Raw genomic sequence first — 72,089 nt, 5'->3', positions numbered from 1 at the left:
CTTGTTGTTTTAATGATGATATGTCGTGGGGTAGTTCTATTTTGATCTGGTCTGTTTGGTGTCCTGGAAGCCTCTTGCATCTGTATGGGAATATCTTTCTCTAGATTTGGGAAATTTTCCATTATTATTTTGTTGAATATATTACGCATTCCCTTCGCTTGCACGTCTTCTCTTTCTTCAATGCCCATGACTCTCAAGTTTGGTCTTTTGATGGAGTCGGTGAGTTCTTGCATTTTCTTTTCACAGGTCTTGAGTTGTTTATTTAATAGTTCTTCAGTTTTTCCTTTAATTACCATTTCATTTTCAAGTTCTGAGATTCTGTCTTCTGTTTGTTCTATTCTGCTGGATTGCCCGTCCATTTTGTTTTGCAGGTCTGTTTCATTCTTTTTTCTGAGGTTTTCCATATCCTGGGTGGTTTCCTCTTTAATGTTGTCTATTTTTGTCCTGAGTTCATTTATCTGTTTATTCATCGTGTTCTCTGTTTCACTTTGGTGTTTATACAGTGCTTCTATGGTTTCCTTTATTTCTTCTTTTGCTTTTTCAAATTCTCTATTTTTGTTGTCTTGGAATTCCTTGAGTGTCTCCTGTACATTTTGGTTGACCCTATCCAGTATCATCTCTATAAAATTCTCATTGAGTACCTGTAGTATGTCTTCTTTTAAATTATTCTTGTGGGCTTCATTGGGTCCTTTGGCATAGTTTATCTTCATTTTGTTGGAGTCTGGATCTGAGTATCTGTTTCCTTCATTCCCCTCTGGTTCCTGTACTAATTTTTTGCTGTGGGTAAACTGGTTTCCCTGTTTTTTCTGTCTTCCCATCCTTGTCTTTGGTGCTATACTGTGTGCAATTAAGTATTTTCTAGCTTGTAATAATAACAATGGTAATATTTAGAATGGAAGGGTGAGCTGAGATGGAAAGCATGAAGTTAAAGAAAAGGGGAAAACAAATACACAGACAAGAAGGAGAAAACAGAACAAGGTATCAGACAAGAAAGTTTCAAAGGTATAAACAGGGAGCGTTAGTGTACTAATCGACAGTAAGCTGAACATACATTAGAGAGACAGAGAGAGGATTGAAAATCAAAAAAAAAAAGAATAAAAATAAAAAATAAGTAAATGAAGGAAATATCTATATATAAAAATGAATTAAAATAAAATGAAAAATAGAAAATTAAAAAAAAAAGCAAAAAAACAAAAAATCTCCAAGTTCAAATGCAATGAAGTTTCAATCTTAATAATTTGTGTGTCCATCTCAGTCTCCAGTCCTGGAGATGGTGCCTCAGATGTTGTTCTGTAGTTGTCTCATCAAAGGGGACGCATAAAGTAGAACATAACTACACAAACACACACAAAAAAACCCCCACCAAGTGTCCCAAGTTCAAATTCAATACAGTTTCAGCACGTTTTTCAGCATGCAGGTGTAATTCAGTTGTTCTCTTATCAAAGATAGGGAGAAAAAGAAAAGAAAGAGTCTGAAAACAGTTCTGAGAATGGTATCTCCGGCCTGGCTTGCCTGCCCGCTGCTGTCAACCTGCTGTTGGTGGCGGCATTATTTATGCAGATCTCTGGGGTGAGCTTAGCACTCACCTGGCCCCGAAGGATTTTTTTGCTCAGAGTTCACCTGTGTGGGAGCCTCTGCTACAAGCTTTCCCATTTCCAAGCACTGGGAAAGGTGATACTGCACCCACGTTCTCAGGCCTGCGTGTTTATTTACAGTTCATGTGGGAGGTGGGTCTTCCCTCCTCTCCTGTGGAGTTTTCCTCCCACTGCCACTTTCACAAGCTTTCCTGCTTCTGATTACTGGGCGGTGCTGCTGCTCCTGACAACCGCCATGTTTGTTTACAGTTCACGTGAGAAGTGGGTCTTCCCTTCTCTCCTGTGGAGTTTTCCTCCCTCCGCCACTCTCACAAGCTTTCCTGCTCCTGGTTGCTGGGCACATGCCCCCGCTCCCACCAGAGGCTCTCCAGCCGGGCCAGCTTGTTTATTTACAGTCCTGGGAAGGATTCCCTTCCCCCAATCTTTGGGGCACAGTGCTCCCCACCCTCTTTCCCGTGTGTCTTTATTGTTCTTATTGCTTATTCGTCAGTTTCTCTTTTTTTCCCGGGTAGAGATCAGTCTGTCTAGGGGGCCATCCTGCTGTGGCCCAGGCTTGTCTGTGGGAGTATTGTGGTATCGCGAAGCTCACCTGGTTCGTATCTTCCCAAGCCGTCTGGGCGCGGGTGACTGGCGGCCCAGGGGCCTTCCTGGTTTCTCCATTTAACGTGAAGTGGAGATTCTCTGCACCGGCTGGAGGTGTGGAGGGGTCAAAGTTATGCCTCTTCTCAGTGATTATGCCTGCAAAGTGTGTCTCCAGCATCTCTCCAAGATTTCACTATAGGAGGCTCGCTTTCTGCTTCCTCCCTCTATCCACTATCTTGGAATCTCCACAACCTGCTCTTGTGAAAAGTAACCCAATGACCCTTTGACAAAGCTATCCAAGCATTTATAAAGAAGACTAGCTCACGGCATTGAAGACAGACTGCCACCGGCACCATAGCACATGCCACAATGCAATTTTTAACATGTACCTTGGAACATGTTCAAAGAACTGAGAGCTGTTATCATGACAGAGCTACTTTAAGTCACATCTATTTATTCACAGGAGCAATTTTTCTTAGTACACCAATTTTTAAAGCAAATGAACAAAAAAATAGCAATATTATATTAATGATTCTACTAATATTTTACTAAAAGTTATATTGTTTTTATGATGTATGTACTCACTGAAAAATGAAAAACCTACTCATTTCATCCAGAAATTATTTCTAACTAAGTTTACTTTCAATCTTTAGTAAATATCAAAATATCATTTGATGTATTGAGTAGTATTAATAGTTGTTAAAGTAAAACAGTCTAATAGAAATGAAAATTTCAATTTATAGTCATATTTTTATGACAGGGAAGACAAGCATAATGCTATATTATAGACAACTTTGCATGGTAACCAAAATGGGAATACAAATTCAAGGAATGAAAAAACTAATACAAAGTTTCTGATTCACAGGAAAGCTTGTTTGCCACTAAATTGCCATGGTCCTTAGATTCTTTTGAATACTTTCCATGACATGATCCAGCTGTTTCATTTAATAAATGCTAATTCTTACAATATACCAGAAATTGTGTCCTATGCAACCAATTAAACATGATGAAAAGCCCTTTAGCCTGTATGTAAGCAAAAAATTTTAAGATCTGCCCATATTATGCTCTCTCTTCTCTGAATGAGGACTGCATGTGTTCTGTTTATATTCACGTATCTGAGCGTATTAATGCATCTCATCTTGTATTAATGAATTGCTTCCTCTTCATCAGATTTATCTCCATCTGGATCACCTATAATGTCCAGTCCTGTGCTGGATTTAGAACATAACACTATGGCCTCAATATACTTTAACATATGAATCACCTAAAAACCAAATGACAAACTCGTACACAGAAATATCTTCAGATTTTCTTTATTCTTCTTACCTTCAGAGGTAGCTCTATTTTTGGCCAGTTTCCTTTTCTTTTTTTCTGCTGACTTGAATAAACTCAGGTTCCATTTTACAATCTCTTAATCTCTTCTTTTTCAAGCATGTGCAGTTAGGTTTAATATTGAGTGACTACCAAGTAACTCACTTGGATTGCGAAACATAACTTGAGGTCAATTTCTCTTATTTCTTCACTACACTGTTCCAAGCCCAGTTTACTTCTCCCTTTATGAGGGTATCACTCTGGCACATATCCCAACTGATGAAGGATCTCCAGAAAGGAGTGTTAAATTAAAAATATCAAGTTACTGGCTTACCTCTTAATGAAGCAGCTGGCTTTAGAAACTTTGGATAACTGAGGCCAATAGGAAAAGGGGAACAGGTACTAGAGAAAAGGTCAGATCAAAAAGAATTAACCTAGAAGGTAACACCCACGCACAGGAAATTAATGTGAGTCAATGCCCTGTATAGCTATCCTTATCTCAACCAGCAAAAACTCTTGTTCCTTCCTATTATTGCTTATACTCTCTCTACAACAAAATTAGAAATAAGGGCAAAATAGTTTCTGCTGGGTATTGGGGGGGGGAGAGGGAGGGGGTGGAGTGGGTGGTAAGGGAGGGGTTGGGAGCAGTGGGGAGAAATGAACCAATCCTTGTATGCACATATGAATAATAAAAGAAAAATGAAAAGAAAAAAAAAAGAAACTTTGGATTTAAATTATCTGCCCCAGCACTATTACTCAGTCTTAAGTGAGGCAGTCCACCAACTTTCCTACAAGTAATTAGGCTGAAACTAAAAGTCAGAGGTGCGTACCTTAACAGGTTGAAAAAACATCATTGTTACTGGAAGAGACAGTTCTTTTATGCAAAGTCAGATTTGGTCCTCTGAATAGTAGTCAAATGGAAATTTAGAAAAATGAGTGTTAAATTAGTTTACAATTGAGCTCATCTTAAGAGAATCAGTGGCCAAACTGATTGGATGGATGGTCCCATTAGGATCTACTGCACATCAAAAATATTTGTATTGTGTGACAAAATTTCCAGGGTACTTATTTATTCTCCCCCATGCCATATATTAATGATACATCAATTTTTATTCTTTTAAATAGAGCATTCTTATTTTATACACAGACTTTTTATTTTTTTGGCAGTACTGGGGCTTGAACTCAGGATCTTCACCTTAAGACACTCCACCAGCCCTATTTTTAAGAAGGGTTTTTCGAGATAGGGTCTCAAGAACTATTTGCCAGGCTGGCTTTGACCTGTGATCCTCCCGATCTCTGCCTCCTGAGTAGCTAGGATTACAGGTGTGATCCACCAGCACCTGCTTATACACAGACATTTTTTCAGGTCAATACAATATCATTTAATTTTTCTCATGAATTAGAGAATTGCTGTGGCTTGAATGCACGTTCTCTTCTAAATTGGTATTGAAAGTTGATTTCTACTGTAGCAGTATTAAGAAATGAGACTTTAAAGAGGTGATTAGGACATGAAGGCTCCACCCTCATGAATAGATTATGCTGTTATCATAGGCATAATCTTAGGAGTGGGTTCCTTATAAAAGGATGAGTTTTCCCCCAAACCTTTTGGTTCTGTCTCTTTCTCTTATTCATCCCCTCCTTCTTCCTCTTCTACCTTTCACCATGGGATAGCACAGCACAAAAGTCCTTTCCAGCCTCTCAATCTTAGACTAGTTAGTTTCTAAAACTATAAGAAATAAATTTCTGTTCTTTATGAATCTCCCAGTCTCAAGTATTATATTATAGTAGCATGAAATAGACTCAGAATTTTCATGTAGTTGCTCCTTGAGACTCTGTGCTTTTCAAAATGGATGATTTACTTGTCATTAATCTGTCATTAATCCAGACTCTCTGAATCAAGCATGTTCACCAAATGTCATGGGGTTTCAATAGACCTAAATCAGGCCAGACGTGAATGAAACTGTGAAGAATATCGTAAAAGATGTAATCTAGTCAAGTGACAGCTTAGTCTGGAGGACCTGTAGAGATAACTATTATGAAAATGTAAACACTGGGATGCGTTCTGCTCTGCTGCCAACACTATTTATTGAATTGATCATAAGTAGCAAACAACTTGGGACTCCCCATACTGTTCCACAACTCATTGTTTCATAGATCCAGACTCCTGGTCATTGCTAGAAGAATCAAGTACGTTTTCAGTAAATGTATTGTCATGCATCTTTTAGTTTGACTCTTGAGACCTTGAATTTATCTCTCAATAATCCACCTCACATTATAAAATGTGATGATATTATGGTCCTTTTCACCTTAGTAGTCTGGTAGTGTCAAGTTCTCATTTAGTGACTAATATGTACCTAAACCCAAATACATCTTGGCCATCATGGAGTTTGCATTCCTGGAAGGAAGCGAGCAATGAAAATAAAGATAGAGAGGGAATGGGGAAGAATCAAAGGAAAGATAAAGGGAGACAAGAAGAAAGCACTATTTAAGTACTGACCACCCCTACTGACCAGTCTGCCGCTCCCTTAATAATGGCTTACAATTTATTAGCCACTTATCATCTGCTAGGCTGTTATATGTGCTTTACTTCTATTGCTATATTAAATCATCATAACCATTATATTGGCCCAAAGAAGTAGATAATTTTATTAATCCAATTTTGAAGATGAGGTAAAAGCTATAGGGAGGTAAGTAATTTGCCCAATGTCAGAGAGCCTTAAATGCCAGACCTGGGATTCAAAACTAGGCAACCTGAATCCACAGTCCATGATTTTTAACTTGTCTTGAAGTGTTGAAGTACTAGTTTTCAAGTTTATTATTTGTTATGAAACTTCAGGACCACTGTATTTATATAATCTCTTTGTCTTTGGACAAACTAAATTCTAAATGGAAAGTGAGAGTGGTTTGACTAGGTGATGCCTCAGGTCCTTGAGAATTCTAACATTCTGTGGCCATGAAGAGTGATATGGATGCTGATTTAACTCTAATGAGTTAAATTTAACAGAACTGCTGCCTGATAGTATTATTTAAGGAAGTAAAATTATCACACACTTAAGCTTTCTCTGCTCCATATTATGGAATCAATCTGTCATGAGGTCTAAAATTTCTCTGTTTGACTCACTCCTTCTATTCAAGGTATATTTTACCAGAAGGAATCAAATTAATTTGCAGCAGTTTTCACATTATTATCCACTGGCCGTAGACAGATAGTGGTGAAGACGTTCAAAAGAACAAACACTGCTTCAGACTTGACATGCCACAGTCCAGTCAGCCATACACTGCTGGTGGCTTAGGGCCAGAGAATGGTGAATTTTTAGGAAGTGTGTTGATTCTCACCATGACTTTGTCTAGAGACAGGCTTTCTATACGTACTTCCTGCTCATACAGTCTTCCCTACCTAATTCCAATGTATAGGAGAAGACAGGCAAGTATTTGATTAATAAATGTTAATTAGCAACATTTCTGAGAAGAAAATAATATGAAAAATAAAAACAAAGAAACAAAAAAATACACTAATGAAACAGCCTTGTGTGGTGATGAGTGATCAGGACCAACTAGAAATTAAGAAACTTGCTAATATAAGAATTGGTCAATAATGTCATAAAAACAGAGATATATTTGTTATCTTCAATAAAATGGACATGTAAGATACAGCAGCATTGGAAAAAAACAAAGTCACAGGGGCTAAAGGACAAATGGTGCTGAAATTGCAGCATCCTTTCCCCCTCCTGCTAGGCATCCTATCAGGTCATTAAGTGAACAGGGTTTTCCCTAAGGTATAGTCATCATCAATACCTTTGCTTACCTCAGTCAGCATGGTGCCCCTGCTGCTATAGATATTAATGATCTTCTGAACTTATTTAGTGTAAGTGTGGCTTAATGTACATTATTACATTATCCATCAGTTGTATGTTGCCCTTAGCAACTGGTGTAAAGTTATCTCTAGTCCACTGCTAATTCTATGTCTATCTTTGTTGGTTCAGTGTTACTGGTTTCTCTGCTTCATATTGCTTCTGGGTTATCACTCATAGCAGGGTTAAAGAAATAGCCACCTTATAACTGTGACCATAAGCACTCATTGCAAGAGAGCAATGATCCCTGGGTGCACGGCATCATAACAAAGGTTTTTGGTACCATTTTTTCTTTTGTTGTTCAAGTATTCTCTTGGCAATATGATCTAGCATAGATAAAGAACAGAGATTTATTCTGTATGAAATTCTCCCATTTACAGAAATTTGTGTATGGATGCTATTTTTTTTTAGATGAGCACTGATTTTGGGGGTGTGTCTGAAACACATATGCCTTTTCCATGTCATATGCCTTTTCCAGTATGAGGAACTAAAAAAAAAAAATACACTACAAAATAGTTTGCAGACCAAACTGACATGCAAACATTTTTGCAGTCAGATCAAGTTGAAAAAAATGCTATTCTTCTTACCTAAGGGTTGAAATCTGCACTTGATTGGTAAAGCTTACAGCAAGGAATATATTTTAGAGTCAATCTTATTGTGCAGAAATCAACTTCAAAAAATTATTATTTATTTGTTTGTTTGACTAGATTTGGAGCTGAATGGGTAGCTGGAGATGAAGTCATTAAATCTGTGTGAGAGCAAATCATCTCGATTTCACATTTCATTTTTTAACCTCTTTAGGTCGCTTCCCTCATCTATAAAATGAGGTTAGATGGCCGGTCTTCAGGTCTATTTGATGGATATACAAATAACTGTACTTTGTTCCCTTTTCCTTTCTCATAGGTTTGCACTGGGTGGAATGTTTAATACTTTATTTCTTCACAAAAATTGGATTTTGGTGAAAAAATGTGAGACACTAATAATATTATTGTTATTATTAGAAGATTGAAATAATACATACTTAGAAAGTTTTTACAACTAACTCAGGCTTGGTGGTATGTCCAATGCATAACTGTAAGTACTTCTAAGTACTACACTTATTTTTTTCTTAGTGACATTAAACAAAGATTGAATTATATCCTTCTATTGGGCAGGCTAATTTCTGGTTTAATGTTAGGATGCTCTGCCAAAACCTCCTGGTGTATATGTGCAGAGTAGTTTATCCATACTGGCAATTAGATATCTTTGTGTTTTATCTATTATTCCATTAATATACTTTGGAATCACATAGGTAGGAATTTGTATAATTATATTGAGTATTGTCTTACTGTATTTTAGGCTTATCTAGCAGGTTACTAGCTTACATTCAATATATATCTTGGTATAGTAGGTCATACGAAAATCCCCCTTAATGAATTTATGTTCCCTACTTCCCATCTTCCTGCTTTGACCCCTATAGTAAAAGCCTGAAGGTATGTTTCAGTTGCTTTATGAATCCTGCTTTGCATGTTTCTGCATAGATTTGCATGTTCAATTAAAGGAGTTTTAATTCCAAGGTTTGTAATATGGAATTCAATTAACAAATTCAGGGAATTTATGCCAATTATATTAAAACCAGTATTCAAAGCTGACATTTGAGGCTCAAGTTGAATATCTTACTTTACTTTTGTTTCTTACCATTTCAGCCCTAAGTAAAAATCCAAAAATAATGGGAAGAAAAAATTCTATGCCCTGATATAACACAGAATCATAAATCTCCCTTGTGGAAAGAATTCCAGAGATAATCAGCCTAAGTATTTCCCAATGACCCTATCTGATCTTCTCCCAAGCTTTACTTCATGATCTCTGCTATGGATTGAATTGTGTCTGCCCACAATTTATATGTTAAAACTTTAACCTCCAATGTGACTGTATTTGGAAAAATGACTTTTCAGAGCTAATTAAGTGAGGTACTAAAAGTAAGTTGTTAATAGCATTGGTAGAAGAGGGAGAAAAGCCTGATAGAGAGCTTGTCTGTCTGTGTGCACTCACGAAGGAAAATCAGTGCAAACACACAGAGGGAAGGCTGCCATCCACAAGCTAGGAAAGAACCCTACCCAAACCCTAATCTGAAACTGCTAGCCTCCAGAGATGGAAGAAAATGCACCTCTGTTGTTTAGGACATCGAGTCTATGATGTAGTGAAACCCAAATAGACTGAGTTAGTCTTATCTTCCACCACCTGCCACTGGTTTGTGTCATTCTAGAAATATTGGCCTCTCTCCTGTTTCTTGAGCGTACTATTTGTGTACAGATGAAGGACTTTGCACAAAGTGTCTCTTCCCCCTCTACTGCTTTTCTACCATGTATTGAGCATGGCCAATTTGATCACTACCTTCAAATATTTGATCATTTGTCATTTCTCAATGAATTCTTCTCAGATCATGTGCTACCTCCCCAGCCTGCATCCTCTGCAACTCTTTTATACCACTTCACATTTTACTCTTTTATTTTGATTGCCAGCATCACTTTTACAGCAATAAATATCAATTTACTTACTTCGCTTGTTTTTTATTATCTGTTCTTGTTTCTTTTGTTCACTGGTATATTCCAACTGTGTAGGATAGTATCCCAACACAATGAGTACTCAGGGTACATATGGTAAATAAACGAGCAGGTTTTTATGGGAAACCTGGGACTAGACAAGACAGGCATAGCTTCTACTCTTGAAGAATTTAGAGTTGTATGGTATCATGATGATGATACTGGCCAACAGCTTGCAAACAAATTTCAGGGGACGGCTCTTCAATCAAGCACTTTTACTTAAAATGTCAGATAAAATAAAAATCAACTCCTTAATTTGAAAATAAAGAAGGAAATAGGAGCCTCACTATCTGGGCCTACAAATCACTGATAACTTTTCATTTTATAGCTTAAATTCGTGTAAGACATGAAGGAGTTGAGTGATTTTTGATTTCTGTCAAGGAAAGCACAAACGTATCTGCATTCAAGGTTTTAGGTTATGACCTCTGTACTGTGATGTGTGAAAGGCACACATTCTTCCAGACACTGACTTTTTGAACCATTTGAAATAATTGAGAGACTAAAGGATTGTGGTTTTTCAGTGCAATTTGTTGCAGTGGTCATTAAGTACTTCACATGGAAAATATCATCTGTAGGGGCCCATAGACCAATGCATGCTAATCTGGTGCTTTCTGTTACAACCACAAATGAATTGTTTTGAGAGAGAATATTTTCTTCTTGTAATCTCTTAGAATATTGAATCAAAGGGTTTTCACATCCTCATATGACATTCTTCCATTGTGAAAAGCTACTGCTATGTCTAAGAAAGAAGGACAGGAATGATCCCAACCATGTTTCTGGGTCTGGTGACAATGACTAAAATTTCTCTATGACCTTTTATAGCAATTTATTTCTGAAACTTATTAAGACTTTCTCAAAAATTTCTACTGTCTTACCATATTTTACCATTTAAAGTATAGATTCCATGTGTTAAGAGATAATTCGTACTCACATTTAATCAGTATATCTATAAAATTGTATGGATAATAATATAATCATTTAATAATTATATTATTAAAAATTCTCTGTTATGTAATGCTCTGCTGTTAACTGGTGCCATAAAAATATAGGGAAACCACAAAAAAACAAGATAAAATGATCTCTGATTTGGAAGAAATTGGAATAGTCATTGAATATGATGTTACCTCTCCATCATCTCTGCTCATTCAGGCTGCCTAACTCTTGTTGACACTGTCATTGTGATAGAGACCTCATCACTGCAGGAAAACTCATCTGATGTTAGGCTATTGTGATGGTCAGAAAGTTCTTCCTTAGATTACTCCAAAATTCACCTCACTGTAGTGATCTAAGACTGATGCATTGAAGAGCCTGCTTCCTCTTCCACATACCTATGCTTTACATATTTAAAGGCCACTTTTCTCACCCTTGAATTTTTGTCTAGGGTAAATATTTCTCAGTTCATTTGACTCTAACTTTTGTAAAACTCTAACTCTCCCTCAAGTCTTCTTTCTTCATGAACCTATTTCTGATTCAAATTGGCTTTCTCTGAACCTTCAACTCCTGTTTTTCTTTCATATAATTTCCTGTGTTTTATTAAGTAAATTCTTTTCTTCTCTGATGAGATAGTACTAGAATGGAATTTTTGAAGTCCTTTCATCTTTTTATGACTTTTAACCAGTTTTAATTTGAAACATAAGTTTCCTGCCTAATCATCTTTGCAGTTACCAGAACTTCTCTTTCTATTACATCAAGTTAAAAAATGAATTATAGAACTTTATATTCCCCTTGGTAGCTCCTTGTTTAGTGTTGGGTCAACTGCAATATGCTATGCTTGATGAGGGACCTGGCTTCTGACCTCTCTCAGTCTGTGCACCTTCCTCCTCCACTCCCCAGATATAATCATTTTTGTTTTGTTTTTAATTTCCAAGGGGCTTAGGCCCTTTGGCAAATGACAGAAGACCACTAGATCAGTTCTTTCTAAAGCCTGAGCAGTGTAGAACACCTTCCTTTTAGCATACTTTTGGCTCTTTCTGGAATGCATTTCCTTGGTACTATTTTCTTGACTAACACCTGCTCTTGCATGTTTTGTTGTTTAATTTTCTGTCACATACATAAGAAGTCTTCTCTGAACCCATCAAACCTCAGACCCTAGTCTGTTTAACTATCCTTTCTCTGTGCTGGTCATGTAGTCCCCAGATGGTGGTGCTATTTCAGGTGGTTCTGGAAACTTTAGAATACGAGGCCTAACTAGAGGAAATATTTCAGTAGGGGCTAATTCTTGAGGATATATTATGTCTGACCCCTTCCTGTCCTGTCCTCTGCTTCTTGGCAGTCAAAAGGTATGGAAGAGCCTCTTTCCCAACTTCAACAATGATGAGGTAAAACTCCACCACATGCTCCCACCACCATAATGTTCTACCCAAGCAAGCATGTACCATCTGAAGCCATGAACTGAAACAAATTTTTTCTTTCTTAAGTTGTTTCTGTCAGATATTTGGTCACAGCAACAAGAAAAGTAACTAATACTAATGTGAGAATATAGTATTATTGTTTCTGGTATGCTTATCTATAACCTTTACTAGATACTAAGATTTGGAAATATTTACTCTTGTCTATTCAATTTAACATCTATTTAATGGGAATTCAATGACTATCAGTTAAATTAATATAGAACTAAAGTAATGAATGAATGACATTCTTTATTATGAAATATACATATGACAATATACAAATCATGTGCAGTGTAGTATAAATAATAGTAGAAACATGAATTTCCATTTAACCATCTCATAAGCTAAGGAAATAGAATAATAGCTAGAAATATAGAGTTCCTCAATCAAACTTTTCTGACTAGTAAGTTTATTTTCCTGAATACTATTAAAATCATCCTTTTACTTTTCTTTTACATTTTATTATATTTGTATTAAATAATATAGAATTTACTTTTGTCTGGATTGAAATGCATATAAAAGTAATTACACTGAATCCTGTCACATTGCAGTTTCAAAATTCTCTCTTTAGCTTTTATGTACATTGATATATGCAGCTGAAATTGAATTTTATACTACTATATAAATACATAAATTTCTACACTAAAGATATATATAAATACATTACTTTTTGTTTTTTTTATTATTTAGATTTTTATTGTTCTAAACAACCCTACCATTAATTAGGAAAAAAAAACCCAAGCAAGTTTTCTATAGGGCACATAACAGTGTATTTGCTGATAAGGAGAATATGCAATTGTCTGATTTTAGTAGAAGATAGCATAATATTTCCAAATGGTTACACCAATCATTTAAATCCCAAGGATAAATGAAAATTCTTGTTAACATACATTCCAACCAATATCAGCATTGTCCAACCTTGAATTTGCTCCCAAATCTCACACATGTGAGAAAATATAAATAGGGTTTGAATTTGAATTTCCCTGAACACTAACTAGGTGGAAATCTTTTCTATATGATTAAAACCCTGCTATGTTTCTTCTTCTTTGAAATGTCTGTTCTCTCTTTTGCCCAAATTCCCACTGGGTTGTCTTTTTCTTAATGATGTGTAGATATTAATGTTGTATACAAAGTATGTATAATAAATATGTTTTCAAGTTTCCCTTTTAATGTTTCTATAGTTTCCTATTCACATCTAAGTCTTTAATCCACCTAGAATTGATTTTTGTGCATATATGAGTTATGTATACAATTTCCTTTTTTATGAGTAACCAATTGTCTCAGAATAATTTATTAAAAAATAAATTAAAAACATGTTCTTACCATTTTAATCTATAATTTCTGCATTGCCATAAATTAGGTTTCCATATACACACAACACTGTTCTGAGGTCTCCCCTTTGTTTCATCTGAATACTTACTTAAGAAATTGTCAGTGCACTATCTTAGCATCTTTGCTGTATAATAAACCTTAATACATGTATCTTTTCTATCTTCATCCTTTTTATATTGTTATTTTCCAGAAATATTTAAAATATTCATGCTAGCTTGATTTTTCATGCAAATTTAAGAGTTAGGTCAAATTCCATGAATTTTTATGCAAGATTTTAGGTTGGAACTGCATTGAACTTAGAAAAAGTTTATCTTTTTTATGATACTGAGTCTTCTAATCCATAAACACTTAATATGTTTAGATTTAAGTAATGTTTTAGTGGCACTGTCATTTAAACTTCGTGCTTGGCTCTTGCTAGACAGGTTCTTTATCACTTGAGCTAAGCCTCAACCCTAGATTTAAGTAAATATTAAAAATGTATTTTAATAAAATTTTTATTTATGTTCACCAAAAATTTGTACTTTCAATTCTTAGGCACTTTCACCATTTAAATTATTTAAATGTAATATTTTAAAATCAAGTATATTATCTAACACACTGTTGCTAATGAATGCAATTTATTTATTGATTTTGTATTTATCACCTTGTTATACTCTTATTACTTCTGATAATTGATATATAGGTATTTCTAGAATTTCCTTAATTTTCAAATCACCTCTGAGCATTTTCTTTCTTTTTAACACAAACATATTGCTTATTTTTTAATACCTTATTGCACTTTCTAGGACTTCCAAACAAGATGGGAACTAAAGACTTAAGCTTACTATTGACTTCTTTATTTCTAATTGTCTTAGCTCATTTTCAAATGTACATGCTTATTCTTTACAATTCCTTGTTCTTGCTCATATTTTCAAGTTTGACTATCTTCTTTGTTGTTCACTTACACACTAAGTCTACATTTCCTCACAGCTCCCACCTCTATAGTGAAATTGCCTATTAGACTTTCCACCCTACATTGTATTTCCTGTTCACCACTGCATCCATGCAAGAATCAACACAGAAGGACAAATTTTCCAGAACTTGGCAAAACCTAGAAATAAAGAAGTACTTTCACAAATGCCATATTCTTAATTACTCTTTTTTTGTGAATTTTTGTGTACCAGAAAAGCAATGAAATGTATGTATCTCTATCTATCTATCTATCTATCTATCTATCTATCTATCTATCATCTATGTAGGTTCCTGTTATATACCTTGATACATACATGGAAACTAAATAGATGTGTGTAATATATGTGCTCTATATGTCTATGGATATGAACATCATGCCTACTAATATATATCATATGTGTAATTCATATGGACTCTATAATACAGATGATTTTACAGCACATGTGCATATGTATGCATACATATACATAATGGTAATTACTAATTATGATCATTTTAATCACAAGCATTCTGAATATCTGTCACACCATCAAATACATAAATCTAATTTACATTTATGAGATTCACGTGCTCATAAATGATAATCAAAAGGTCAATAGTTACCAGTGAGGCAGCATTGACTAGATGACCATGAAATAAGAAAAAAGTTCACTATATTGCCACTCACACCATCCATCATTTTGAACTGGCTGGATAAGCTATTTCTAAAGTTTGACATTGCTAAGTATTTCTTTTCACAATACTTGACAAGAGCAATGATTTGTAGTTGCATAGCAATCTCATGTGTGTCTGCTTCCATGATATTCTGCATATTCTTTGTCACAATTAGGTTAGCTTTATCACAGCTTTGCAAATCAGACATAGTCACTAAGTTCCTTGCAAGCAGACCAGAAAGCCTAAAGTCTTGGAGAGGACTTCTTTATAGTCATATGCAGATGTAATGGTTTTCTAACTTACCTGCTTATACCTATATGTTTCTTTGTATAAACAAGTTATTGCTAAATATAATAGCCCACCTATTATATTATAAGAATTATAAGAAAATATAACTAAACCATAAGTTTTAATTGTGAAGTAAGCTTATAAAGTGTGCAATGTTTTTAGCCCAGAACTTATTTCAAGTGCTTATTTCCTATCAACTTTTAACCACTTATACAATATCTCTCACCAGAGATCCCTACCCTGTGTAGCTTCAAAGAGGGCAGTTTGATCACTAGTCAATTAGATACATATGCACATCAAAAATAGACAAGAATTTCAAAAAAGAAAAAAATTCTTTTGGTCCAAGGGCAAAGGTCATTCACTCAAAGACAATATACTGTACATATGTTATTTATATGCCACCATTTTAACTGCTTTTCAATGAGAAACATCTTGTTACCATAGCAACTGCCACATTGCATGCTATCATTGAGACTACTAGCTCATTGTACTAGACACACAGAAAGGCACTCACATCCTTAAGTTATTTCAAAGTCTGTCATTTTAACAAAGTTTAAAGAAAAATAATAAGTGTTACTTATCCCCGTTTTATTGTTTTGCTTTAGAAGCACTTGGTTCTGCATGAAATGCATTTTTCCTTCATTTTTAACCAATAAAGGGAATGTTGGCAGTTTATACTTCACTGTGTTAGAGGAAGAACAGACAACAAAGCAGTTTAATAGGAAAAGAATTATGGCTGTATCACATCTATTTGTTTTTATACTGAGAAGTTCATATCCTGTCACACTGATGACACCTTACTGAGTCACAATGTGCTGCTGAACAAATGTGTGTCCACTCTTCAGTGCAGAATTTAGATAAGTACTTAATGTTTTTGCTTAATCCTCATTTTGAGATAATTTTTGTTAAGTCTTAAGAATAACATGTACCTTAATACAAAGAAGCATAATAGAAATGTGCTATTCTATATATAATTCCAGTTTTATCAACTGAATCATATTTATAGAAATTAGTGGAAAATTCTATTAATAATAAAAGCTAATACTTACTGAGTATTTTCTATATGTCAACCTCCATGGTAGAACTGTATTCATTATCTATTTTAATCTTTAGCTGATTTAATGACCCAGTTGCTATTATTATCCCATGATGTAGATGGCAGAACTGAGGCTCACCAGATTAAAAAATTTACCCAAGATCTGATATGTAATAAATGGCAGATCTGAATCTCAAACTGGTCTCGTAGCACTGGTACCAAAGCACAAGCTTTTCATCTTAGTGCCACATTGAGTTCGTTAGATTGACGGGTGAGACCCTCTGTAAACAGACAAGAAGCTTTTTATTTGTCTGATGCTCTTAATATTTTTAAGTTCTTAATTTGTTTTAAAAGCTCTGGTATTTTTAGGGAAATATCCTGTGAAATCACAGTAACAAAATGACAAAATTAAGTGCTTTTAATATATACTGAGCACCAAACAGTTAAAATATCCCTGATTTTATTCCACACATTCCCATTCAATTCTGGTAGTATTTCCTGTAATTCTTTACATGATTAACTTAAAACTGTACTTGTCATGATAATGAGCTCATGTTAAATCTTAGTAAAATTATTAGGAGGTCTTTGACTTTTGAAAAATGTTTGTTACTGTCATTAAAATAGCAAAACTTCTAACAGATAGAAATGACTTTAATTAACAAATAAACATAACAGAGCCCAAGGATTCCCTTTATTACCTAACCAGAACTCATTGAACCTCAAATCTGCATGACTACCATGGTAAAACTAGAACTCTTGATCTTTAACCACGAAACACCTGTTTGATATTATGTCTTCAATAAATTGTAATTTTAAAGTCTATTAATATTGCTTTTCTTTCCTATTTTACTTTTTTTTTAAATTTGAGGTTTTGAAACAAAAGCAGTAACATTTTTACAATATAAATATCTACCTAAGCAACCTTGAGATACTTACAACAACTAGCTAAACAATTTTAAAGTATTAAAATAACTGAACTAATATATTTTCAAAATTTGATCTCGCAGGAACGATGAAGACACCCAGTTATATAGGAATTTTGTTTTGGTCACATCTAAAAGTAAATTTTCCTTTGCCTTCATACTGAGAAAACAAAATAGAGCAATTATTATTCTAATAACTTAATTAAAATGAGATAAATTTATTTTAAGATCCATTTATTCCAGAAAAATGTATTCTTCTAGTTTGAGTTACGTAAAAGAATGGGTTTACATTGCTTTGAAAGTACAGAAAACGAAATTTCATTTTGAAAAGTAGCTATCAAGTATCTTAATAAAGAGCAGGTAACTAACATGTAAACCACAATGTCTCTATGAAACCCATATTCACAGAATATACATGCAAATGAATATTCAAAGCTAGTCTGATTTCTTGAGCACGTGTGCAAGATAGAGTTACATCTTTGTACAGACAAGTAAGTCTACCTTTAGAAGGTGTAGATGAGACAGGAAGAAAACACATACATAGAAAGTACTCTTGTATTTGTTTTTGTCTGGGGGAACAATTAAACTCAAAGGTGAATTGATAAACTGACTTAGGTGCCATGCATAATTATGTCTTTAACTTTTAGCAAATACGTTAAGAATTTGCAATGCAATGTGCTCAACACCACAAAAGCATATATACTTTACTTTACCTGAAATAACTTTCTGTATAATTATTCTTTATTTTGAAAGTGTACTAAAATATTTGGGTAAATATTCAGGATTCAATAAAGGATAATGATGGATGGATGTACACTGTGTAAGAGTTTACCAATAGGAATGTGTACTATTTGGGAGGTTAATATGTGTTAACCTCTCCAAAGGCTATAATTAAGCAAAAGTTTCCCTCCATCTCTTATGAAAACCTGTTAATTTTTTCAAGAAGTCATTGATTGCCTGCTATTGAGTCAAAACATATAAGGCTAGACAGATGGCTTAATGTCAGAAAGTTATTGGCTCATATAACTAGATTTTTATTACTAAGCTTCAGATGAAAACAAAAAGTTCTGTGAATATAAATATAAAGCAAAGTCATAGCCATTAGATCAAGCAATTCTCCCATATTAAAAAAAGTCACTAAAAGTTTTAAGTGAGCGTTTTGTAAGGGGAGGGGAATCTCAGATCAGAATATGTATGAATGAATCTAAACTCAGTGAGTAAAAGGGTGTGCAACACAGGGCTTTTTATGCATAACCTTGACAGATCTGCTACCCTTAGTAACACACTGCCTATATTAAATGATATACATGATTATTCTGAGGAATGAATTTTTATGGAAATTACTGTCCAAACTTACTAATAGGAAAATAATCACAGTGATGTGAACCTGTTTTCAGGCTTAAAATGTCTTTATTTTGTATACATATATAAACATTTTAGTGGAATAAATAATTATTGAAATTATATCAAAATTTAAATGTATGTATATTCATTTTTGTACATTTATTTCCAAAATATTAATAAAGCATGCTATAAAACATGAGTATATCACTGATTATTTTCCAATCAACAAACTTTGCAAACTGTGTATAATAATACAGTCGAAATGTTTATATCATTTAATTTTGGAACTAAGGTATGATCAGGAGACTCTTTAAGGTCACACACCACAAAACAGAAAAAGAACACTTTCACCTTTAAATGCCCTTCTTTGTTCCTCTGTTCTCTTCCTGTCCCATCTCCTTTACCAGATATATATTGGATTATTTACAGTGGAAGGATTAGCAATTTGGCTTACCTATGTTCCATGGAATTTTTCTTTTCTTTAAATGAATTCACACTTTCCCAGCCATTATAAGGAAATTATTCTCACACATGCATAAAGAAGAATAAAATACAAGGTAACAACAATAAAAAGAATGACTTTGTTATGCAAATATGTTCATCTGCTTTTAAAAATAATAGTTTTTCCACCTCCTCTCCAATCCCGTTTTCTACAAGGAAACTGATATAGTAAATACAGTACATATATATATTTTTTTTTCTTCTTTTGCCTTTGCATTACTTTGTAGTTTAAGACTTTTTGACTAGTCTGCTAAAAAATTTCCATTGTTAAGTTTCTTATTCTTAGTCCAATGTGTCCTAGCATAATTTTCACAGGATCTGAGATGAACCTCCCTGTTTCTCTCGCTATCTTTAAAGACTATCCTGCTTGTTTTTCAAGTGAAAATGCTTGACATCACTTTGTTTCTTTTTTGGTAAGCATGGGAGTTATATAATTGCTAATCCTTGATCTTGTCCCCTTGACTTCCTCCCAAGTTATCTTCTAGCTAAACATGTGAGTCAGACACATAAGTAAGGGAAGCAGAATGAACGCTTGGAGGAAAGCAGTTTTCCTGGTAAGGGGCAAGCATGTGAAAGAAGCCTTCAGAACTTCCTTCCCCACCCTTATGGTTTTTTGATGATTGGGATAGCATGGGTAGTGGAAACAGATGCTATCAGCTCTGCATTTTTTGGCTCAGGATAAAGGGAGCAAAGGCTAACAGAGTCATGCTGCTTTGCAAACTGACATGCACACTTCATCTTTCCAAAATGGATCTGGGTAAAAGAGCAAATTGCCAGGCTGAATGGTGCTGTGTATGGCACTCTTCCTTCAGGTAGGAAACAGAGAGTGAAGAGTCAGAAACCAGATAGATTATTAGTATATAGTTAGCAGAGTCAAGTTTCTCTACTATGTCCTGCAGCTGCTTTTTAAATGCTATTCCTGTGGATTTAAAATCTGTATGCAAAATCCTTTCATTTCCAAAGGGCCCCTTAGATGCTATTATTGCTGCTTATGGTAATGGAAGAGTTTTTTGAAAAGTCAGCCCAAGAAGAAGGAAACTCTAAGTTCCTTTCTGAATTTTGTCTTTAGTTATGGCTGTGTCCTTGAATGAATCACTTACGACATCTTAGTCTAAGTTTCTCCATTCACAGTACCAGGACACTAATGTGGTATGTGACTCACGCTGCTTGTCTTGTGTAAGTGTGATCTGAATGTTTGCATATTACTTTATAGTGGAGAATGCCTAATTAATTACAGTACCGTTGAGGCTGATAAGCCTTCCCATTAAACGTATGATAGACATGATTGGCTGATAGCTGTCATATGTTGTATCAGTAACCTGGTAATGACAGCAATTAAAAGTTATTTGGTTTTGAAGATGTTTCCAAGCAAGAGCGACAGAGACCCTGAGATTACTGTTTGAAAAATATGAAGAGAATGAGAGTCGGTGTCCCTCAGGATACTAGTTCTAACATCACTCCTTTCCCTGCCCTTGGTTCACCAGGCCACACATATCAAAATCAGAGAGCTGAAGTCATCTTTTTATTTAGAAGTTCTTGCTTCAGCTCTAGGGCTCCATCTACTGCAGTGCCTCAAGAGTTAATGAGCTCTGGACTTCTGTTGGTCTGACAGCAGGGAGACACCTCCCTGCTGGCTCTGCTTCCTACTCTGAACAGGCCCCCAAATGAAGCACTATGATCTGATAACTTGTGTTAAAATGACTTTGACCTTCCAGAGTATGTGTACAAAAAGAAATGGTAAGAACAATAAATGCTCCATTGTGAAGACAGGAGGTCATGGGTATTCAGAGAAGTCTCCACAAAAGTAACTAGAATTAGACTAGGCTCTGAAGAAATGTTTAGATTCAGGCCCAGAGTAACTGGCTGGTTCCTTTTGGAATAAAATTAGCTAAAAGACTTATTTATGGGCTGTTTGTGAGAAAGTTGGTTGCTGTTGATTCCATTGCTGTTGTTGTCATTTTTCTTGGTTATGTTTTGAGTTGTGAGCATAAAGGCTCAAAAAAATCTGACTTCATTTCCCCAGTGTCCTTACACCTTATTGGTTTACAAAGTGCAATTTCACACTTTTGGACTTGCAACTCCTGGCTTAGATAAATGGAAAGCAAGTAGTGGGGAGAGACACATTTGGAACAAAGTCAAGGTGGCAAGAACATCAGTGTTTTATTGAGGAAAAAAAAGTGGAGAAGAGCAGTAACACTGGAGAGGATTTTTTAGTAAGTGGAGTTTAGCAAGCATATTTGAGAAGATCTTCTTAGAATGTTTAGTCAACAGACATTTTGTCTACTGCAACAAAAATGTAATTGGATTTAATTCTCTGCTACAATTTGGGCAAAACTGGTGGTAAGCAGCAAAAGAGTTGAACAGGAAAATACAATCCCTTTATGTTTGCTTTGCTACCTGTGACATTGTCCCAGAGAGCACTATTCATGGGCTACTCCTCACAGATGACCCAAATGGCTCTATAATGGCTCTGATTGTCCAGAATGCAATAGTTAGGGTGTCTGGGTAGCCATACTGCAAGACAGACTCATTTGCTATCTTTTTAGTCTGATTTTTAAAAATGGCCTTAAAAATGTTGTCTTCCTGTGACTTAGCAAGAAGTAGTCTGAATGTTGCTAAATTACACAGATCATCAAGACCTTGGATAAAAGGACCTTTGCAATTAGATAAAACCATCATAATAAAAAAAATTTTAGTAATATACAGATTTCATGTCATTTCATTATGTACTTCCCTAAAATACTATTGTGTGAAATATAGTGTCACATTGAGCCAATTTACATTGTAGGTTTCCATTCTGAGACTTTGTAGACAAAGCTCATCCTGGGTTAAAATTAGTTTCTATGAAAAGTGTTTGAGTTTACTTTCCTTATAATGTGTATTTAAAAATTTATCATATTTTGTGATTATTATTCATGAGCAAGCTTAAGCAACTCACTAATAAAAGTAATGGCATGCCACAAGATGCAATTAAAATTGCTTAGGTAAAATAGGATGACCATTAGAAGCTCCTTTGGAGGAATAACAAATGCCCAGTTGTGCGAGTGGTTGTTGAGTATGTGAAAAATTGAATTTGGCTAATTAGTGACCTGGATTTGATAGGCAATTACTTTGGTTATGAGAGTTCTGTGGTTTCTATATTACCCTTTTTGAAAGGAAAATGATGTGATATAAGGACTATTAAGAGAAGATTCACTCAGAAAGTAAAGAAGGGAAAATATAAGGATATCATTTTCCTTTCAAACTGTGCTCCAGCTGAGACTTCTTATTCCATTGAATGCTGCAGGCTATCAGCCTTGTGGCCCACCTTTCACCTCTCACATTTTCTATTCAAAGGCAGGGAAGATGGCCATAAATGCTATCTTTATTGAATCACGAACCTTAGTACTTTATCTGAAATATGCAAGTATTAATCAAAGTTTCAAGATTTGAAAAAAAAATAAAAGGTCAAACTGTAAGAGTTGGAGGAACTTACTGCTACAATCTCCCCCTGTGTTTAAGGATGAAGGTTGTTTAGAGGATGGAAGGGAAGTTTTATGAAAGGACCTACTAGGTAATGGAAAACAGTAAGAACAGAAGTAGCTATCCAGTGGCAAAAACAAGGATACAGATCTCACAGAACTTTCCATCAAGTTTCTGTAAATCTATTACAGCCTCTCGGCACCCTCTTTCATCCTTAGAGGTTGAAGTCCAGCACTAAGGATGCTCTTTGCCAGGCTTACCTTCTTTTTCAGTGTCTTTGAACCATGGTGTCCCTCTATCTGCTGAAATTCCCACTCTTTAGAACGATGCCTGTGGTATTATTAAGTGGAGAATTCTGAAACAAAGTTGTGTAGGATTATATCTGTTCACTATAATTGTCCAGATGGGTTTGTCAGTTGTTATGAGTGTGTAAAAACGTGACAATTCTTTGGGTGGGCTTGCAAAAATTTTTTGGATTCAGGATGAAAAATACTTGTGAGCAGTGGTTTCCATTTTTTATAGAAAACTAATTTATTTTAATGGAACACATATACTGCAATTAAAATCTACAGAGCATTACAGTTACTTTATCTATCATTAAGTGAGCAACTTTCTCAATAGCCACAAAATAATGAAGAAAGATATATTTTTGACCATTTGTACTCACAACTCTCTGCTTGCACATAAAAACTGGCTTCTCCCACACAGCCATAAAGCTGGTAAGGACTTGCCTTTGCACATAGCCAGCACAGAAAAGAGGAAATCAAAGCCTTTGCATTCTTCTTGGTTTCCCCCATAGGGTTTCACATATTTGGCCACACATTTGACGTGTGAGGCACAAGAATTGTACCAAAGAGGAAAAGCTTTTTTTAATCCTTTTGTGCAGAATTTGTTCCAACTTGTCGCTACACATCTGCATGTATTGTAGATGAACGCAGCTTCTTTCATGAAATCCCATAAGGTGTTTCTGCAACAAGCAACACTCATTTAACAAGTGCACTCTGCCATGCAGGCGGGACCTGCCAGGAGCAACAGCGTGCCTGGAACGGAAATGTTGTTTAATGAATATTTATTGATTATGAATATTCATTAAATTAACAACTTTATGGCCAACCCCAGGCTTTGTAACTTATGTGGCAGTAAAGTGGTTAAGTAAAGTTTTCAAGCCAGTCTTGTAGTCCTTTGAGGTTCAGATAACTATAAAGATTATCAAGACCAAGTTTTCTCCAGGAGCAGAAATGACTCTGAGATAGATACTCTGATGTGGTTACATTTGGCATCAAGACCTTTGGATTTTGGATCACGGTGGGAAGTGACCAGCTCTTTTTTAAGATTTTTTGGGTATAATTCCAAAGCAGAATGATTTTGTCACTAGCCTTCCATGTTTTTCATTTTCTCCATCCTCACGCTTACTCTATTAGTCCTGGGTATCATCACTTCCACATGAGTAATTGCTTCTCCAGGTCTCTTTGATGGTACATAGGCTTGCAATTCTTCAATCCATTTAGGAGAACATGATCTTCCTAAATCACATTTTTTGGTCATGTAATTCTTCTACTTAAAATTCACCAAAGATTTTCCATTGCCTTTAGCATCAAATCCAAGGTCCTCACGCTAGATCTGGATCTTGCTATCTTTATAGCTTTATTTCTCACCAGTTCTCACTTTGAGTTTTAGGTGCCAGCCATAGTGAAAAATTACTCTGGATGACTCTTGTCTATAAGCCTTGGAACATGTTTTCCTTTTGGCCCAGGAAGCTGCTCCCTTCACCCTAACTTGAATCTGGCTTATCCCCTACTCATCTTTCCGATATTACCTTATGCCTCATTTCCCTTGGAAACCTTCTTTGGATCTCGAATGACTGGCATAGATGCTTCTTTGTGCTTTCACATCATGCAGACTTACTGCTATTTTAGGACGTACCACACTGGCCTCAAATTCCCTCCTTTCTCTTCTCCATAGTCCCCCCAGTCTCCTTAAAACTTGGGAAACTTACACCTTGTCCATCAATGAAATGCCAGCACCTAGATCGGTACCCAAACACATAACAGGTGCTTCATGTATAGGTACATTTGCTAAAGCAAATTAATCAACATGCCTGATTTTGCAAGAGGCTGTCTCTGAGGGGTTTCTGATACTATGTCACACAGTTTTGACTGACTACAGGGAGCATTGATAAAAAAATGATAGTGGATTTTAAGCCTCAGTATTTGGGAAAATAATGGAGGAAATTGGAAATTTTCATTATATGCATTGCAAGGTAAACGCAACCCAAAATTCAATTTTCATTTGCCTTTCATCACTTGTCCTTTAAAATATTAGCCTGTGTCAGGAACTCAGCTCTGTTCTACAGTATGTAGGACTCTGGCTATTAGTAACAACAACAACAAGAACACCTAAACAAAGTTAAAACAAAAGAGAGGTGTTATTAAGAGATGGCTCACAGAATGTTCTAGAAGGGAGATGGCAGGCCTCAGCTGGTAGGAAATTTGGAACTATCAATTAGAGCATAAGCTAAGAAGGCTTTCCTATGTCTCCTGTTCATCTCTTCTGCATGTCTGTTGCAGAATCTCCCTCTGCAGCTGGTCTCTGCATCTCAGACCACATGGCAGATGCCTCAGTTTATATCATCCCATTCAAAACAGTAGCCCATATGGAACAAGATTTCCTTCTGTTCAGTTTCCAGGGAAAATACGATTATCCTAACTTGGAGACAAGTAAAAATTTATTAGGGGTTTACTTCAGAAGGTAAAAGAAGTTATTGTACTTTGGTAGTTGACTGTACGCTGAGAAATCAACCCAAAAGTTGTGATTTCTAAGAGTAATGTTGCCTAGTTTAGTAACATATGAATCACCAATACCTTTTCCATTAAGACCTGTATTAAGAATTTTCCTTTCTTATTTGGCTTCACTTGCAATATTCTCTATTTCAATTGTAATAATATTTCATTGGTCATCACACAACATGGAACATCTCATTAGCTTTTCCTTTTATCAGTGCCATAACACCACTAGTAAACTGTCTTAGGTTTTTCCAAGAAACCAGAGCTAATAGGACATCTGTCTTTTACCTCTCTGTCTGCCTGTCTGTCTGTCCATCCATTCATCCATCTTTCTTCTATAAAAAGACTTACTACAAAGTATTGGCTCATACCTTGATCATGGGCTGAGAAGTCCCATAATCTTTGCCTATGAGACGAAGATGGAAGAAATCCAGTGCTGTAGTTCAAAGACCTAAGAGCCAGAAATCCATTGAGGGAGATTCCAGTCTGGGTCAGAATGCCTGAAACTAGACATGTCACAGGTAGGAGAAGATTGATCTCCCAGTTCACCCAGTTAGTCAGATAATTTAACCTTTCGTTCTATTTGTCTGTCAATGAATTGGGTGATGCTCATACCTCAGGGAGGACCTTCTGCTTTTACTCAGTCCACCAATTCAAATTCTAATCTCTTCCAGAAACACCTTCCCAGATACAACCAGAAATAAAGTCTAACCAGATATCTGGGCATCACATAAAATTAACCACTGATCTCAGATTGGATTTTTAGTCTCAAATAATGTCTACCGCTTCCTTTCACTAGAGTTATGGGCACGTCCTTCAGGATCTGCGAGGTTTTTCCCTTAGATAGAATTTCCCTTTCGATGTAATCATGATCTGTGTGTGTTTAGTCTTATTTGGGTGGTTTCTGGTTTTATTTGCCTTTTTTTCCTGTGCTGATTTCTTAGGCACATTGTTCTCTTCCTTTTATCCAGTGGATTTGAATGTGAACAATATTTCTAATCACAAAGGAAAATATGAAGTAGAACAAAGAAATCTCTTGCAAATGCTTTAAGTGTGTGTGTGTGGGAGGGGGAGGAGGCCAAGGGGGAGAGACAGGGTGATCTAACCAATGTACAATATAAGCCTATTTGGAATTGTCGTAATGAATTCCCCCTGTACAACAAACACATCCTAATAAAAAAATTTAAAACAACAGCAACAACACAAAAAACATGACTCTGATGCCACATTTCAAATCTTTGCTCTATGTGCCCCATTTCCTGTGTCATAACTTCAACAGTAGCTGCAACAAATCTGTAATTGAGTTTTTTTAAAGAAAGAAAGATTCCTTTTCAATGTGGCACACGCTATCCTCAGTCTAGGTTTCCTTCCTGTGATTGAACCTGTAGTTACGCCGAGATTGCTGTTTGCTGTTGCTGCAGAGATCCTCTCTCATTTTGAGGCCTGCCCATGAGCTGCAGTGGAACTCCCAGTTAGTCTGCTGGGAGCTGGATGCTCCATTGTGTTCGCCATCTCCCAGCCTCCTTCATTAATTCTTTAGTCCCCCATCTCCCTGCACAGGGCAAAATAATGCTTTCGTGTACAGACTTTCTGCATTAGCTGCAGTAGAATCAAACCATCGCACTGTTACTGAACCAAAGACTGCAAATGTTAAGAACTGACTTGCTAACTACATCAGAGGCATCAATCCTTTATGCTCATGTCAGAATACTTCTGCCTCAGGCTCCCTTGGGCAAGTCTGACCCCATTTGCAGTTTTTTCTGGTTTCCCTGTGGAGTTGGGCCTCACTGTTTAATATTTAACAAATGCTCTACAACACAGGGGTCCAGCTGCAGCATTTCCCTAATCAAAATGATGTCACAATCCTGTTCCCAGTGCTGCAGTCCCTTAAGGGGATGGTCTGCTTCTACGAAGACCAGGCATCTTCGTGGATCCTGAGTGCCCTCAGCTGCAGGGCTTCCTGAGAAGCTGCAGGACTTTGATGAGAAAAAGGAAGTAGACATGGCTTAGTAGTTCTAAGGGCAGAAGTAGCAACAAGAGCAAAAGGTACAAGAAAGCAGATTTAAACCCAACATAAAGAAACCAATTGTGACTAACAATAGCTTGATTGGACCTTTTGGGTTCTGTTTCACTGAGAATCACCCAAAAGAACATGGATAAATCAGTCAGAGACAGGAATAGGGGACTGATTCAGAATTCCAGAAATGGAGATTAATCTCCAGTGAATGGGCTAGACTGCTTTTAAGGTTCCTTGCAGTTTTAGAATTTTAATGATTTTATCATTTCTCTTTTTTTTTTTGGTGATACTGGGATTTAAACACAAGGCTCTACACTTGCTAGGCAGGTGGTCTACAACTTGAGCCTCACCTCCAGTCCTTTTTTTCTACTTTGTTCTTTTTCTGGTAGGGTCTCATGTTTTTGCCTGGGGCTGGTATCAAATAATGATCTTCGTACTCTGCCTTCCATGTAGCTGGGATTATAGCTTGTGCTAGAACACCTGGCTTATTGATTGAGATGGGGTCTCACTAACTTTTTTTTTTTTTTTTTGCCAGAGCTGTCCTTGAATTGTCATTCCTCTGATCTCCAGTTTTTGAGTAGCTGGGGTTATAGGCATGAGCCACTATGGCCTGCTAATGATTTTATCTTAAGCCTTTTCTCTTTCCTCCCTTCCTTCCTTCCTTGTCTCTCCTTCCCTCTCTTCCTTCTTTTCTTCTCTCCTTCCTTTCTTATTTTTAAATACATTTAATTAAAATTAAATTATATGGAAAGGCATTATACTTGCTTTCAAGATCAATAGAAAAACTAGTGATTGGATCTCATTCTACTTTCTTTTTTTCCTCCTTTTCTTTCTAAAGAAGTTAAAATACATAAGCTTATAAAGTGAATGATCCCATTCTCAGAGTATTCCACATTCAGGATCTTTACTTACTTTTAATGCATATAGCCAGTGGAAGAAAGCACATCTGTCTTTGAACTCCAGGCTGTCAAACATCTTCCCTAACACCAGCGCTGAGGTTTAGATGTCAGTTTTCACCACCTCATATCAGTTGAAAGTGTGAGCGGTTACCTTTAAGATCTTTCATGGTTGGGAAACACTTGCCCACAAGTGGTGCCGTGCTTTTCCTCATAGAAATTCAGATTAGCAGATGATCTTTTAAGCTTTCCATTACAGAGCTAGCACAAAACCTGCTTACTGAAGAGCTCCTATTTTAGAAGTTGGCTTGCCACCAAATTGGTGGAAATTCAAAAAAAACCTACTCTGATTCCTTCTTTTCTGCTGCTGTGTTTTGCTTTGCTTTGCGCTTCTCAGACTCCACAACTCAATTCAGTCCACTTAACTCAGAGCAGAACGCTTATTGCTGACTTCCTTGGGACAACACACCAGATCCCCTGCATTCGAACGTGGATCTTCAGTGCCAGCATGTCTGCATAATTTCTCTGAAGGAAATCTGTGACTTTGTGTGGGGAGGTGATACCTTATTTGTAGGTCAGTAGAGCAGGAGTGATCAAGCAGTGTCAAATAAAGCTCCTTTGGTATTTATCTTTGTGTTTTTTCCATGAAAAAGGGTAAATACATTTTGTTTGCCAAACCTACTCTGTTGATCTGTGGCACCAAAACAATTTTGAAGAAGCAATCCTCTGAAGTGCATTTTGCCACACGGGATTGTGTAAGATGAGCGTATGGCCACCTCTTGTTTATATTCAACACCTTCTTTGCCAATATCTAAAGATGCTCTTATTAGATTAAACTGCTTTCCAGCTACCATGATATATCAATCTTCTCTTTGGGGAAAAAACAACACAGCTTGTGATCTCCATCTGCAAATTTCTATGTCGCATCTCTGTTGGAGACCTCACAGGCATCTTATCCTGAACATGTCTGAAGCTGAACTCACGACCTTCCCTAATCAGCCACTTTTCCATACTTCTCCATCACAGTAAATGGCACTTTTTATCCCTTTACGCTCTCTTAAAGTTCCCCGAGCTTTCATTCATAAAAATCTGTGTGTGTGTGTGTATGTGTGTGTGTGTGTGATTATTTTTTAATGCTAGTCCCTCTAGTAAGTTATAAACTCTATGAGGAAAATGCCTGGAACATAGTAGTCTGTTGTTAAAAAGTTTGTGAATTAGTAACATAAATAGGAAGTTACTTTACACTTTTATTGTTTCAAAAATTATTAGTATTATATTTATGGGGTACAATGTGATATCTCTATACATGTTTATATTGTGTCCTCTTCAAATCAAGCTAATTAGCAGATCCATCAGTTCAGTCTTTTATCATTTCTTATGGTGAGAGAATTCACAAACCTCTCTTCTTGCTGCTTAGAGATATACAATGCATTACTGTTAAGGGTAGTCATTGTACAGTGCAATAGAACACCAGAACTTATTCTTACTATCTACATACAAGTTGGTATCTATATTAACTATTTATTAAGACATTATTTAAAACAGTTTTTGAACTTATTGAACTGTGTAATTCAACAAAACACACTGATTACTAGCAAATCCTTAATAAATATACTGATCCATTCCTAGTTGCTACAACGCCTCTTTAAGAAAAATTAGTAGGGTGGAGGCATTCCTACTTGTTCTACCCTATAAGAAGAGTCAATAATCCCTAGGGAAATGTAGTAATTCCTTGACTTACCGAATTTATATTCCAATTATATCCTCAATAAATGGAAAAGTAGGAAATTTGGGGTTTTCTCTCTTCCACTGTAAAATGAACTCAAAGTGAAATTCAATTATCATTTGGCTCTCACACTTGGTACGTGAAAACTGGTTATTGAGACCTCCAGAAATGGTTGGTAAATAAGATCCTATATGTGATCAGTTCTCAACTGTGGAAAACTTTCTTTCCACTCATGCAGTCTGTCATACAAGTGAGGGGAATTCTAAGAGTTGAGACAAGCAATGGTGTTGTTCAAACTGTCTGCTGATGGATCAGGTCAATTTCATGCCAGAGAATCCATCTCACTGTGCACATAGGGTGTCATGTAGATGAGACTGGGTGAAACAGGCTGTGAGGTCCCAGACCACATAAATTAAGCAGAAACTTACTTGGCTGTCCATTGTAAGAGCATAATTGTACAACAAAGCCACACCATGAATCCACATTCCCATTTCTCACGAGATTAGAAGATAATGTACACAAAGATTTTTGTTTTGTTCCCTGTATTTTAACCAGTTTTTGAGCAGAGTTTGATAAGCAGGGGGTATTCAACGTACATTTACTGGACAGATTAATATGAATACTAGAGTAACAATTCCTTAAGTTAGGCTGCCCCCTGCTTCTCCCAGTCCCAGGGTTGTTCATTACTTTGCTTTGGTCACAGCCTTAAACCTAAATCACATTTGTATGCTATTCATGACCATCGAGCTGGAGCTGGACATGGGGAAGGTAGTGATTCAAAAAGGTCAATGTGGGAAGCACCCCTAAATCTTTCAGGATCTCCAGTCTTGCCGTATGTCTCCAATTCAACAAGTAGAATCTCAGATTTTGACAATCGAGAACTATAAAATCCTCGGCCACAGCAGCTGTTTCTCAGTGTTCTCGGGGTGCGCACGATTGCTGTGAGAGAGTCATCTGGTAACCATGGTTGTTTTATTTTGTTTCTGTCCGTAGTCGAGCAACAAGGGAAGTAAATTTGTCTTATTTACTTACATAGTCTTAAGAAGCATCCTGGAAACTCCCCATTTCCTAATTGCCTGTATGTCTCTTTGTGTCCCATTAAAGTGTCATCTCCTTTGAACCTCAGTTACAATTTAAAACTCTCCATGTATAACAAACAAGAGCTCAGCTACCATCTGTGCCACTGAGAACCTCAGGGGGAAAGTTTTCAACAAGGGAGCAAGAGTAACCTGTTGGTCTCTTCTCCTTTGCCTCCTGATCTCTAAAGAGCTATGTATTTGTTTTAGAAACTACCTTTCAGTTCTGTTTTCAATTCTGGTCTTCAATTCTGGTCAGCAATTTTTTGTTCGGAGAGAATGACGAGGATCAATAGAAACTTGGGTAGAGGGGAATGCTAGAGCCATCTTAGATGAATCCATTCCCTTCCCATGCACTCTCACCAGTTCTGGTTTAGATCACTTTATAGAGTGGTTTTCAGGGTCTGCATGGTCTGATATATATATATATATATATATATATATATATATATATATATATTTTTTTTTTTTTTTTGTCTTGTTAGTCCATTACGAGCCATCTATTTGCCTTGCCACCCACTAACTCCACTGGCTTTTATTCCTCTGTTCATGCAAAATCCTTTCCTCATGGTACCTTTGCACCTGCTATCTCCTCTCTGCAATCAGACTTTCTTCATCTTCAAGCCAGCTTCCACTCAAACCTCCAACGGTTGTTCTTTAGGGAAGCCTTCTGTGATTGCACAGTAGTGACTCACTGCAAGCTCCCACAGCTGTCCATCACCAGGCCTTCCCAGAGCTTACACTGGGCAAGATAGTCATATTTGAAGGTCCTAGAAGCTCTATCCTATACCCAGGGGCCCAGCCAAGTACTGGATTCTGGCTTCAAATTGGAGCAAAAACATAAGAATGGCACTATTATCTCCTGTCTGGTCTAGCATCTGGTTACAGAAACTCAGTCAGATCAGCCAAATCGTGATCATAGCAGAATTAATATCAGCAAATAATATTTGTTGGCTGTTTACTGTGTGGAGCATTTATATGTACTAAGTTATGTGGATTGCATCTTTGTACCAATACGAACTCTCTATGGTAATAGTGATGTGTCACATTAGTCCATTTCTCACAGGAGAAAACTGAGACTCTAGAGTTCAGTAACTGTAAAAAGTCCCAAGGAAAATAAGGCCTTGATTGAAACCTAGAGAATCTTCCTGCTGACTTATATTATACTGGTATGCATTTTCTCAGATTGTGGACAATTAGCTAACCACAACTGCTTGCACAGTGGCAACTAAACTGGTGGATTTCTTAAAGAAAATCTGCAATCCTATTAGTCAAGTCCTATTAGTGACCACTCTGGGTGAGCCCTTTGCCTCTCATTGTGGTTTGGCATGCCTCAAGATTAGACCTCATAGGATGTGACCTATATAAGGTGTGTTCTTCCAGCTGGAAAAGAAGTGTTTGCTATTAAAAGGAGAGGGATACCCTTCTTATCCGAATAGGAAAGGTAGAGAGAGGGGAAAGAAAGAGAAAAAGAAAGCCATAGAAAGGAAGAGTGATTTCTTTTTGTCTGAGAAATATTGGTATAAAAGTAAATTGAAAAGTTAGTAACTTTATAAGTTGCTTTGAATATTTTCAGAAGAAAAGAGGTGAAGAGCTGCATTGATCAATGTCTGGAGAATGTCTTGGTAGGTCTTGGTAGAGGGACAAAGAATGAATTGAGGACAATAGCAGGACTTTGAAGTAGTGACACTGGGGACACGTTTGGATAAAGAGAGGGACAGACAGGGGCTGGTGAAGAATGGACTTGGTGTGAAATTCAGATACTAAAGAGTATATATGCACCCAACATTTGCTCTGGTGACCCTCTGCACTAAGCAAGAGAATGTTTCTTTTCTTTAGGTTATCAGTATTTCAGTACAGAAATTATTGTCTTCCATGCATTCTAATTAAAAAATCATAAATCTCACAACATTGTCTCCTGCTCAATTGCTGTTTTTAAAAATGTGTGTATGAAAGTTCTTTGTAGAAAATGAGAAAGCACACACAGATTCAATAAAGATACCGATATGAAACACAACAGAATTGAATACTTTGGCTATAAACGTTCTTTTCACATGTATGAATTGATTGGAATGTGTAGCTTGTGTCTATCTGAATTTACCTGAACAATGTATCTTAGTACTTTTCAATGTCAAATACTCTTCATAAACAAAAAATTTAATGGCTGCACAGTACGTGTGCCATAATTCCTTGAAATGGTCTCCTAATGTTGAACATTTAAATTATTTACACTTTTCACCATTCTACACAATGCTGTGTTCAAGTACATAAATGTCTGTCTCCACTGCCTATTTTTCCATCACAGCATATTTCTAGAAGTGGAAAGGTAGAACAATTCAAGACCGTGTGCATTGCTAAATTGCATTGAAAATGCTGTGTCAATTTTTGCCTTCCCTTGTCATTCACAAGAGTTCCCACATCACTGAAATCCTACCAATTAATTCTTACATAATAAATTTTATAATAAATGAAAAAAGTACTTGCTTTTTGTTTTAATATATATTCATTTTATTATTAGAGGTTAAACTGAAAAAAAGATCATGCATAAATGTGCCTTGGTCATGTAATTTGCCTGTGTTTTGACAGGAATATTTGAACTTATTAATTTACAAATAATTATTTACACATTATGGATGTACAGTATTTATCGTATTTGTCCCTAACACACTTTCCCAGTTGTCATTTGCTTCTAATTTTATATATTTTTAAGTCTTCTAGAAAAATGCAAAAATTTTAGAGGATTATAATTACTGAACTCATCATCATGGTTTCTCCTTTCCATTTGTGCCTACAAACTATTAAGAATTTTTCTGTATTCATTTTAACTTTACATTTGAATTTGTTTTTCTATTTTAAAAGTTAGAATACCACATTAGTATAGTTTTCATGTGACTAAAAACCAAATACCAACAGAAAAATAATGCTAATGCAATAACAAAAATAATATCTTCTCCTCCATTCCCACCCTATCTCTCAGGCCTACTCCTAAGACCAATAATTTTAGCTCTGTGATTCCGGAATTGTTAACTCAATTATTACTTCATGTATATTTTTTATGGGTATACTAACTTTGAGATAGTATCTATTAATGATTTAATGGCAAACAATGGTCTATTATTTGAATATATTCTACCTCTCACTACCTCATCATTCCAAAATAATTATATGGCTATTTTTAGTAAATTAGTAAGGTGTATTTTTATTATGATGACATGTATGTTGCTCTATGAAAAGAGAAATTGTGTATTATGATTCAATTTCCTTTCTTTTTCAGAAGTTTCCTCTCACTCTGCTCACATTTTTGTCTCATTGGTAATATCAAGATATGTCTTCCTTCTTGACCACCCAAGTCATCTTCCAATACAAAATGGCTGTTTATACAGTTTTTTGTGGGGTTATCACCCTGAGCTGCTTTTGTGCCTTCCTAAGATGAGTCATATTCTTTATTGAATCCCATACCCTACATTCTTTATTTTGTTATTATTAGTTACTTCTTGTTGCTGTAACAAATTACCTCAGAATGGGAGGCTTAAACAAGCACAGTATAGTAACTTACAGTTCTAGAGGTCTAGGGACCTCAGAAATCCAAAGCAGCCATAGCCTGTAGTTCAATGGACCTTGACTCTGTCCCCTGGTAAGTGAGCAGAGTTAGGTATCATGTGGGAAAAGCATAAAATCCCCTATCAGGTCATGAAGAGTGATGATAAATGGGGCCATTACTGCTTCCACTTTCGGTTCCCAGACATATTTATTCTTCCTTTTGAGGTCACTATGTCATATGGAGGTCTATGGTTTAATAACTACACTGAAACTTGAGGAATATCTCATTATTTCAGAGTGTTGCGTCCAATCTGGAGACAGCTGCCCTTTCTTCTGTTGTAGATGTTAAATAGTACCCTACATTTTTGGTAGTGTAGGGTGATCATACTCTGTGAACCATCTTCATAACATCTTAAAGCTCATTTCTTCATCCCCACCAGATTTATCAGTTATTGTAGTGCCACCTATTAGCTTCTGATGGTCATATCACCACCTAGCTTTTGTGACTCTTGAGCTCCATCAACCCATGAAAGCTAGTAACTCAGTTTCTGACCTATTCTCATGGTTAGTCTTTGCCAGGAGAAGAGAGCCACCATTGAACTTTTTTTTTTTCTTTTTTTATAGCTTTATTAGTGGAATGTCAGACCAAGTGCTGCTCTGTGGCAGCCACATTACAAGGTCCTCTCACACTGAGGTCAGGGCTGTCTGGGTTTTTCTTACAAGTTCTGATCTTCCTCTTACATCAGCCCTCCTGCCCTCAACAGCATGAGTTCATGTGCATCTTTTCTTAGAAAAGATGTTCCTTAAGCCATATGTGCTGACTCACACCTGTAATCCCAGCTATTTGGGAGGTGGCAATCAGGAGGATTGCAGTTTGAGGCCAGTCTGGGCAAAAAGTGAGAGCCCATCTCAGTCACTGATGCATGTCTGTGATCCCAGTTGGGAGGCAGTAGGTAAGAGGATTAAGTGCAAGGCTGGCCCTAGGCAAAAATGCAAGATCAAGCCTGAAAAATAACTAAGCAAAAAAGGGCTAGGCTCATGGCTCTAGCACTTAACCTAGCAAGTGTGAGCTCCTAAGTTCAAACCCCAGTACCATCAAAAAAGAAAGAACACATGTACCTTGACTTAATGGATTGAATTTTCCAACTAAATAAAATCTAAATTAGACTCTGCTTTATAAATCCACTTGAGACAGCACTAGGATTGGCAGAGCTAAAGGGTAGGAGAGGGATAGGTGAGCAAAACAGAAGAACTGCAATAAGAATTTAGGACAGGCTACTAGGAGATTCCTCTTCAATACCAATTCCACAATCTGGTTCCTTAAAAAAAGGTAAAAAAGTTGGGGAAAAGAACAATCCAGAAAAGCAGCCCTGGAAGGAGGGCAAGGGCTGGAAGTGCATGAAAATTTGTCTCTCGAGACCATAGTCTCCTGTGTGCAGAGGCCACTTAGGCCTTGTGGGGTAATGCCACATAGAACATCTGCTGCTGTCAGAGATGGGCAACACCCCCAGGAAATGAGGCCAGAACTTGTACAAAAGAAGAGTGTTCTTTTTGATTCTCAGAAACAAACACTTAAGTTGAATGCTGAGGGTCAGAGTCAAGCTTAGGCTAACTCAGACACCTGAAGTCCTCATTGCTTATGGCTCTAGACAGGATAAGGAATAGGCCATGGTGTGTCTCTGTGATCACAGGCCCTGTGCAATGATGGTCTGTTGAATGAACAGGGCAACCCAGAGGCAAAATGACCTAGCTGAAACCCACAAGGGACTGAGCACCAACTGGGTGCCTCATGGTCCACACTTGGGTCCTCACAGCTTTCTGAGCCCACCTGCAACAGACTCAGCACAGCAAATGTGGATACTGGAAGATTCTGAGGTTTTATTTCCTCTCAAAAGCTTTAAGAATCTTCCTGTCCTTTAAACCATCAACCCCACCTCATGGCAAGAATTTTAAAGAGAAATTTATATCCAGATGCTTATTTTCAATAGGAAATAAACTGAGCTCAGTGAAATGTAACATTAAGCTAGGGATGGAGATGTCCTAGCCTCAATCTGCTGGAGAAGGAAAGTTGACCACTAAAGAGAACACAGTGTGGGAGGGGATCTTAGTGCTCAGAGATGGGCCAGGCTCCTCACTTCATCATTAATGCTGATAGGAATACAGATACATGGATATAGATGCCAGTTGCAAAAAGAGTCAGGAGTTCTCAAAGCCACAAGTGTGTGTGTGTTTGTTTGTGGGGAAAGGACCTTGAACAACTCTTGCATCCTTCAGTCCCACACAAAGTGGCTATCTTATGCTGTACAAGAAAATAACTGTGAAAAATCAGATCAGTCACTGCAAGTGGTGACACTCTGAACAGCCCACCACACACTCAATATGTCCAAAGCAGAGAGACCCATAACACAGTCCCATCCCCTCTGCCCTACCCTCTCTCCAAATTCAGGCCCTCCAGCATCTCACCACTAGAAACTTAAAAAGATACATCAGACTCCTGAGCACTATCCTGGTGTAAGGAAGGATGAATCCGGAGCTGGTCAGAGCTCAGGAGATGTGACTGAAGGAAGAATTATGAGGTGGGTGAGATTCCCCTGTGGGATCCCATTTCCAACCCCAAGGGTATCATGGATCAACCTCTTGCATACTTAACAGGCAGTCTGAGCATAGGCTCTCTCCTCTTCCACCTGATAACTTTCTTCTTCTTTGTTTTATTGAGACAGGGTCTTGCTATATAGCCCATGTTGGCCTTGAACCTGTGACACTCCTGCCTCAGCCTCCTGAGTCCTGGGATTCAGGTCTGTGTTACCACACCAGGTTAATCTTGTTGATTGTGGTGCTTCTTTCCACAGTGTGGCCTTGATGGTCTTGGAGGGTAGCATGCCTACTAGGCTGTCTCATAGAATATTGTCTTCTGGAGAATTTTCTGACATCACAGATATGCATTCCAGTTTTCCCACTTTCCTCACCCTCTTTATTGTCTCTTCTAACATCTTCCACAACTCAGGGATTTCCACTTTGCTAATCTCTGGCCACCACTTTCTCAGGTTTCCAAAAGGTGCCCCACAAACTGTTTCTATCTTTGTCATCTTTAATTCTTACTTACCCAATCTATTTCAGCTATTATTTTACTTTGGTTTCCAAAAGGTGCCCCACAAACTGTTTCTATCTTTGTCATCTTTAATTCTTACTTACCCAATCTATTTCAGCTATTATTTTACTTTTTTTTTGGTTAAGATATATTTGTTATATAGGGGGATTCATAGTGACAATTCTATTAGGTTTATATTGTATATTAGTTACATTGCCCCCAGTTTTTCTCCCCCCCACACTGTACCAATTTTACAGTCCCGTTTTTGCTATTCATATTTAAGTTGATGTTGAAAAGGGTTGCTCAGTGTATCCCCACTGTGGGTGTGCTTTACTTTGGTCTGTTCAGTTTTATCTAGCACCACTAAAATTCAAATCAAGGGGTGCTTCTCTGATATATTGTTCTATATGAGTACCATAACAAAATACCATAGACTGAGTGTTCTAAACAACCAAAATTTATTTCCCACAATTCAGGAGGCTGGAAGTCCAAGATCAAGGCACCAGCATAGCCAGGATCTAGTACAGCCTGCCATCCTGGCAGGTGATAGCTGCCCTTGGGAGTATAGTCTCAGGCCTTCACAAGCATGGTGGAGGGGGAGAGAGAGGGAGAGAGAGAGAGAGAGCGAGGGAGAGACAGAAATGAAGAGAGAGAGAGGTAGAAAGAGAGAGAAAGAGATAAAGAGAGAGACAGAGAGAGGGGGAGAGAGGAGAGGGAGCAATATCTCTCTTGTTATAAGGCTACCAATATATTGAATCAAGGCCCGATTTTTATGATATCATTTAACCTTAATTACCAAGTTCTATATCCAAATGTAGCCACATTGGGGGGAATTAGGGATTTAATACATGGATTGGGGGTATGTGAGTCACAATTTAATCCATGGTACCTGATGGAATATACTTATTTTTACAGCTCTCTTGGTGTATGCTGTCTTTTCTCACGTATCAAGCCCAGCAAATGCCCAACCTAGATTTGACTCTAGCAATTGGCTCTGTGACAAGGTGAGAAAGTGGGAACAAGTTCTTAAGAAAATTCCTGTTGCCTTGTCGGGTAGGGAGGTTCTCTATAGAATCTTCGTAAGTCGTTCGTATTAAGGAAGGGTGGACCACATCAGTAAGTTCTAAGGGCTTGGAGCTTTAGCCAAAATCTTCGTAGATCTCCACTTAGATGCCCTCTTTCATATTTCAGGCCCTAGGATTTCTTAAGTACAGTCCTGGCCATAGCATAACATACTTGGCTTGCCTGGCTTTTAAACTTTTCTGGAACTCTACAATTCAAATCACCAGAGCATCAGTCTGCTGTTCATCTCTGTGCATCTATCAAGGAGGCCTTCTAGCTCTTACACCTGGCGGTTAATTACCTGTTCTCAGACCACAGTTTCAACTTATTCATTCTGTAGTGCATCCGTATAGCTTGGCAATATTGTTCATCTCCAGCCACTTTGCAGGCAATGTCCCCATCTCCATGGCAAAAGCATGGAACTTGCAATAGTGTTCCTTTCAAAAAGTACTTTGTTCATATTGTCACTGGTGAACTCTTTAGCCATGATGGCCTTATTCCAAACACTATTCCAACTCCAAATGCCAACTTCTTTGCCTGCTAGGAGAGTGAACTTGTCCCAACGTTCATCACCTGTGTTCTCAGAACATTTCTGGAACCATGTGTATTAGTGAGGGCTCCTGCAAGAAGCAGACACAGCAAGATTGTGTGTGTAACTGATTCATTGAAGGGTATGCTTTCAAAGGGTAAAAGAGATGAGACCACCACAACAACCCAAAAACAGGAAGAGACTTCAGAAAATGATGTAGCTTTAATGTGGGTACAGGACAATGGGAAGAAAGCATTGGGAAGAAAATGTCTTTCATTGCAATGTAATTTTGAGAAAGTTTTAGACAGATGGGACTTCTCAAGCCAACGATATCTGACAAGTCCCATATCTTGCAGTAATTGATCTGCATTAGGACACCAACTAAGCTCAATCATTGGTGGGTAGCAGCCCATGGGAAGTGTGACTGTAGTGTAAACACAGTGAATTTGGGGCCATCACTCAATTATGATTCCTCCAGCAGGGGATCTGGGTGGTGCATGTTCGTGGAAACCACAGGGTGAGTTTTAAAGATCTATTTTTTAAAGTTCAATTTTCTCTAATACCCTCTTATTCTCTGTTTCCTTAAGATAATTTCTCCTTGCTTCTTTATTTCAGTCTCTTTTTTTTAATATTACAAATTTTCCAATGTCCAGTGACTCTTGTTCTCCTTACAGTGTGTTGAATCCATTGATGGCCTGAATAATTGAATAGTTATTGATCAACTTGATGACTAACTTGGCAAGATTTGAAACTCAATTTTCCAGAAGAGAAAATATTTGCTTTGGAACATCAATATCCACATATTGCCCACAGTTAAACCAGTAGTTCAACACTCAAGAAAACTCCAAAATTTTACCTGGCTTCACTTCACAGCTCTTCCACATGTAAGTTATATTAAAGCATTAGTAAACTATATTTAATAATCAGTTTCCAATTAATGCCTATGGTTTTTACCCTATGGCTGTATCTGACCTTCCTTTGTATCTTTTATTATGAATTTTTAAGCCTGTCATTGACTGTGAAATGGAAATTAGCAGATGAGGAACTCATACTCTATCCTGAAGCTTTCTCTAGAGTATTCCTTGTTTATATCTCCTCCTGTGTTTTCTACACTCCAGAAATTGCCTAAAGTCCTCTGAGGTTTATTAATCATCCCCACCTCTTTCCTACTTCCACTTCCATTTTCAATTTTTTTGTCACAATGACTTAAATAACTTTATTCACTTATTATTTGCCACAGAGTTTGATAAGAAAGGAAGTTATGCCTGTGGCCAGACTGTTATTTTAATGTAGAAGTTGTCATCTTGAATTAAACATCTACACATTAGTTATAACATATAGTACGTACTTTTTACTATGGTCTAAGGATTAGTTTCTCTAACTTTGTCATTTTGATGTTCTTTTGAGCCCAGTAGTATGTTGGTGATAAACGTTTTTATTTCAAAATTCCAAAGTAGTTATTTGCTATTCTTCTTTTCTCAAGGCCACATCCTCAGTAGAGTTGGTTTCATAGTAAAAATTCTGTGAAGATAACCTCTATGGTTTGGTCAAGAATCTGACTTCTTTCCTCCGCACAAGCAAAGTATAGGTTGCTTCTAAAACACATGGAATACATTCAGTCCTTGAAATGTTAAAATTCAAATAGAAATTACATTAGTTGAACCTACTATGTCTCTAAAGTTTTCCTGTGTTCTTCCTCATGTCCTTTTATATCAATGAATGCAGAAACCTGCATTTCACATTTTTTGTTAGAGAAATAATCCTCAAAACTCTCAGACATGGAATTGTCTTTCAGTTGTACACTGACTGTTTAGAGATTTATAATACACTAGGATGTGTGATATACTAAAGGCATTTTGGCCCCTAGTAGTTTTATTCTCAAGCTAATATATCAGACATTTTGCTAGCAGATGGTTGATCTTTGCAGGTCCTGTAGAAGTTGCTTTGCATAACACAGTGAAGGCTAAAGGAAACCACCCTCCACCCCCCATCACCACACACGCACCCCCAAACCAAAACCTGTTTAGCCTCAAAATAAGTAGCAGTACTTCAACTACTGGATCTAAGAGGAAGGACTATTAGTTCTTTCAACACCTGACTGGCAGGGTTTTCTCAGGAGTTGAGTAGGGTTGGGTTGTCAAACAAGTACAACTAAAAAACTCAAGATGAAATGAGGAAACACCAAGCAGAAAGTGTTCACTAGCTCCTCAAAGCTGAAATCACTTTAGATCAATTTGAAATTAAATGTAAAAACAACAACAACAACAAAAATCCCAGAAAATGGTACAATATATTTTCCTCCGCTTCATTTCTTTTGCACAGCCTTCTCTTGGGTATTTTGCTATGTAGAAGGGTAATGTGTTTATACATTTTGGAACTAAGCAGTCATAAAACTGTATAGGCACAGCTTGGAACCACCATCCACAAATTAGAAAGTTTCTCTAGACTTGTCCATTTTATAAACAGTATATGAAGAAAGAAAGATAAACAAACAAAACCCCAGGAAGGTAGTTTAGTTTTTTTCATTGTTTCCTCTCCACTATTCCCTCATTTAACTCCTAAATAGTCTATTTTATAATTATACACTACAAAATAGTATGCAAAGTAATGTAAATATAATTTTCATCAAACAATGGAAAAGTCTTAAAAATTGCCTTCGGCAATGCCAGCTGGAATTCGATAGACTATGCATTTTTGAAATAAATACCAAAGTATACTCTATTCGTCATACTAAAAAAGCAAAGACTAATTGAAAGAAGCATCAGTAAACATATTTTTGTTTTGTTTTCAAATATTTTTCTTGCTGTGAACTATAGACTTCAGAAGTCATTAGTGGTCAAAAGTAAAATTATCTTTTCAAAATCTCTGTGATGATATTCTGTATTTTCTAAACAATCTTCTTGCTTGTTGACCCATGTAATTTCAGAAAATATGCTGAGCATTGGTAGTTTGGACAAAGATTTTAAGGCATCACTTCTGATATACTTCAGAATAAGATAACAAGTAATTTGCATCAAAAAATATAAAACAAAGCACTGGCACTGTGTGTTGCAAGTGTAACTCCTTCAACAAAACTATGAATAACTTATTTACTTGCATCAGCAATAATTTCATCTGGATTGCTACTTCACCACCATAGGCACTGAAATTATATCAAATACAAAAGTATTAAATATTCCTTTTGCCTTAGATTGGGTGAAAACTTGTAAAGAGGAAAACTTACAAAATATACAAGTTAGCAAAATAAATACACATTTGCATCCTGCTATTATTGCACGTTATGTTGAATAAGTTTAAAGGGTCAATATCCTATTAGTATACATGCTTCAAATGAAAGATATTCTGTACATCGTATTTTGCCAAATTTTGTCATCTAGATCTATCAACAAATGCCAAATTACAATGGCAAGAGTATGACTGTGAATGCTGGTAAAGAAATAGCTGATGGTAAGAAAGACTGATTTTAAACAAAGTACTCTATCTATTTAAGACTTAATGTGTTCCAAAGTTAGACAATGTCTAATGTTTGGCAGATTGAAGTTATTTAATAAATATTTGTTGAATGAATGGATAAACTTTATTCATTTCAGCAAATGCCAAAATGCTCCCCAAGGACAGGAAAATACTGCTGAATATATTTCTGAACTCACGTTTCATTTCATAAGGTACTGAACGTGCTTTAAACAAAAACTGAATGTTTTATAGAAGTTGGGGTATAGGTAGATTGATAACCACCTTTGATGCTCAGCAGGGAACTCATAAATAGTTAAGCATATGCAAATTTCTTGAGAGAAGTTGGTCTTCATTTGTGGTTTTAGGTCAGACTAATGATTTTCTTTTTCAAACAGAACCAAATGGATGTGTCAAAGAGGTAAAATTCTTAATGGGAGTGGACATAAATAGTTTCCTACCCGCTGCTAAGGTTACAAATGTCACTGGTAGTTGTCATTATAGTAGAGCAGAGGGTTCTTCATCATTTCAAACACATTTCCATATCCACAGGTAGTCAGATAAGTGACCATTACCACATGTACCAAAAGGACAAACAGATGGTGTTCAGATCATTCTTTTTTTTGTTTGTCTTATAGCATTCAAGCATTTTAGAAGTCATTCAGAGTCATGTGTTTTATATCAACTTATGTAGAAACATTTACATATATTGAACCCTTGCCCTTCCACTTCTGAGTTTGTTTCCTCCATCTCCCCTTTCCCACATCCTAGGGGTTTAAGTGTGCAACTTAAATACATGCCTCTCCCCAAGGCGATTGGGAACAGTTCCCTAAAGATTCCAATTGAGAATTTTCTGTTAATCTTCTGATGTCCCAGCAACTCTCAGGCATAATAAATTGCACAATCTAGGTCACAGGCCAAGGGCCTGTCCCCCACCTACTTGAGTTTTGCCACAGAGTTGGAAATGAGGGTAGTGGTCATATTTACAGAACACAACCAGATTGCTTGGCATAGTTAACTCAGAACTTCCCTGTAGTTCTCCCCAGCAGAGTTTAAAACAGATTGTACCCACAATCTAAACAGACCATGGATATGGCCAAGGAAACTGAACTGGCTGGGCTAGAGTACATTTTAGGGCTGTTTTGTTATTTCCTGGTCGTATAGATAACTCCAGTTGGTGTTATTACACACTGCTCCTTCCCAGTCTGCTGTAATTACCTTACTGCAGACCACAAAGAGCAGGTGGTAAGCTATTTGGCTTAGCCAAAACCTACTTGTACAACCTGTGTGCTGGAGTCTTTCCAGATGTTGCTGAAATTTGTAGGGTCAACAGATATGTATGACGGCTCTATTTTCAGGATTGATAAAACATTTTTATCTGCAACTCTCTCCCATTCAACCCTCAAGCATACACTCTTAGAGTGCCCTGAATTGACCCGTTAAGTAGATTGACATTAAATCATAAGCTTCTATGGCCCAAATAGAATATCTTACCTTTTTTCCTAACCACAATCCTGTGTCAATCTATGCCCTGCTCTACTCATCCTTTGATTTGGATTTTCTGGTTAGATTGTTTGAGTAAGAATTGAATGGATTTAGCACTAGTGAGTTCAATTACCTCCAGCTAAGTTCAATTTTCAGTACTCAACTCCATGAAAGCTTGCTCCCACTTGGCCTTACCTAGCTGAGAAAGGATCAGCCTGAGAAACAGTTCATTTCATATTTAGATCCTTGGGAAATTAAGTTATAGAAATGACATATACACAAATCCTATGGTAATTATAGCTAAGTGTAGAAACTGATTTTCCCATTTCCATGTTTTTCCAATATATGACAGAATTTAACAAAATAAGTCCATACAGAAGTTTAATTATTGTAATAATATGCATCTCTGTAATTTGGGATGTTTGAACTAATGCACCATGAAAAGCATTAAAGAAGCCCACAGCTATGAGTAAATGAAGGTATGTGAAATTTCCTTACAGTTTTTGTTGCTACAGGATTTTATTTCAGTTTTTCAGAACTTTTCAGAGTAATTAATATTATCTGACTTTCTATCTCTGCCTTATGTGGAAGTACAATACTGTGACATTTGAAACAAGTGCCCCAAAGCTTGGTGGAATTATCCACACATTTCTTGCTTTAAACCTTTGTGGTCAAAAATTCTGCATTTACACATTCTTAAGTTACTGAGGCCTGGAAGCGTGCTTTCTGATACGAAGATCTTCAATGCTCAAAGTTCTTGTAGTCTTGACTAAAAGACTTCTCCTATGGTGTGATATTTGACTGGTGCAAAAAATTTTGATAATGTAAAAAGGGATAAGTCTCTTACATATCAGCAATAGCATGGCAGAAAATACAAAAAAAAACATATAATAGGGAAATTTCTATTGCAGAAAAATAATAATATGAAAAAACCCACAGATGTTAGGATTATAAAACACATTTATATAAATGTAAAATAAAAAGATACTGTATATTTTTTGTTAAGGAACTCAACAATTATTAATTTATAAATTAGCTCAATAAAAAGGTATAATATGCTATAAAACACATTTGTAAACATTGTTTCCTGAGTGTCATTAAAAAGATGCAATTGCAAGAATAGTCAGAAATTTTGATATTAGGATCTTACTTAATAGGATCTAAAGCCAGAGAAGTTAAAGAAGTTTATGTTTATGGAGGAAGAGACAAATCAATTGTGATGTTCCATGGAGTCAAGATATAGTGAGTTTGATTTTCCAAGATAGTTGAGAAAGGATGCATTGTTAAATAAATGATAGTGATTTGTTGGCAATCTACTTGAGAAAAATAAAATCTCCATCATGGCATACTCCATATAAATTCCAGATACTCTGAATGTTTATATTAAACAAAGCAGTAAAAATCCTAAAAGAAAATAAAGATGCATGATATATAATATCGAAGAGCATAAAACCAAATGTAGAAGTCATAAAACAAAACAAAACAAAAATCAGATTTTACTCCAACTATGTTTAAACACTTTTGTAGGGGAAAACATGAGAAAACTTAAAAAGAACTTTTGATTGTTGAAATTATATAGTATAGCTGTCAAATGCTATCTTTATTGTATCTTATTGCCTATTTAGATACCACAAAGCAAAAAAAAATCTCAATAAAAATGGAAAATTATATAGAGACAATTCATAGAAAGAAGTATAAATAATCACTAAACATATAAAATATGTTCAGTCTTACTAATACTAAATATGAATTAAAATAATAGTGATATACTTCACTAGAAGAATGGAAATGGAGAGAAGGTGTTAAGGTCAACTTGTATGCTGGTCTGGGTGATCTATTATTGTTTTGGCTTTTTTTTTTCACTAATATTTATGTAAATTTAGAATTTTAGTCCCTTTAAAAATTTGTCCAAGAGAGACTCAAGTGAATCAACAAAGGGTCTTTATTAAAGCAATGCTGGCAATGATGAAAAATTATAATCTAAATACCCATGAATAAGGAACTAGTTAAAAAGAGAAATACACTCATGAATGGTAATGCAGTAAAACCATTATAAAGAATTTACCTTCTATGTTACACTATTAAAAGATGACTATTAAATGAACAACCTCTAATGAAATCCCAAGAAACTAAGATGCATCCCAGCTGAACATTATCCAAATTCTTTATCCATATGATCTTGAGAAAAAGAATAAAGATGTCACTTTAAGCCACTAAGTTTTAGGATGGTTTAGTTACCCAAAAATAGAGACATAATCCACTAAGCAATGATGAGAACAATCTGCTTTTGGACACATAGTGAAGAGATTAGCCTAACTGTACTGTGGAGAGAAATAAACTTAGTATAGTTAGTGTGGGACAAAATATTAGGATCTTGAAACGTAGGTGAAAGACACTCTGTGTTCTACAGAACAGAGAGATACTTGTTAAATAGCTAAATGTAAATATCACAGATTTAGAGACAGAAAGAGGGAATTATATTCCTCTATCTATCTGTCTCATCCATAGATTCTTTGTTCCTGGAGAGAGAAGGAACAAGGGGTCTCATGGGAAGGGTGAGTTTCAGCTAGGACAGTGAAAACTTCTGTGTTGTTTTGCTGGAGAATCTGAAAGCTCTCCCCAAAAGAGCAGCTGGAGCAGATGACCTTTCAGAGTTCTTCCAATTCTTTGATTCTGTAGGAAGAGCTTCCTTTTCCTAAATTATTTAACAAATAGCATGGCCAGAGCTCCATTTTCTGTGCATTCTTTTTAGTTTGTCAATGGCCCTTTTCACTGAGCCATCTGGAACCCTGCACCATATTCCTGTCTCACTATGGTTTACATAGACTAGAGTGCACTGTAGCTCAAACAATCCCAGTTATTTTTCATGCTAACAACCCAAAAATGTCCAAATGCTGAAGGATGGTATTTACTGAATCCTAAGCATTAAGTAGCTAAGTATTGATAGTAATAGACAATATAGAGTCTAAGAACACAATATGTTCTTGACATATTTTTTAAAAGTTAGTCTCATTATAAAGGCAGTTTATTTTTCTTCAGATAAACCTATCTGATAATCCTTTTATTCTTCTGTAGCAGCACCCAAATAGTGTCTTGATCCTTTCATTCACAGCAGACTAATCCACTTCTCCTTCTTTATCAGAAAATTCACTTAATGTACAGCTTCTTCACTCTACCAAGAATTTTCTTTGGATCGTAGTCAGTCTCTTTTACCTTCTCCATCAGTCCCTTAAGTTTTATCTAGATTCTGCCCCATGTGTGTCCTAAGATGTGATCCAGTAATCACATTCCTGATTTCTCACTTTTGCCCTCTGTGGTGACACTTGCCACTACACTTGTAGACACATTCTTCAGACACTCTTGGGCTTTGTTCCATCAAATATCCATGACTTTTTCCTTCATTTCTCCTTCACTGAAATCTTTCTCGACTTAAATGTATGCATTTTGGACCTAGCTAAACACTTCTTCAAATGCCAGATAATCTGTTATCTGTACTTGGAAATAAATTCTTACAAGAAAGTAAAAACACCTCTTTTTCTTGTTAGACCAATAAGAATAACTAAAACCACACTGGGAGTTGTGTTAATGTGAGAGCTAGAGTTCAGAAAAATGGCTTATCTTTTGTAAAATTTCTTTCTACTAAGATATTAGTTAAGTAGGGCTGCTATTTGAAAGATAATGATATTTTAATGTTTTTATACTGTTATTATTATTTGCTTACCTAGTATGTGACCAAAACCTGATATTGAAAATGATCACTATTACCATTTTAAAGATAAATAAATGGAAAAAAAACAGAAATGGCAATACAGTGCAGCTATACTCCTGTATAAATTAATGAAAGGGTGAGGCTCAAACACAGGCTTACCTGTATCAAATCACATTGTAAGAGAAGAGAGGCAGTTTCTTACCAATCTTCTGGTGCAAGCTTTATCAAAAATATGTTTTCAGATGGGCATGGTGGCACATAACATATTCTGAATAAGTTGTGAGTGTAAATAAACATGAGAAAAGCAGTTTTGATGGGGTGATGGAGGCAAAAGCTGACTTGAGTGGTTTTAAAGAGAATGGAAATGATAATAATAGAAAAATCCTTCAGAGACTTTACAAAAAAATGTAGCCACAGAATTAATGGAAATATGGAACAGCAGAACTTCTTTAAGAATTTAGACATAGCTCATGTGAATTTACTGATTTCAATGACATAGAAAAAATACCAATGCAGGAGAAAGAATGAAAAATTGTTGTAGTATTGAAGTCTCTGTGTAAAGAGGGATTGGCTTCAGATAGAGATGTGATTAAAACCCATAGCTGACTTTCCTACATGGTTTCTATTCCATACTATACCAATGACTATAATGGAGTGGACAAACACTCACTGAGGAAAAAGAATGTCACATTTTGTGACTTCTATTTATGGCTATAGGATGGGACTGAAAAGTTTTATCAAGTCATAGAAGAGTATCCTGTGGACTATGTTACTTACTTTCTCCTTGGGCTGAGGATTGAACCCAAGGTCTTGCTCTTGCTCTGCATGAGAGATAACCCCAGCCCTGTATTACTTTCTTAAATTCTAGAAAAGTCCTTACCAACAGTGGGAATGTAGACATTAAAACTTGCTCCAAACCCTTTCAATTATTTATATCTTTTTATTAATTTCTTTTTTTGTTATTGGAGTTTTATTGGTTTTGTATTTTGCAACAGGGTCCCACTATATATTCCTGACTATCTTTATATTAATTTCATATCCACAAGACCACTGAATGTAAAAGAGTGTCGGAACTAATTAATCATTTCTTTAATCCATGGATTTCATTTCACTCTCAAGTCCCCAGTTAATTGAGGCTGGACTGTTGAAAGGGTATTAAATTAAACTACTAACATCAAGAAAGAATTAAAAAAAAATGAATGAGGACCTATTCCTGAATATAGCCTTCAAAATGATTTCCTGTTGTGAAGCCTTTTTATTTTTCCTTTCAATTTTTTATTTTAGCATTCTGTGTCTCGACTCTCTTTCTCCTATACTCCATTCATGAAACCATGGCCAATGTAACTTTACTGAATTAGTAGAAGTTTCTTCATGTCACTATTTCTACTTAAAAGCCTTTTATAGTTCATTTTATATAGAAGTAAATCCAATTTACCTTGGTTCTGTAGCTTGCTTTCATCTTCACTATGACTTTACCCAACTCCCATTAACTCTTATTGCAATAATCTGAAAATCATTCCACTCTTGTGTATACCGCACACCCATGAACAATCCATGCTTTATACATTCCACCCAATAGTAATATTTAAGCAGACTAACAAATGTCCATAGATCCTAATGGCTAACAACAGGGAACAGTTATTTAGTTCACAAATCTGTGTGTTAATTGGGTAGTTCTTTAAGACCCATCTGAGGAGTTCTAGTGCTATGAAGAGAGCGTGGCAAGATTCATTCACTAGTGACAAATCAGCGAGGCTGCTTTGCTGATCTTGACACAGCTCTTGTCATATATTTGACTGGTGATAAGGTAAACTGGATGGACCCGAATAGAGATGACTGCTCTATTCCATGTTTCCTCATTCAGCAGACTGTTCTAGGCATATTCTCATGGTAGAAGAAACACTGTACCAACTTGTATGTGCTTTTTCAGATCTCTTCTTTGGTCCAGTATATTACTGTCTTGGTGAAAGCAAGCTGTACAGCAGCTCAGAGTCCTATGGAAGGGCACTAGCAAAACAGAGTGGATTTAAAGAGGGATGATAAATTAGGATCATGAATGCAATAATGTGCTATTATGGTCTCTGGCCCATACACCATTCCATACAGTTCTCTTTTTTTAGCTGTCTGGCCATCACCTCCTTTGCTCCATCCGTTTAACTTACCCAATTCTTATTTACCATTTATCTCATGTCAAATATCAATTTGTACAGGAAAACTTCTTTTTTTATCTCCCAGGCTAGATCAGAATCTTTTGTCGTAACCCCTTGTAACCCCATTCCCTTGTCACAGAACACTTAACTTAGGTTGAGTTATTTGTGTGATTATTATTCTGTGTCCTCACTACACTGAGTTCTGTAAGAATAAGTTCTTTGAAATCTCCTGTGCAGTTACATCTTTTATCCAGTATCATTCATGACACACAAATATTCAATAAATCCCTGCTGAATGATATTACTTAAGGTGATTGGAGTTTCCTAACTGTTGCCTTTTTTCTTTTCTTGCAAAAAATAGCTTATTCAGTTGGTAAGATTTAGTAAAATATTTTTAAATGGGGAAACAATAATCTGTTATTCCTCACACATCGTACTGTGACTAATTTTCCTTTTAGTCTATTATCTTAGACATTCATTTTAACTTTGTTTCTGAGTCCCTAATCTCTCAGCAATGAGTCCTTGATTAAAATCACAGCTGAATGGAAAAGTAAGTAGAAAATTAATTGTTATCCCTCAGACATTAATTTTATTATAGTCTTTGAAATGGCAACAATAATGTTTAGATTGGTATTGTGAGTTAGGGATGTGCTACCACCTATTTTCTAAAGAAATGTCTGCTGTAATGAACAGAACACCAGATTTGGAATATGGAGATTTTGTATACTTGAGCAATGATCCCAGTATGAGTCATCTTACCTCTTTGGGGTTCAGTCTTATCACAACAGTTAGAGAGAACACAAAGTCAGAGGAGGGCTAATATACAGTCAAGCTGTAACCAAAAAAAAAAAAAATTCAAATAAGTTTTTGTATGCACAATCACATATCTTCTGTATTCTTACTTAAATGGTTGCACATTTCTCTGATTGAACTTAACTCATTATGTGGCTTTTATGCGTGATACAATTTTTTTTTTTGCATAAGAGTCATGTCTTCTTCTTGATGGTTGGCAAATTAGGTGCTGAAAATTTTTTTATTACCTCAGTGAAGACTTCTAACCAATTCTCATTTATGTTTATAGATTTCAGGGCACATATTTTCAGAGAAATCCCTTGTGCATTGTCTATTGCTTTAGGTATAGGTTAGACTCATTGAAGACTCCAACTGGGAGTTGTTAGCGCTCATTCATTAGTCCTTCCTTCAACATGATGAAGTTGTATTGAATAATAGTCTTGACATGCTAATTTAAGAAACAAATGCAGATTGAGGATGCAAAAACATAGAGAATATTTTGCATTTACAAACTTGCTTTTTGGAATCACACACATGGAGAGGGTGACCTTAAAATCAAATTTCATAATATTTAATATGCATTAAGTTGACATGGAAAATGTTAATTTCAGATTGTGAGAGTTCCAATTATTGAGGCTATCTGCTAATAATGATACTGAAGTAATGTCAAAGAATCCCAAGGGTGTGCCCATGGGAGAAAAAAAGAGTTTATTATGGAAAAACTAATGGGCCGTTTACTGTAGCTGCTCCTGCTGGTGCTACTATGATGGGTAACACACACCAAGTGAAATATCCTTCTCATATGTTTAACTACACATTTTCACCCCAGGGAAATAGAATGGGCTTCATCTATTAATGTTAAGTATGTTTGGTTGCTTTAGGATATTCTCCCTCCTTTTCTGCTTTTTCTATGTCTGTTCATATTTTTAATAAAAATCTTTTATAGCATTCATGCAGAAAACAATTCAATTGTATCTGTTTATATAAATAATTTAAGAATCCAGTTAAACGACTGTCTTGTGACCTTCATGTTGTTATGATCCATAGGTCATTACAGTATTGTCCCGAGGATGTTGCACTAATGAATCCAAAGCTTACCCTGGTAAGAAAGATATGCTATAGTGGTGTGAGCTAGGTATGTACTATTAGTACTATTATTTAACGTGTCCCCCCAAAAAAGAAAGATGTTTGATGATACTCAGTCTTTGCCGAATCTATGGTAAGTTATGTTGGTTTGGAAAAGTTATAGTTTTACATGTGTTTCCCATTAGTCATTCTTACAGGTAAAGAAAACAATTCCTTCAGGAGGTCATCATAGCTTTGATCATGCCAGAACAATAAAGAGTTAGGGAATTTGAATCTTCTGGATCCTGAAAGTAAAATCACAATATATGTCATTTTTCTTAATGTACCATGCAATTTCTTGCTCATGTGTATGTGAGGAATGTACCACAATGGAAAGCACTGCCATTTTTAATTCTACAGAGAATGGATTAGAGCATCAACTCTGCTGATGCCATTTCTGTGCCATTATGTACCTGCTCCATGGATGATTCCAATCTTTAAAGGGCAATCAATGAATCTACTTTGACATATTAGGTTATAAAGACCAATTCCCACTTTGTAAAAGGAAAATTACTTTATAAAGACCTGTGTTTTTTTCTTTCACAAAAAGGAAGAATTCATCATTTCCACTTCTAATTTACTTCATCTTGACAACTCTAATTCCAGCCCTTGCCCCTGAAGGGTTAGCAGCTGATTAGAATAATACAACACATAAAACCTATAAAAAGTTATTGCTGATTAATATTTAACCTAGTCTCTAGTGGAGAACTTTGAAAATTGTCTCAGATACATTAGAACTCAAATGTTTGCTCTAGAATATCATTCAAAATCAAAATTGATGGTTATATTATTTGTAACTCATTTTCCTGAAGAATTTTAAGTTGCAGAAACTTTTTCACTTTCAAGTTCAGCCAAAACAAGACCCAGAAGTCATTTGGCTTTGCAGTGTTGATTGCATTTTTTTTCTGCTGTTCTTTCATGGTTGCTTCTGGGTTCAATTCCACAACGTTTTTACTTACGATGTATTTCCTTGGCTTAATTCCCCTTTCTGTCTCCATGGATCACAGTGTTTGACAGAACTGCAGAGGAGAGAAAGCCTTACTACCAGATTTTCCACTTGAACTAAAGATTAAGTCAAGTTCAAATTGAAAATTCCTTAATCAAAGTTGTCAGCTTACATATGGCCACTGGGTTTAATATAGTCAAGAGAATCTATATAAAAGGTGGAAAAGAGCAAATTTAGAATTCAGTTACATACCTAGAAAACACTTTGGATTGCAAATCATTTTCATTTCATGAAAGTGAAAATACTGTTACTAATAAAAATAATAATAGGTATCATTTATTGTGTACTAATTATAGCTCCAGTGTGATGAGTATGGAGACTTACCTTTCACGGTAGTTCAGAGACATGAAGTATCTTTTTTCAGGTCATGTAGACTTTAAGTCACTTAATGTGGAAATAACTTCAGACATGTTTCTCTTTTTCTACAAGGCCTATATGGCTACCATTTTGCAATAGTGCTCATTGAGATAATGATGCTTTTATGTAGTGATATATAATTTACAAATTCAAGGAGTTTCCAAACTCAAAACTCTGTGAATCTGTGAGGAATCCTGTCTAAGGACTTTTTTGAATGTGGTCTCTGCCAGGATAGAGGATTAGACTACATTGGTTGGCAATATAGCAAGTGTATTTAGTTTGGACATTGTTTTCACTATTAACATAACTTTGAATAACTCTTCAGGATTCTCCCTAAATAGGACACAATAGAAAAATACCAAAAATCTGTCTTTTTTAATCTCCATTTTCTCAACACCTTGTAGAGTCATATCCTAAGTGATTAGACAGCTGTTGTAATTTGATTTTCTAAGAGAACCATGTCCCTTTGTTACTCTGTCCTCTGAGGTCCCAGACCAATGTAGATAGAACTCAACAGAGTATCATTCTAGCAGTAAATTCTGCAACATCTAACTCCTGACGCAAAGTATATAGAGATAAATGCTTTGTCCATATTCTCATATTTTCTACCAAGCCCCCAAATTAAATTCTCTCTATCTACCTAAACAAACTGCATCCAATAAATAGTAGTTGAGCCATTTGCAGGGTAAATGCAAACAAAAGCCTTCAATTGTATTGTCACTTATTCTTGAATAGTAATTCTAGGCTTTATCATTTCCTGTGAGTTCTAGCTCAGTGATAGTTGTAAGAGTTATCTCAGGGGGAGTGTAATCTCAGCACTCAGGAGGCAGGGGCAGGCAGGTTTCAAGGTAGAGGTCAGATTGGGATACACAGTAATGCACTGTCCAAAAACAGCAAAAAAAGGACAAAAAAGAATGATCTCTAGGGTGAGGTATATGTATATAATCTAAGGAGTATATGAAATGATGTATTATATAGTGGAAAAAAATTTGAGATACTTCATTAAGCTTATTTTGCTGCAAGCCTTAAAGCTTTTATTTCAGTGTATGTTATATAAAATGAATGACATGACAGTAATTGGTACATTTGTATTATATATAAACAAAAACAAGACTAGGCTAAAACGTTTGGAGACTCCTGGTTTACAATGTTAAATTGAGCTAAAGTAATTCTTGGTGGAAAGAATGTGGCTACTTACAAATACTACAAATCCAGAGGTATTGATATTTCAGTTATCCAAAGTTACATGGAAAGAGAGGGTAACACTGATGATTTTATATAGCAATTTCAATTGGAAGATTTACAAAACCACACAATGTAAGACCTCCAAGAATTCTTTTAAGGGAAAGGAAAATGCAGAATGAGATTTTCCATTTAAATGCCTTTAATTGTGAGGAAAAAGGTAAGAGAGTGGAACAGACTTTTATACCTTATTACTTCCCAGCAAGTGCTCCTGAGTGATAGGAGGTATTCTGAGGAAGAGAAGGGGTTTGTTAAACAGATCTCTTTATTAGAAAACTTCTTGGTGCTCTTAATGGGGGCTTCTAATGTGTATTATGAATCTCTTATACACAGAAAATATATTTAGCCAAACTTATTTGACCACAGTACAGTACTTCAAGCTCTTTATGAGGTTATATTGCCATTGAATATACTTGAAGACTGTTGCGTAGAGTAAATTGTTTTCTTTGAAGTTTTCCAACAAGCACTCAAACCATTACCCCTTAAATTAGTGTCAATTGCAAACTTGTTCCACTTTTTTATTAGCATATATTAAATGTATAAGGGAGGTTCATTTTGTTATTTTCACAGATGCATATACTGCACTTTGAAAAAGTTCACCCCTCCAATATACTGCCTTAGTGACTTCCTTCCTCCCCACTTTTTTAAACAGTATATTTAGAATACTGCTCACCTCCCAGTATCCTTTCTTACTCACACTGATTCCCCCCTCCAGATAGTTCTCACTTTATGGTCATGTCCCACTATTATTATTATTTTATATATATGAAAATATATGACATTTGGCCTTTTGAAATTGGTTTATCTTGCTGAACATGAAGAGCCGCACATCCATCAAATTTCCTGAAAATGACATAATTTCACTCTTCTTTATGGTTGAAAAATTATACACACATATATACATATGTGTATGTATATCAATATATATGTATATTTATATATATATATATACATATAAATCTATGTATGTGTATATAATATTTTCTTATCCATGCATCAGCTTTTGGGCATCTAGTCTGCTTACAAAGTTAGGCTATCGTGAAAGTGCAAGTATGCATGAGTGTGCAAGTGTGCTCATTTGTATGTTCATTTATGCTCCTTTGGATATATGCCCAAGAGTAGTATAGGAGGGTCATCAAGAATGTTTATTTATTTATTTATTTTTAGTAACTTCCATACTGATTTCCATAGTGGTTACACTTATTTGCATTCCCACCAAAAATGTGTAAGGTTTCCTTTTCCCCACATCCTCACCGGCATTTGTTGTTTGTTTTCTGACTGGGGTGAGATGGAATCTCAATGTAGTTTTGATTTGCATTTCCTTTGTGGCTAAGGATGCTGAATATTTCTTCATGTATTTATCAGACATTTGTGTTTCTTCTGAGAACTGTCTGTCTAATTCTTCTGCCCATTTATTAATTGCATTATTTGCTATTTTGGTGTTTAACTTTTGAGCTCTTTGTATATTCTGGATAGTAATCCCTTATCTAATGAATATCTGGCAAAGATTTTCTCACATTCTGTAATTCATTCTAGTAATTTCTTCCTTTGATGTGAAGAAGATTTTTAATTTGATATAATTTTTGTTATGGCTCTGTAGCATAATATAAAGTCAGGTATTGTGACAACTCCAAGATTGCTGTTTAGAGTCTTTTGTGTTTCCATATGAATTTTAGGATTGAGTTTTCTATTTCTGTGAGGAATGGCATTGAGATTTTGACAGGCACAATACCGAATCTGTAGATTGTTTTCAGCAGCATAACCATTTTCACAATATGAATTCCACCAATTCACGAACATGGGAGGTCTTTCCATTTTCTTGTGTCTTATTTAATTTCTTTCTTTGTTTTATAGATTTTGTTCTAGAGTTCTTTCATCTCCATGATTAAGTGTATCCCTAAGGTTTTGGGTCTGTTTTGAAGGTATTGTGAATGGAATTGTTTTCCTGACTTCTTTCTCAGATTGTCATTTTTGATATACAGAAAAGCTACTAACTTTTTGTATATTGATTTTGTATACTGCTACATCACCAAAAATGTTTATGAAGTCTTGGAGTTTTTTGATGTAATATTTAGGATCTTTAAAGTGTAGGATCATATAATATGCAAATAGGGATACCTTGACTTCTTCCTTTCCTACTTGAATAACATGTATCTCTTTCTTTTGCCTTATTGTCCTGACAAGGAATTCCAGTACTATACTGAGTAAGTGGGGAGAGTGTACCCCCTTGTCTCATTTCTTGCTTTAGCAGAAATTATTTCAGTTTTTCCCTACTTAGTATGATGTGTCTATGTATTTGCAAAACAGTTTTATTATTTTGAGGTACATTCCTTTCATCCCAGTTGTTCCACAGCTTTTAGCATGAAAGGATTTGAGTTTTGTCAAAGGCATATATTAAGATGATCATGTGGGTTTTGTCCTCAATTCTGTTTAGTACTGTATTACATTTATCTATGTGCATGTGTCAAGCCATTTTTACATCCCTGGAAAGAAACCAAATTTACCATGGTATATGATCTTTTTAAATTGTTGAATTGACTTGCAAGTATTTTATTGAGAATTTTTGCACCTATGTTCATCAAGAATATTGGTCCATAACTTTTTCTGTGCATATCCTTCTGGATTTTGGTATCATGGTGATATTGACTTCATTAAATAAGTTTGGTAGCATTCCTGCCCTTCCTATTTTATATAATAATTTGAGGATTATTGGTGTTAATTCTATAAAGGGCTGGTAGAATTTGGGAGAGTCCAGTCCTGGAGACTCTTTGTTATTGCTTCAGTATCATTACATGTTATAGGTTCATTTTGGTAGGTCAGATGAATCTAGAAATTTATACATTTCTTCTACATCTTCCAATTTATTAGAATATAAGTATTTGAAGAATTCCCTAATGACTCTTTGAATTTCATTTATGTTTGTTGTGATATCCCCCTTTTGATCTCTAATTTTATTAATTTGGGTAATGTCTCTTCTTTATTTGTAGTTTGACCAAGAATCTATAAATATTATTTATCATTTGAAAGGAGCAAATTTTGTTTCACTGATTATATTGTTTCATTAACCTCCATCTCATTAATTTCTGCCCTAATCTTTATTTCTTTCTGCCTACTAATGTTGTGTTCTTTTTGTTCTTGTCTTTTAGGAGCTTGAGGTGAATCATAAGGGTATTTATTTGAGATCTTTCCATTTTTTTAAATGTAGGTGTCCATAGCTATGAACTTTCCTTGGTATATCCACAAGGTCCTAGTAAATTGTGCTTTCAATTTCATTAGATTCTAGAAATTTTTTCATCTTTATTTCCTTGATGATCCACTGAACATTCAACAATGTATTATTCAGTATCTATGTGCTTCAATATTTTCTGTAGTTTCTTTGGCTGTTGAATTTTAGTTTTATCCATTGTGATCTGATAGAAGAAAAGCAAGTATCTCATTTTTCTTGTATTTGTCAAGAATTGCTTTATGCTTTAAAATATGATCTATTTTGGAGAAAATTCCATGAGCTGCTAGGAAGAATGTGTATTGTGTAGCTGTTGCTATAGTCTGTAGATATCTGTTAAGTCCATTTAGTCTGAGATGTAATTTAATTCTTTAGTTTCTGTGTTGATATTTTGTCTATATGACCTTTCTTTTGCTGACAGTGGGGTACAGTGTTCAGATCTATCTGAACATGTAAGTCCAGTATTGTTTGTTTCATGAAGTTGGGTACACCAATGTTTGATATGCATCTATTAATAGTTGTTATGTCATCTTAATGAATTATTATTCCCTTTATTTATATTAAGTGACTTTATTTGTCTGTTATGACTGATTTTATTTTGAAGTACATTTCACCAGATAAGAGTATAGCTACTTGAGTAGATAAAATGGAGTCCATTTTATCAGAAAATGTATTTTCACCCTTTCACCCTAAGCTCATTGTTGTTTTGGTCAACAAGATCCATTTTCTAATGGCAACAGATGGTCAGTTCTTTTTTTTTTTTTTTTGGCCTGGAATTTTCTTGTTTCTTTATGTTCTTTTTATTAGCACATTATTGTTGTACTGGGAGTATATTGTGACATTTACAAAAGTGCTTACAATATATTTTAGTAAGATTCATCCGCTCTATCATTCTCCTGTATCCTTCTTTCCCCCTTCTTAGAACAGTCTCAACAAGTCTCATTATTCCATTTTTATACATGAACACCCCCATGTTCACCCTCCTTCACTCTTTCCTTATGTCCTCCCCCATCCCACGGGTACCAACACCCCAGAAAGGACCTATTTCACCTTTCTGTCTTTTACTTTTGAAAAAGGACATTTTTGTTTGTTTACGATAACTAAACAGGAAGTTTTGTATGACATTTCTGTGTATGTAGTATTATATCCTGAATTTCTTCTTACTACCTTAATTTCCTTCTTAGGGTGATTTCAACAGGCTTATATATTCTATATTCATTCTTGTATAGAAAGTATATGAACCATGTTCACCTTTTTTACTTTCTTCTTTTTTCTTCCCACTCCCTCTAGTTCTCCCCTTAGTGTGACCAGTTTTTCATTCTTGTCCTTCATTTTTTTGGTGTTTGTTAGTTGTTCAGTGGGATTTTTGCCTTGGTATTATACCTGTACATGCAATATGCTTGACTTACACACAATGCAATTCTTTTAAAAAAATTATTACTATTACAATCTATCATTCTATGTCTTTGACTAGAAAATTGAGACCATTATCTTTCAGTGTTACTATTGAAAGGTATGTAGTATTTCTTGTCATTTTGTAGTTTTTGTGATGTTTACTTTTTTTTTAACCTAATCTTCATGTGCTAATCTACTAGTCTAGGAGATTTGTTCTTTCTTGTATTTTCTTGGTTTAATTTATGTTCTTTTTCTGTGTGTAGTATTTCTTTAAATATCTTCTGCAGTGCTGGTTTAGTGGTCATGAGTTCCTTTAGTTTTTTTTGTGTGTGTGTGTGTGGTAGAAGATTTTTATTTCTCCTTCAATTATGAAGGATATGTTTGCTGAATCCATTAATCTAGGTTGAGTGTTATTTTCTTTTAGAGATTGCTTTTATATTCTCTGCTGAGAAATCTACTATTTTTTTATGGGTTTGCCTTATATGTGACTTGCTGCTTCTCATTTTTTCTTTTTTTACAGCTATTTAATTGTATCCTCTCTGAATACATTCATATGGTTATACATTTAATTTCATTGATCATTCTTACTGTTGTTCTTTTGAGTTTCAATGTTTGAAATTTCCTTTGCTTTATGATCATCCAAGTCTTTTATTGTGCAATTGATTTTTTAAGAAGAGATGTTATTTTGTTTTTTTCATATTAGTTGTGTCTCTACACTGAGATTTATGCATCTGAGGCCAAGATTTTGGTTGGATGTTTGAATCTATTGTGTCCTTTTAGCTGGAGTTCTCACAATGTTTAGGAAAGAGTGGATAGTGTCTGGATTGTGGTACATTTTTCTGAGAACATCAATAGATGTGGGGGGTTGGCCTACTAATCTAATAATTAAACACAGTGCTCAAGAAACTAGGTCACTACATCAGACAAAGGACTGATAACCAGAATATACAAAGAGCTCAAAAAGCCAAACTCCTCAAAAATCAGTGAACCAATAAAGAAGTGGGCAACTGAACTAAACAGAAATTTTTTTAAGGAAGAAAAGATGCTCACCATTCCTGGCCATAAAGGAAATTCAAATCAAAATCACACTAAGTTTCCACCTCACCCCTGTTAGAATGTCTTTCATCAAGAACAATACCAACAACAAATGTTGGTGAGGATGTGGGGAAAAAGGAACACTCGTACACTGCTGGTGGAAAAGTAAGCTAGTACAACCACTATGGACAACATTATGGAGTCTCCTTAAAAAAAATAAACATAGATCTGCCATATGATCCAGCAATCCCACTCCTAGGGATATACCCAAAGGAATGTTACTCAAGTTATAACAAAACCACCTGCATACCCATGTTTATTGCTATTTACAATAGACAAGCTATGGAAACAGCCAAGATGTCCCACAACTGATGAATTGACCATGAAAATGCGGTATTTATGCACAATGGAATTTTACTCAGTCACAAAGAGGAATGAAATTTTATCACTCACAAGTAAATGAATAGAACTAGAGAACATTATCTTAAGCTAAGTTAGCCAGGCTAAGAAGGCCAAAAATCACATGTTCTCTCTCATATGCTGCTGAGTATAGACCTAAAACAAATGCAGTAATATTATTGGGCGTGGGTCACACACTTAGGGGAGAACACACATGGGTGGAATAGGCAAAGGGAAGGAAACCTAAAACTCAAATGTGGTTGATGTGCTCTTTGTTGAGGAGCAAATAAAGTAATCTTAAGTTAGCAGGGGCCACTATGGGAATGAGACCAAGAAGTAGCAAATAGGTCTGGTAGAAATGAACCAATGAGGATTGCAATACACATGTGCATGGAGGCAACCCTAAGAATCTCTCTGTATAACTGTCTTTATCCCAAACTAGCAAAAACGTCTTTCTTATGATCTCTTAAGTTTTCTCTTCAACAGAATTGGAGAAATTGGTGGAACAGGGTGCAGGTAGGTGGCACAAACAACGTATACACATGTAAGTAAATGTAAAAATGATAAAATAAAAGGAGAAAAAATAATTAAAAACAAAAGAAAGAAACTAGATCATGTCCCTTACTTCACTCAGGGAGAAGAAGCTTAGCCTCATAAGCAATTGTAGTTGATAGATACCCACCACTAGAATACAGCTACCCCTAATAAAAAACAATCACTGCCACTGCTCCACTGTCTTTAGAAGAATAAAGGAGTAAAGATGACACTTCATAAACTAAAATGACCTTAGTTAATAAAGGTAGTAATGAGAAGAAGACTGGAAGGATGGTGTTAATATATGATACAATGTGTATGGTGTTGCAAGGCTGGAAGGGGAGGAGGCTAAGGTTAATAGAGGGGTTAATGAGAAAGCAGATGACAGAAAGATCTACTTAATAGTGCATTAAGAAGGAAATGAGAGAAGACAAAAGAGGAAAAAAAACAAATAAAGAAAAAAATTGTCTGGCATTCTAACTACCTGCTAAGACTAAAGGCCAAAAAGAAGAATGATGGAAGGCAGACTAGAGAGAGAAGAACTCAATGCAGAAAGGAAATAGAAACAAGAAAGAGTAATACGAGAGGGAAGGAGAAGATATGGTTAAAGATGAATATTAAACAATGGTTATTGTTGCTCATATATAATAACTGAAAATAGAAAGGAAGAAAAGGTAGAAATAAAAAGAAATTGAGAGATCAAAAATATCCAAAGTGAACATACAAAAAAAATCAATTAGACAATGACAAAAATCAAAATAAAAACCAACAAAAACAACAACAATAATTTTTTTTATAAAGTCAGTATTGCATTTATTGCTCTCCCATGCAACTTTTTTACTTTGTTTTCTTTAAGTCTGAGCCATTTGTTTCAGTTATGGCAGTCTGGTTTAGAGTGAGATCAGTGGAATGGTGGCTGTTCTGATCCCTGGGCTTGTTCCCTAACACAGGAAGGTGGACTTGGTTTTGATTATTGAAGGGTTTCTGAATCCCACAATTCTCAATCATTCTCCACTTAACCTGTGGCATGCTCTGTCTCCCAGACCCCTGCCAACTCTTAAGTGTGTTATTTTCTGTAAATGCTCCCTCAGTTCCCAGCTGTGCTGTACTTTGGGTTTGCTGACACTCTCCCTGGTCACACTGTTCATGTCCATGGCACTAAGATTTTCTAGACGAATCTGTGACTTGTGATGGGGCTATGCTGCTCCTAAGGACTCTACTTTTTTCTCACAGGGTTTCTATAACATGAGTGGTGTGACCTCCTCAGTTTCCACCTCAGGCTTGTCCTGGCTGGACCTGAGATCACTGCTACTTGCAACTTCTTTTGCCCAGCACTCTCCCTACCACTTTCAGAATCCTTGTGGTCCTCACCTCATGGTCTATGGGTCTGCATCCACTGGAATCTGCTGATACTGATGCAATCAAATCTACTTTGCCACCAACATTAACTTCCTTAGTAGTTCTACAGGGTGTTTGATGTGATAATAGCTGTCAGTATGGAAGGTGTGTCCTTGAAGTCAGATGCTGAGTAACACCACTCAGCTACCACCTTTCCTCCAACCAATTTCATTTCACTTTAACTTAGGCCTTAGAACCAGTCAGGGTATTTTTTTTTCCTTTTTACCTCATTCTTCTCACATTCAATAAGTATGTATTGAGTTATTTCCAGTATCCAGTATTGTGCTAGGTGTAAGGAGAAAATTATAAACTTGCATATACTTTGTTCTGATTTAATTCAATAGAGTAAAAGAGATAGACACTACACATATAAGCATATACAGTCAATATAAATAGAAACTATAAATAAGTGATCTGGATGCTATGGAGATATTGTGCTTAGTTTGGCAAGTTAAGGAAATATCTATGAGGTGGTATTTCTGTTGAGACATGAAGGATGAGTTGGAATGGACGTTTGAAGACTGAATAATGAGAAAGATGACAAAAAGGAAAGATATGCAAATTTTAAGAGATTTAGTAATTGTAACCATTAGAAAGCAGGAGGTCCATGCAGTTGGAAAGTAGAGGAGGAAGAAGGCAACTTGGGTAAGGTAGCAAATTCAAGTAGGAAGTAGATTATACAGACCTTCAGATGTTAAAGAAAAACAACAGAAAATGATGAAAAGGGTTCAAAGAGAGACAAGGTCAGAGTTCCCTTTGAAAAATCACTCTGGAGTTCTATAGAAGACAAATAGGAGGAAGACACAAATGTGGCATTTCTATATCTTTCTGAATAAAAGGACAGCAATATTTCCCTTTACTAAGTTACCACAAACACTTTCAGCAGTGCTTGGCACATGGTAGAACCTCATCAATTTTTGCTGAATCAAAGATTTAAGGTATTCAGCCAGTTAAGAACCTATTTCAGCAATTCAGGCAAAAGATGATAGTGCATTGGACTTAGTGCAGAAAGCACTTGGCATATGTAAGAGGTACTTAGTTGATTCTATGGTTAAAATTTTCCCACCAGAATTTCTGTTGAATTTTAATTACACTATGATGACAAAGAGAAGTGGGACGTTTAAGAAGTGATTAGGTCATGAGGATTCCCCTGTCATGAAGAGCTTACTGCCTTAACAGCAGGAGTATACTTTCTTTTGGGTGCGTGTGATCTCTTGCCACTCCTTCTCTCCTTCTGTCCACACCCTTTCTTACTGTCTTTATGCCCTCTGATACATTGTAACGCAGCAAGAAGGCCTCACCACATGTGGCCCCTTGATCTTGGACTTTCCAGAACCATAAGCCAAATGAACTTCTGGTATTGATAATTTACCCAATCTGTAGTATTCTGTTATAGAGGTAGAAAATATACTCAGACACTTAGAGAAACAGCAGGAGTTTGTGGTTTTGGATGTTAAAGAGCCAGTAATTGGAAGAGGTCCATTAAGGGTAAAGAAAAATTTTGTCATTACCAATTGCGTTGACCTCCCTTTACTTTCTGAACGAGGCACATTTCAGTGTATGACAATCTTTTGGTGGAATATCAAATACAGGGAGCTAGAAATGTACATATTTTGGAGGTGTAAGGAATTACTAGCAGGAATCACAAACCATAAGCAGCTGTCTACTTTGCCTATGAACTCAAATGTCAGTGTTTAGTCACTATCAATTTGTGGGTTATTAGATAAATAACAGAAGTAAGCATTTAAAATTTTTCTTCATTAAATATGTGTGTCATTTTGTTATCCTGTTTCACTTGAGCTTTCAATGTGTTGGCATTAAAAGACTCAATCATTAAACTTAACTTCTCAGTATTTCCATTATTATTTTAAATCTATACAGTTTTGAAGAACTAGTTATTTTTCCTAATACATATTTATACTGCCAAGAGTGTTTATGAAGAAAATAAGTAAAATTTTAAATGATGATTCAAATAAAAATGTGGAAAGTGCTTGCTGTGAGTTGAATTGGGCTCCTCCCTCATCCTCATCCCCAGTGCCTATGTACATGACTTTATTTGGAAATTGAATCTTTACAGAAATTATCAAGTTAAAATGAGGTCAGTGGGTTGCCCTAATCCAATATGACTAATGTCCATGAAGAAAGGGAAAAGTTGAGGACAGTTACATGAGCAGGAAGAACAATGTGTGAATATGAGGATGACTATCTATAAACCAGAGAGTTGTGGAATAAGTTCTTCCCTCATCGCTCTGAGAAGAAAACAACCCTACCAACACCTTGATTTCACACTTCAGAAATGAAAGCAGTTAAATTTCAAATAGTTTGCATACATTGTTAAGGTAGCCTTAGTAAATTTAGGCAAAGCCTGTAATAACACCACCTTTATTAAGATTCCATTAGGACTGGAGATGTGGCTCAAATGATAGTGCATTTGCTTAGTGTGTGTAAATTTTCAATTTATAATACCAAAGGGTGGGGGAGGAAGATATTTAACTTTTATCAACTGCTACTTGTGTTCTCTATTCTGGTTGACTCTGCTGAATTTGGCAACACATGCAGTTGTCACTGTGCAGAGTGAATAGCTCTGTTATTTACAAAGATATACAAATTATGTTTAAAATATCTTATCTGAAAGTTAGAGAAATGTGGAAAGTCATAAGTGTTGGAATGTTGGAATTTTTTTTTTTAAGCAGAATGAGCTTTATTTTCTTTTGAAAAGATAATTGTTCTTTGTGTGGTTTTTCAGAATAAATCTTATTAGCAAGGTCACCTGAGCATGAGTTTGAGATGGGACAAATGTCATATGAACTCTCAGCATTTTCTTTTTCCCAGACAGGTTTTCTTCACATTAGTTATGAAGACACCTGCTTAGTTTCTTTTAAAAAGAAACCATTCTCTTCACTATGCCCAAATCACAACTTTTAAATGTATTAGTGGTTAAAATAATTATTGGGATTTTATAACTGAAATAGCAGAAACTAACATTCAACAATTTTCCTCATGCTGTTTTTCTTTAGAATTGGAACATATAAAAACTAAATAGCATTTTATACAAAGATTTTAGAGTATCTTGAATTTAATGCTGTTAATTCTCCAAAGTCTAAAACTGTACAAATTATGTTTGCATTTATCTTCATTCTTTTTTTAATCAGAATATTCAGTATTTCAAGTAAGTTTTCAGTAATATTTAATTTTAAAAATCATTGTCAATGCAGATACTGCAGAAATCTGGTCCCAAATTTGTAATTCTTCAGTTTTTGAAATATTAAAATGTTTGTTTCTGTTTATTACTTTGGGGAGCTACAACTCAGATAAATTCTGCTATAGATATTTATAGATTGCAGTGAGTAACAGTACATATGGAAATTGAAAATGTAATTCTTATTCTAATAGATAGAAATATTTTATAGAATAACTTTAACCTAAGTTAAAATAACAAGAATGTGTGTGCAGGCACAAGGGCACTTTCTAAAAGGAGAACATGAGCTAAAGCTCTCACACTTGTGAGTGTACTTTCAGTCAAGAGAAGTAGACACATCTGATTAGAACACTGATTTGATGATATTTGAGTTACATTAAAATGTGTGTACTAAAGAGACTACCTCAGAACTTAAATGACAGGAGTGAAGGTGTCCCTGAAAAGGACAAAAAGGGGGTTTGTGACAGAAGATGTAGAGGCCAACGCCTGGCTTCCTGTCTTGGCTCCACTTCTCACTGCTCATTGAATCCCATGCAGTTACAGTACTTTAATTTTAGAGCATGTATCACTCTTTCAGATACTGTTATAAAGCCATTCGTTTAAGTTGTTTTATTAAAATGTTTAATCATTCAGTAACTGTGAAGGAAAATGAAAGTCAGGCGAAGTGTCTTGATTTTGATGCAATAAGTAAAACATACTTGGTGAAATGTTTTTAATTGGTTTTATTCAATAAAGTATCATAAAATCCCCCAGGAGCATTCAAATAAAATACAGAGGAACTCAAAGTCAGGAAAGCTAGTTAGGAGACTGTTAACGTGATCTCCACCCCATCCTTTCTCATCTTCATCATCAGCTTGGCCATTCTGACACACAGACAGGACCACACACTTTTCTGCTTAAACTGTGCTCATTTCTTCAACCTTCAGAATCAAGTCTAAATTGTTAACAAGTCATTCAAGGTTCATATTAAACTAGATTCCACATCTTTCTAGCCTCAGCTAGCATCTCCTTCACACCTCAAATGTTATAAACCCTACACCCCCCATGGGCACACCACAATTCTTGAGATCTCTTTAATGGACTTAAAGAGCTTGTATTTCATAGCCATATGTCTTTCAAGACCTTTTCTAATATTATCCTGCTGCCACACTTCTCTGAGCTTCTTCTTTTCTCCTTCCACAACAACTTATACATCTCGAACTAGTAGCATTAAGTTCATCTTGTTTCAACTTTGTGTTTATATTCTTACTTTTAGTGTTAAATAGTGAGGTTCTTAAGGTCGATTGACTTTGTGTCCATAGTACCTGTACCATAGTAGCAGATTGTAAAGAATTAATAAATGGTTGAAGAATGATACATAAAATTGATCATGTGAAAGTATATACAAGAAATAAGAAAAACTTATATCCTGAATTTTTCTTAACTTATATTAAAATAAAAGTTTTATTTTCTCTGATATTTGAAATGAAAAATGGTGTTGCTACATAGAAAGGAAAGGTCATTATTAAATGGAGTTAGTTTAGGGTTGGTGGTAAGCTTAGACTTAACTTATTAAACTGGAAATATCAAATGGTATTTGAGAGAAAATATTCTGCAATATTTGTAAATATAAAGATGGTTCTGAAAGTGTAGAGATATGCCTACTGGGAAAGCATATTTCTGGAACCTATAACTGAAACGCAGAGACTAGGTGTGAACTATAAAAGAATAAACATGGAGGAAAACAAACACCAGACTAGGACATGGGTTTTTTGGCACTGGAAGAATAATGAAATCACCGGGTTGGGAAACAGTAATGAAGAATTAGGATGCTGGAGATCATAGTGCTGAAGAACATATTCAAGATCAATTCTATCAAATGCTTCTCAGAGATCAAGGGAGAGAATCAGAGAAATAATCAGAAAGGCATCATTGTTAATTTTAGAGAGAGATTGCAGCAGTTTAATGGGCATACAGGATGTGGAATTCAGATAGAAAAGAGAGTTGTTTCACATGAATTTCAATTTTCATAGATTCATAGGGAGTTTTAGTCATGTCTACAACTTCAAAAATGGGAAAAGACTGTTGTTATGCATGAGTATCCTAGTGTGTAGGGTATCTTTTCTTTTTTCCTTTCTTGTTTTTTTTATTTTTGTAAAATACTACTACATTCTAAAGGTTGAGTTTGCAATTTCAAGTTTAGTTTTGAGGAAAATGAAAAATATCTGAAGTTTAGGTACTCCCAACAGGAAATTATTATTCTCTCATAAGTCATAGCTGAAGACTTCAAAGTCAAGAATTCCCTTGATTTTTTTTTGTGTCTCTGGGACTTGAACTCAGGACCTCATTCTTGCTAAGCATGTATTCTACCATGTGAGCTACTCCACCATCCCTAGACTTGGTTTTCCTTGTGGGTAGTTCTACCCATTGACATGTTTTCCTATGTATAATCTCTAAAAGAGTTAGACTTGGGTGATTTTGCAAATGCATCAGGGCAGCAAAAAGTTGTTCTATGGAACACTGTGTTATAATCTGTTACTAGGAGCTTCATGATAAAAAGTTATCCTAGTCAAGTGTATTTTTTGAATGCAAGTTAAAACAAACTCAAATGTATTCTTTACTGCAGTACTCCTCTGAGCCTCTGTTGTGAGTACTATGAATATGGAGAAGTATTTGAGCTGTATTTCATTCTCAAGTACTTTTGACCAAGATACCATTTTGTCATAAAACTCATTTTGGAACATGCTGACCTGATGTATTTTACTTAACATTTGCCAGCTCTTTTTTTCCTCAAACTAAATGTTGCATTAGTCTATACATTATTTAATATAGCATAAAATCATTCAATAGTAAGGATGAGTATACATATCAGTAACAATCTGCACCTCTACATTCCTTCTTTCCTTTTTGGCTAGCCTTTTTCCTTCCTTCCTTCCTTCCTTCCTTCCAGTTTCTTCTAATTGGGAAAATATTTCAATGGACACTTTAATATTTATTTAAACTAAAGAACTTGTGCTAGTGACTTGGGTTTCAACTAATAATTATATGTGGAAAAATTATAATATAAATCTTGGGAAACTTCTTTAATATAATCTATAGGATTGGGACTTCTGAATGCCCTTATTTCCAATGTGCAAGCTCTCCTAATCTAGGGCTCTAAATTTCTTTGAAAACATGTGTGGGTCTAGGAATTGGCATGCATCAAATTCTTTAGCAGACCAGGGGTATTGAATATGCTTTACCATCAACACTAAGCAATGCTGTGATTGTCTCACAGCTATTCAATCAGATATTGACCATAGTGGATTCATGAGGAAGGCATTTGTCCTTTGCAACTATGTGGAGGATGACTGTGTTACATTACCACCACCCATCTTCATTTATGTTCAGGAGAAAGATGAGTCCTTCCAAATGGTTCCAGTTTTTATTCTGCATTAGTCTCATACTGATACCTCCCAGCAATGTTCTGATCTTATCTACCATGATTTTGTGTTTCTCTATTTTGTTTCTCTGCCCTTCCCCACAGTTGTACAATCAACCCATCCCACTTTGAATCCCCTCAGGGTACATGTTCCCCGTGCCTTACCTCTTACCTGCCCCCTCTTTTGTGGCAGTTTCCTCAATACCTAGAAGCTGTTATCTAGTTTCATATTGAATTTGCTTGTTTCCCCTGTTTTTGGTTTACAGAATTTACCTACTTAGCAAATGTTTTTCCTGGGACATGTTTGGGCTGCCCTATGTTTGTTAAAGCTACTTCCAGGAAGCATTGAAATCTATCTACCTGAGTCATTCAGACTAATTTTATACAGCCATTCCTTTTTGAGATCTCTTTAATTCCAAGCTAAATTGGCCACTTTGAATTCCTCATTCCTGTGGTTTGATATGCTTCTTGACATGATAGCACCCCAGAAGGACATAGAATGGGCATGATAGGACAATCCTTTCTATGCCAAGAGACTCATGCAACAACTTACCCAGAAAACCCTGACATTAACTAAGTCCTGTCTCTTCCCCATCCCCATTGTCTTCCCAAGAAACATAAAGAAAGAACACTCCTTTCCATCAATGCACAACTGCTTCAGATGCAGTTGTTTAGACAAAAGTCATAGAATGACTGAAAATGCCTGTGTCACAAGCATAAAATATTCTTAGTGATTGAGATATAAAAGAGTTAGCTTTAAGTGTTTCATTAAAATCACTGCAAATACTATGCATAACAATTTACAAAGAACTCATGAAGCTGCTTGTCTAATAAATGAGGTTCATCTATAGTAAATGGTTTGGTGCAACCAAAGTGGCTCTAATCAAATTGGGGACAGATGAATTCTGTAGATATAGCTTATTTCATTAATTTACTACTGTGTAGGGTTCATAGTCAATGGCCAATTGATATTATTTGTGACAACACTAAATAAAATAAGTAAAGGAAAATAAGTTGGGTGATATATTGCAGAGATAAATCACATCCCAGCATGTGGGGAGATGAAACCCTCCAGCAGAAGCACTTAACACACTTCATTTGATTCCCATTCGTCAGCCTCAGTGCCGGTGGCTCAAAAAGAATGCAAAGGTAAATGAACACCAAAATATGATTTACAGCCCTGGAAAACAGTCCTACCCAAATAAATCAAGGTTCCGCTTCATTTCAGGCATTGGTTTATTCATAATACAAGGCTTTTACAATCAAGCCCTGCCATTGTAAACAAACCCCTACAAAGCACACACCTGCACTAAGAGATAGGCATGATACTGTATGTGCATAGAGAACTAAAGAGGTTTAAAAATAACTGCAGCTATTTGGTGGATTGAAAAAGGAAACAGGCAGCACAATTTAAAAGACCTTGCTGGTTTGAGCAATAATGTTGTTGCAGTGTGCTTATGTTATTAGGACAGAAGACAGATCCACTTTCAGAACATGTAGATTTAAAATATTTAACCAGACTTCATATCCACATCTTTGGAAGGACTACTTTGAGGAGACTACCATGAAATTTCCTACTATATATACAATTTCAAGAATTGAGCCAGGATAGAGATAAATGAAAAAGAGAGGGATAAGCAAGAGAGAGGTAAGTCTATTAAATATGGTATTCTATAAACTGGGTTAAGATCCCAATTATTGAGCAGATTAAGATGGGAGGATCACTGCAGCTCAGGGGTTCGAGGCCAGTCTAGCCAACATGGATGCTGACTCAGAAACAAGCAAACAGAGTAAAAATAAAACCAAACAACAAAACCCCTCAACATGGTTTCATCAAGTTTTCATTTTAGATTTAATAGATAATAACTGCCATTTGCTATTGGAGAACATTTCATCTGATATAGACGAAAGATCATAAAGGATAAAACTGAAGATTTTCTTTCATAAATATCTCCCTTTATCTATATAATATGTAACTCAATGCCACAACTATTATTTATTTTGGTTTATTTTATTAATAAAAGTCTTAAAAGAAGAAAAACTCAGTTGAAAACCAATAAACAAAAGGAAAAGGTAGAATATTAGAACTAGAAAAAAATTCTTTATAGATCATTTATAAGTTCAATTTCCAAGTTCCACAGGAAAAAAAAAAAAGAATGTTTTGGAAAAAAAAAAAAAAAAAACCATTGAGATAGCTAAGGTCACTCCAGCCTCCATACTCAGTGAATTCTGTTAGTCCACCCAGGTTGAGGGCTTCAAATTCTCAGGAAATTTTAATATGTTTGCTCAAATCTTTTTATCCTGTGGTTTATTGGGATATGCAAACAAAACAGATAACTGCTCCCCTCCTTACAGGTCCTGTATAAGTACATGTGTACATATGTGTATGCATTTCATAGACTTTTGACACATGTGTGCATCATGGATTTTTCCATTTTTAGGTTTCCTGCTTTTCTTATAACTTACAAGAATGTTTGATTTGACTTTATTACATTCAAACAATTGTTTCAAGAAACATTTAGTGTGCTTTCCAACATGGAAGTGACCTCAGTGATATTATTTTAAGCATTGTTGCACTTAAGTTCCTTTAGTTTCTCTTCTTAACTGTGTCCTGGGAACAACACACTGAACTAATTGGTTGTCTCCTTAGTGCCATGACTCCAAAGGTTAT

The sequence above is a fragment of the Castor canadensis genome, chromosome 7 (genome assembly GCF_047511655.1).
Source record: "Castor canadensis chromosome 7, mCasCan1.hap1v2, whole genome shotgun sequence".
NCBI classification, from domain to species: Eukaryota; Metazoa; Chordata; class Mammalia; order Rodentia; family Castoridae; genus Castor; species Castor canadensis.
Note: the sequence above shows the minus strand (reverse complement) of the source record.